This window comes from Jaculus jaculus, chromosome 6 (genome assembly GCF_020740685.1).
Source record: "Jaculus jaculus isolate mJacJac1 chromosome 6, mJacJac1.mat.Y.cur, whole genome shotgun sequence".
NCBI classification, from domain to species: domain Eukaryota; kingdom Metazoa; phylum Chordata; class Mammalia; order Rodentia; family Dipodidae; genus Jaculus; species Jaculus jaculus.
In genome coordinates this window covers 92700788-92761735 of record NC_059107.1, presented here as the reverse complement: position 1 = coordinate 92761735, position 60948 = coordinate 92700788, and the positions used below count along the sequence as shown (strand labels likewise).

The following is a 60948-nucleotide window of genomic DNA, read 5'->3' as shown; positions in this document are numbered from 1 at the left end:
TCCAGAGGGGGGGCAGTGGTTCTTTTGGGAGGATGAAAACAGGCAGAAAATGATGGAGTGTGTTTATCTGTGCTCAGGGTAAACCATGGAATGCTTTGCACTCTTCCTAGACAAGGACAGAGAATAGTGAGCCACCAGGTGGGAGGAGGCAGAACTGCAGAAACTGCAAGGTTTTACTAAAAGAAATAATCACTCCTGAGCAGCCTTCCAACCAGTGTAAGGATAATGCAGCCGCTCGACACCAGGCACAGAGCTGACAACTTGGATATGCGGAGCGCGGTGGTGGTGAGCACCTGCTGTCTCCCCTTAGGAGGCTGAAGCAGTTGATAGTGAGTTTGAGGCCAGTATGGGCTACAAGCAAGACCGTAAGGAAAAACAAAGCAACAACAAAAAATCCCCTGAAAACACTGAAACCTTATTCAGGACTTTGAGCAGACCCTCTAAAGGCATGAACTAGCAGCTGGACACTTACACAGGAAGCACAAATGTCTGCCATCCAGGCCTTGGCAACAGCTAGATGGGCAGGCACCTGAGGAGAAGTGGAGGTCAACAGCTGGATGGGTAAGCACTTGGGGAGAAGTGGAGGTCAACAGCTGGATGGGCAGGCACTTGGGGAGAAGTGGAGGTCCTCCTTCACCAACCTTAAGGGGCCAGACACTAAGGACAAGGAAGCCAGCAGCACCACTCTGCTGTCCTTTCCTGATAGGTGAAGAGAAACCCAACTGCCCCAAGGGCATAGGTCGTATGGATGCAGGGGTCACTAGACAGAGTATATGGGGGACCTTGGTTCTCCCCAGGCCCTGGCATCCGGCAAATGCTCCTAAGATGACACAGTGCGCAGGGTTGATGGTATTCATGAAGAAGCTATCCCACAGGAGGCGGGGGACTCACCCTTCAGAAGATTCTTTTATTAAAACTGGGTGACATTAATACGGGGACAGTACAAAAAAAAATTTGGTCCATGGGGGGAAAAAAAAACCAACAACACAGTAATTCAGTGAAAAACAGTTATCAACAGGGACACTATTGGAGTGCTAAGCTTCCTCCTTGTGGTTCCAGCCAAGAGCTGGGCCAGGGCTCAGCTGCCCTAGGGTCATCCAGTGTCACTGTGGGAGGGAACCTTTCAAGGGAGGGGGTATATGACAAAGGTAAGATAGGAAAAACCTGCTGTCCTCAGTATAGAACAGGCAGGGACAAGGGCAGGGGACACTGCTCGCAGGAGCCTGAGGTGGGGTGGAGAAGCAGGGGCTTTGTCAGTTCTGTGGGTTCAGATCAGAGCCCATGCTGAACGGAATCCCCGTGCCCGGCTGTCTCCCACCCTGCAGTGTTGTCTGCGAGCCTGGGAATATGCTAACTCGGGGTGATTCGACCTGGAAGATCTGAGGTTCCCCTGGAAAGATGCAAAGCCATCTCACTTCCAAAGGGCCAAGATCACAAGGTCTTGCTGCTACCTGAGGGGTCTGAAGCTTTAAGGGCAGGGCTTGGGGAGTCACAATTCAGAGGCCGAGGGGGGGGGGGTCATAAACTCATCTCAGACCTATTCTCCAGCCTTAGGCGCTTTCACTCCTCAGTGCCCTAGAAGTCACCAGTGGGTGTCAACTGGGCAGACAAGGGACAGGAAGACAGGGATGGCCCAGGGCTTTACCCGTTTGATTTTAGGTCTGTTTCTCCATTTAAGGAAGGGGACAGGATAGAGTGAATACATGAGCCACTCCTGCAACCAACAGCAGAAAGAAACAGCCTCTGTTGGCCAAGACAGTACCCCAGCCTAGATCTCTGGAGCTCCGACAGGGAAAGGCCAGATCCCCTACTCAAATGCCGTTAAAGCAGATGTGAGGAAATCCTACAATGGTAGCTATGGGAGTGTGTGGAGCAATAGTTTGGGAACAAACTCCAATACTGACAGCGACCCCCACTAAAGGAGTCAGACACTCAAAACAGCAGGTCAATCGGGGGGTGGGAACTGACCTGGGGCTCAGTGGAGCCCAAGAACCTGGGTTCCTTTAGTACTAGAGGGCAACAAGTGAAGGGTATTTGCTCCAACCTGTGGAGGGAAAGGAGGGAGTTGGACCATTATCAGAAGGGTCAAGATCAACTAGCTTATAGAGTGGCCCCAGGCCTGAGTCTCAGGAGAAGACAGCTCTCCAATCCTGGGTCTCTGAAGGGTAGGACAATGTAGCTGGTCTCCTGAAGGCCACCAGGCCTCATGAGGCCCCAGTCCTTTTAGAGCACTGATTACCACTACGGGTTCTCTAACACTACTAGAGGTCCTACGTAGACCAGGAGAGGGAGGGGAGAGAGGCACATGGGAATTTTGTGGGGCAAAGGGAGCTGGGGGTAGGAGGGCTGGGATGAGAGAAGAGGTTAATAGGTGCCTTGTGAAACAGAAATGTGAGACCCTCTTCGTTCTGGTATTGTCCTTGAACCAACAGCATCTCCTGGAAGGCCCCAAGCAAGACCAAGGCAGGTGCTACCATGCAGGCAGCAAAGGGCCCAAATGAAGAACTGGTGCAGCCAAATCAGGGCTGTAGGAGAAGCCCTATGTGTTCCGGATTCCCAGGGCTTGTTCTAGTTCTTGCCGTCTCTGCTGCACCTGAAGAGAAACGTAAGAGCGGAAGATGAGATAGATCAGAAACTAGCACGTATGGGCTGGGGACATGGCTCAGTGGGCAAAGTGCTTTCTGCACAAGCATTAAGAGCCTGAGCTCATTCTCAGCACCCCGTAAAAAGCTGGCATGGTCATGCATGCCTAGAACCCTGGCACTAAGGAGGGAGCTCACACACAGGAGGAAAGCTGGGGCTTGCTGGTTAGTCAACCCCCCCCCCCCACAGAAAAGGCAAGCTCCAGGTTCAGTGAGAGACCCTGTCTCAAGGTAATCTGGTTGGAAAGTGACAGAGAAAGATACTTGACATCCTCCTCTGGCCTCCCTGTTTGTGCACACATACGTGTGCATATACCATACATAAAAAAAAAAAAGGAAAGGAATTGGCACCTAATATCACTGATCCCTTATCAAGGGCACAAACCACCTGCCTTCTGTCATCTCACCTGTGTGTTCCAGGTACGACACCCACCTTGGAGTAGAAATACCGGCACACAGCCTCCTGAGCCCAGGGCTGGAAGTAGAACTCAGCTCGGCGCTCTTCCTCCGGGTTACCCACCACATCAGTCATGGTCTAAGGGAAAAGGGAATGAGGACAGACTTACTTCCTACCTTCACACTTACTATTGGTTCAACTGTATTTCCCCTCCCTGAAAAAAAAGATGATGAAATCCTAATCCCCCAGTACCTGTGAATGTGCCTTTATTTGGAAATAGGGTCTCTGCAGGTGATCAAGTTAAGGTGAGGTCATTGGGGTGAGCCCTAATCCAAAGACTGGCATCCTTATAAATGAGGGAAATTTAGACAGAGAGGCATACATATTCAGAGGCTGTTGTTAAGACAATAGACAATGCCAAGCACAATCCAAAGGATGCCAGAGGTTACTAGAAGCTAAGGGAAGCCTGGGACAGAGTCTCCCTCACAACTCTCACAGGACCAATCCTGCTGACTCCTTGGTTTCAAATGTGCACTCTCCACCAACTGGGAGACAATTTCCATGGCTTAATCCACCCAGTGTGTGTCAGGCTGCTGTGGCAGCTCCAGCAAATTATGGCAACACCCAAAGCCACCTGCCCTCAGGCTATCCATCAGGCTAGCACCCCTTCCCCTTGCTCCTCTGTCCAGCCTCTGAAGCTGTAGTCACAACAACTACAGGCCAGTGAGAACTGATGGCACGTGCCTGTGCTCATGATGTTCTCTCTAGGAAATATTTTCAAGTTCCAAATTTTTCATGAAGCCCAGTAATTCTAGCCTCATTAATCTTTCTTTCTTCTCAATTATCTTATTAGTTTCAGCAAATTCTGCTAACGTCTTTTTTTTTTTTTTCCAGGTAGGGTCTTGCTTTAGCCCAAGCTGACCTGGAATTCACTATGTAGTCTCAGGGTGACCTGAAACTCACAGCGATTCTTCTACCTCTGCCCAATCCAGCCCCCCAACCCCCCAGTGCTGGATTAAAGGTGTGTGCCACCCTGCCGGGCTCAAATTTTGCTAATGTTTTAAGTGGTTTACAATTTTTATTCACAGTAGCCTAGCTTCTCCAAATAGAATGCATTTGTGTTAAGAAGAGAGCTCAAGTCTTCCCCTCTGTCACCAATAGTCCAGTCCAGTGATGGCATGAGGATGTACTCCATACCTTATGGTTCTGCCTCCATTTCCCTATTTAGCTATAAAATGGACCCTAGGATATGCTGAGGAAAAATATAGCCCCTTACTTCCCTCTCCAACTCTTTTTTTCCGAGGTAGGGTCTCACTCTAGCCTAGACTGACCTGGAATTCACTATGTAGTCTCAGGGTGACTTTGAACTAACAGTGATCCTCCTAACCCTGTCTCCCAAGTGCTGGGATTAAAGGCATGCGCCACCATGCTTGGCTTCCCCTCCAACTCTGCTATCAGCTGTGCAGCAAGAAAGCAGACAAGTGCTGTGCTGCCCTAAGTCCTTTGGGCTTTTCCTAGTCAATGCTTTACCTTGAGGTCCCGGCACTGGGACTGAAGCCAGTCATTGATGAAACCCTGAGGATCTCGGGCAAAGCTCAGCATGAACTCCCTCTGGGTCTTCAGCTGGTTGATGGTTTCTATTGTCTCATGGATCTGAAAGGAAGAGGGACAAAGCTAAAGGACAGATAGTGAATGTATATCCCCTATAGACTTAGTTTTTTTGTTTGTTTTGTTTCTTGAGGTAGGTTTTTGCTCTAGCTCAGGCTAACCTGAAATTCACTATGTAGTCTCAGGGTGGCCTCGAACTCACAGCAATCCTCCTATCTTTGCTTCCTGAGTGCTAAGATTAAAGGTGTGTGCCATCACGCTTGGCTTGGTTTTCTTTATTTTATTTATTTATTGGTGTTTTGAGGGAGGGTCTCGACTAGGCTGACCTGGAATTCACTACGTAGTTTCAGGATGGCCTTGAACTCACAGTGATCCTCCCACGTCTGCCTCCAGTGTGGAATTAAAGGGATGCACTACCACACCTGGCTTGTTCCTGGCTTGGATGTCCATTCCAGCAATGTACAGAAGACTGCAACAGTGCCTGACACTGCCACATGCTTCTTCCTGCTGCCCAGAGCTAACTGGGTGCAGAGCTCACATTGCCCTGGCCCTGACCATTCTTTGAGTAGGTGACGAGTGTGATTCTCCCTCTACCTCATGTGGGCATGTGGGGGAAGTTGTCCTGTCAACTACACCACTACAGATGGCAAATCCTTAGTCCACAAAGTCACAAACCTCCATCTACAGTTCAGAATCTGTTTTCTCCCCCTCCACCTGAATATCCCTTAATAAACCAGTAAGCTTACTGAGGTTGCACGCGTAGTGACACACACCTTTAATCCCAGCACCCAGGAGGCAGAGGCAGGAGAATCGCTGTGAGTTTGAGGCCAATGTGAGACTAATTTCAGGTCAGGCTGGGCTACAGAGGGATCCTACCACAAAAAAACAAAACAAAATTTATTGGGGTTATTTAGAGGTGCATGGATGACTCAAAGGCAATGGCGTTGTGGAGAAAATGCCCCTGATAATGGTCGAGGGTTGTGAGTCCTTTCTTTCCTTTTTTTTTTTGGTTTTTCGAGGTAGGGTCTCACTCTGGCTCATGCTGACCTGGAATTCACTCTGTAGTCTCAGGGTGGCCTCAAAATCTTGGTGATCCTCCTACCTCTGCCTCCCTAGTGCTGGGATTAAAGGCATGTGCCACCATGCCTGGCGTGAGTCCTTTCTTGAAGCTAACAAAGATTTGGGGGCTGGAGAGATGGCTTAGTGGTTAAGCGCTTGCCTGTGAAGCCTAAGGACCCCGGTTCGAGGCTCAGTTCCCCAGGTCCCACGTTAGCCAAATGCACAAGGGGGCGCATGCGTCTGGAGTTCATTTGCAGAGGCTGGAAGCCCTGGCACGCCCATTTTCTCTCTCTCCCTCTATCTGTCTTTCTCTCTGTGTCTGTCGCTCTCAAATAAATAAATAAATAATTAAAAAAAAAAAAGATTTGGAACCTCTAGTAAAGACGACAGACTGTGAAGTACAGTGAAAGCAGAAGTAGAAAACGTTATTTTCATTAGAAGCAAAAAGCTCCCTTCAGGAGGGGAGGGGCCCCAGAGCTCAGAGTCTGTCTGAGTGGGGTCTGGGAGTAGGTATTTTAGGGTTTGATCTTCCTCCTTCCCCTCCTGCCATGGTAATGAGGAATTTGGGTTAGCTCCTCCCATTAACTCTTCTTTATAAGACATCTAAAACTACTGCACTTTCAATTTGGTTTTTCTTTCTCTTTTTTTTTAAATGAAGAAGTCCATTTTCTATTTATTTATTTATTTATTTATTTGAGAGAGATAAAGAGGCAAATAGAATGGGTGTGCCAGGGCCTCTAGCCACTGAAGACAAACCCCAGATGCATGTGCTACCTTGCACATATGTCTTATGTGGGTCCTATGGAATCAAACCTGGGTCCTTTGACTTTGTAGGCAAGTGCCTTAACCACTAAGCCTTCTCTCCAGCCTTGAGTTCTTTTTCTTTCTTTTCAGCTTCTGCTTTTATGGTTTTCTGCCCTTGTGGTCAATTACAAATAGACTGCATTCTCGGCTGTCTGCATTCCTGGTCCTCTGTGTCATCAGTTCCCTAGAGTCAACTCCCAACCTGCCTGTGCCCACCTAAACTCCTTTCAGCATCACCAAAAAGCCCGCCCAGCATGGGTTAAAACTCAGGAAAGCTGCATCCCTGGAGCTCCTTGGTACACCCGTTCTCATCCCCCCCCCCACGCGTGCTCTCTCTCCCTTCAGAATCTGTTTTCCAAACTCTAATCAATCAAAATGGTTTATTTTGAGAGAGAGAGAAAAAGAATGGGCATGCCAGGGCCTTTCAGCCACTGTGAACAAACTCTAGACGCATGCACCCCTTGTGTGTAAGTGCAACATTGCATGCTTGTGTCACTGTGTGGGACCTGGAGATTCAAACATGCGTTCTTAGGCTTCACAGGCAAGCACCATAACAGCTAAGTCATCTCTCCAGCCCCAAAATGGTTTTTTGATATCATAAGATTCAACATCTCCAGGGTTGGAGGGATGACTCAGTGGTTAAGGTACTTGCCTGCAAAGCCTATGGATCCAGGTTTGATTTCCCAGGACCCACGTAAACCAGATGCACAAGGTGGCGCATGCGTCTGGAGTTCATTTGCAGTGGCTGGAGGCCCTGGCGTGCCCATTCTCTCCCCCCACCCCCGTCAAATAAATAAAAATAAAATATATTAAACTCAACATCTCCAATACTAAATTTATTACTCTCTCTCTAATGTCTCTCCTCTTCCTCTCAATCTTAGTAGTGGAGTCTAATCTCTATCCATGCTTGGTCTTCTTTTCCCTCATTCCTACTCAAGGGCCACATCTCACTTCTACTTCAACACTTCTCAAATAGACTGACTTCCATCCTCTTTGTTGGACTTGACATTTCATACAACCTCCAAATTAGGCTGCTTCCAGATCTGCCCCTCTTACAACTCACTCCCCACCTACTCACCAGTCATTATTATTATTATTATTATTATTATTATTTTTTTTTTTTTTTTTTGAGGTAGAGTCTCACTCTAGATCAGACTGACCTGGAATTAACTCTGTCATCTCAGGGTGGCCTCAAACTCACGGTGATCCTCCTACCTCTGCCTCCCAAGTGCTGGGATTAAAGGCGTGCGCCACCACGGCCAGCTACCAGTCATTATTCTAGATGCAAACAGCATCAGTGACTCCAGTGGTGAAGGTCTCTAAAGGCTCCTCTACGTCATCTACAGTACGATGAGGTATGAACAAGCCTTCCCCACACCAAAGCTTTATCCTTACCACCTTCTTCTCCCCAGGCATCTCATGGCTGGCACACTGTGTCCAGCACACCAAACAGCTTGTACTTCTTGGTTGGTTGGTCATGAGACACCATCTCACTGTGTAGTCCTGGAACTCACTACACAGACCAGGCTGACTTTCAACTCCTTCTGCTTTTGCCTCCACCTCCGCCTCCTAGTACTTCCATTTTTCTGGAAAATTCTCCCATGCCCCCAGCATTGCTATCCTTTTTGACTTTTTTTTTTTTTTTTGAGGTAGGGTTTCACTCCAGCCCAGACTGACCTGAAATTCACTATGTAGTCTCAGGGTAGCCTCAAACTCATGGCGATCTTCCTTCCTCTGCCTCCCAAGTGCTGGGACTAAAGGTGTGTGCCACCACGCCAGCCTCTTTTTCACCTTTGTTAACTCTCATTATGCCCTTCAAGAGTTATACTACCAGGAAAGCTCTCATAGTCTCCTGTATTTTCAGAGCACTTCTGTCTTTCCTTCTAGCAACTCTGCCTCAGAATATTAAGGGTAATGAGGACAGTAGCAGTAAAGGTAGCAGTAGTTACCACTGCTACTTTTTAGGTGCTAGACAGCCTCAAGTCTTTAAATACATTTATCTCATTCTATCTGCAGAGCAGCTTTATAAAAATAGACATTATGGGGCTGGAGATGGCTTAGCCATTAAGTCACTTGCCTGTGAAGCCTAAGGAAAGGTTCAATTCCCCAGTTCCCATATAAACCAGATGCACAAGGCGGCACATGCATCTGTAGTTGGTCTGCAGTGGCTAGAGGCCTTGGCGTGTCCATTCTCGCTCTCTCTCTCTCTCTTTCCCTTTCTCCTCCACCCTTCTCTCTGTCCCTAATAAATAAATAAAAATAAATCTTTAAAAAAAGTGGACATTTTGAAATTGAGCATGGTGGCTCATGCCTCATATATTCCCAGCACTTAGAAGGCTGAGGTAGAAAAATTGCCATTAGCTTATGCCCAACCAGGCGAATAGAGGGAAGTCTAGGTCAGCCTAGGCCAGAGTGAAACCCTGCCTCAAGAGGGAAACAAACGGGCTGGAGAGATGGCTTAGCAGTCAAGGCACTTGTCTGCAAAGCCAAAAGTCCCAGGTTTGATTCCCCAGGACCCATGTAAACCAGATGTATGTGGTGGCGCAAGTGTCTGGGGTTCGTTTGCAGGCCCTGGTGCATCTATTCTTTCTCTCTCAAAAATAAGCAAAATAAAAAATAATTTAAAAAAAAGGGGGAAAAACATGATATAAAAGGTATTATGGAGGGCTGGAGAGATGGCTTAGCGGTTAAGTGCTTGCCCATGAAGCCTAAGGACCCTGGTTCGAAGCTCGATTCCCCAGGACCCACGTTAGCCAGATGCACAAGGGGGCACATGCGTCTGGAGTTCGTTTGCAGTGGCTGGAAGCCCTGGCGTGCCCATTCTCTCCCTCCCTCTGCCTCTTTCTCTGTTGCTCTCAAATAAATAAACAAAAAAATGTAAAAATTTATTTGTAAAAAAAAGGTATTATGGATCCAGGTGTGGTGGTGCATGCCTTTAATCCCAGCACTCAGGAGGCAGAAGTAGGAGGATCACCACAAGTTTGAGACCCCCCTGAGACTACATAATGAAATCCAGATCAGCCTGAGATACAGTGAGACCTTACCTCGAAAAACCAAAAAAAAAAAAAAAAACCCAAAAAAGGAATTATGGAGCTAGAGAGACCACTTGAGTTCTATCCCTAGGACCTCCATAAAGGTCTGACTGTGGTCATAAGTGTCTGTAATTCCAGTCCCATACAGAAACAGAGACTCAAAAGCCAGATGATAGGAAAAAATGGCAAGCTCTGGGGTCAGTAAGAGACTCTGGCTCAAATAAGAACTGGTGGAAGAGCGATGGAGCATGACTCCCAACATTCCACACCAGCCACCTCAGGTGAGTGCACCCTGCTGCAGGTGGATGCATGAAGTGTCACAGGGGTACACACACATGCATATACCACACATACACACAAGCCAAAAAATAAAAAGGTATTATGGTATTGATTTGATTTCACAGATCAGAATATGACTCAATGCCATTGAAAGGTATTGCTAAAGTCAAACAGGCATGGAGGTTCATGCCTATAATTAGCACTCTAGAGGCTGAAGTAAAAAGGACTGTCCCTGAGCTGGGCATGGTGGCACACGCCTTCAATCCCAGCACTCATGAGGCAGAAGTAGGAGGATCGCTATGAGTTCAAGACTACCCTGAGAATACAGAGTGAATTCCAGTACAGCCTGAGCTAGAATGAGATCCTACCTCAAAACAGCCACCCCAAATCCCCCAAAAAGACTGTACTCTGTACTGAGTTTGATGTCAGCCTAGGAAACATAGGAGGGACTCTGACTCAAAATGCTTACAAAATAAAAAACAAAAAGGAAGAGCCAGAATCAGAGCTCATGGGAGTATGTTTATAATTACCACTGAGCACAGCACCTGACATGGCATATACTGGCTCTGCATATCTATCTATCTAATCTATTAATCTATCCATCCATCCAATTACTTTTCTTTCTTTTATTCTTTTATTACTTCTTATTTTTTTGAGGTAGAGTTTCACTCTAGTCAAGGCTGACTTGAAATTAATTCATTATGTAGTCTCAGGGTGGCCTTGAACTCACAGCAATCATCCTACCTCAGACTCCCAAGTTATTTTTTTGCTGTTTCATTTTTATTTATTTGAGAGAAAGAAGCAGAGAGAGAAAGAGAGAGAGAATGGTTGCGTCCAGGTATCTAGCCACTGCAAATGAACTCTGCAAACGATCTGCAGACACATGTGCCACCTGGTGCATCTGGCTTATGTGGGTCCTGGAAAATCTAACCTGGGTCCTTTGGCTTTGCAGGTAAGTGCGTTAAACAACTAAGCCATCTCTCTAGCCCAGTTTTTGGGGTAAGGTTTCATTGTAACCCACACTGTCCTCAAATTCACAGCGCTCCTCCTACCTCATCATCTCCCGAGTGCTAGGATTAAAGGTATGAGTCACCATGGTCAGCTTTATAAATATGTATATGATTTTTTTTCTTTTCTTTCTTTTCTTTTTGGTTTATTGAGGTAGAGTCTCGCTCTAGCCCAGGTTGACCAGGACTTCACTATGTAGTCTCAGGATGACCTTGAACTCACAGTGATCATCCTACCTCTGCCTCCCAAGTGTTGGGATTAAAGGTGTGAGCCACCATACCCAGCTTATAAAATACTGTGATTTATTTATCTCTAAGCAAAGAGAGAGAGGGAAAGAGGAAAAAAAAAAAAAAAAAAAAGAGAGAGGGATAGAATGGGCACACTAGGGCCTCTAGCTGCTGCAAATGAATTCCAGGTGCATACACCACTGTGCATCTGGCTTTATGTAGGTACTTAGAAAATGAACTTGTGTTGTTAAGCTTTGCAGATAAGTGCCTTAGCTACTGAGCCATCTCTCCAGCCATATACATACACACATACATATATATATCTTTTGTGGGGGGGAGAGAGAGTATTTTTCAAGGTAGGGTCTCGCTCTAGCCCAGGCTGACCTATAATTTACTATGTATTCTCAGGCTGGCCTAGAGCTCACAATGATTCTCCTGCCTCTGCCTCCCAAGTGCTGGGATTAAAGGCATGTACCACTATGCCCAGCCCCCTCAAAATACACACACACACGGGCTGGAGAGATGGCTTAGCGGTTAAGCACTTGCCTGTGGAGCCTAAGAACCCTGGTTCAAGGCTCGATTCCCCAGGACCCTCGTTAGCCAGATGCACAAGGGGGCGCGCACATCTGGAGTTCATTTGCAGTGGCTGGAAGCCCTGGCACACCCATTCTTGCTCTCTCACTGTCTCTCTCTCTCTGCCTCTTTCACTCTTGATCTCTCTCATATAAATAAATTAATTAATTAAAAATACACACACACACACACACACACTCTCTCTCTCTCTCTCTCTCTCTCTCTCTTTAAAAAAACTAATTATTTGAGGGCTGGAGAGATGGCTTAGCGGTTAAGTGCTTGCCTGTGAAGCCTAAGGACCCCAGTTTGAGGCTCCATTTCCCAGGACCCACATTAGCCAGATGCACAAGGGGGTGCATGTGTCTGGAGTTCGTTTGCAGTGGCTGGAGGCCTTGGCGTGCTCATTCTCTCTCTCTCTCTCTCTGTCTGTTGCTCTCAAGTAAATAAACAAAAATAAACAACAAAAAATAAAAGAAAAAGAGTACATTTAAAAAATTAATTATTTGCCAACAGATGAGTGAATAATGAAGATGTGGCACATTTATACAATGGAGTTCTACTCAGCGGTAAAGAAAAACGAAGTTATGAAATTTGCAGAAAAATGGATGGACCTGGAAAGTATTATACTAAGTGAGGTAACCCAGGCCCAGAAAGCCAAGCGCCACATGTTCTCTCTCATATGTGGATCCTAGCTACAGATGACTGGGCTTCTGCATGAGAATGAAAATACTTAGTAGCAGAGGCCAGTAAGGTAAAAAGGAGACATAAAGGGTAGAGAAAGGAAGGGAGGAGGATACTTAATAGGTTGATATTGTATATATGCAATTACAATGATTGTAATGGGGAGGTAATATGATGGAGAATGGAATTTCAAATGGGAAAGTGTGGGGGTGGGGAGGGAGGGAATTACCATGGGATATATTTTATAATCATGGAAAATGTTAATAAAAATTAAAAAAAAAAAAGAAACTGGAATCTGTGATTAGAAAAAAAAATTAATTAATTATTTGAGAAAGAGAAAAAGAGGCACATAGAGAGAGAATGGGCATCTCAGGGCCTCTAGCCACTGTAAACAAATTCCAGATGTATGCACTATCTTGTGCATCTGGCTTACATGAGTCCTGGGGAGTTGAACCTAGGTCCTTTGGCTTTGCAGACAAACGCCTTAATCTCTAAGCCATCTCTCCAACCTCCTATCAATATATGTTTTGTTTATTTTTATTTATTTATTTGAGAGCAACAGAGAAAGAGGCAGATAGAGAGAGAATGGGCATGCCAGGGCCTTCAGCCATTGCAAATGAACTCCAGATGCATGTGCCACCTTGTGCATCTGGCTTACGTGGGGTTCTGGGGAATCAAGCCTTGAACTGAGGTCCTTAGGCTTCACAGGCAAGCACATAACTGCTAAGCCATCTCACCAGGCCCCCATCAATATATTTTTAATTAAAACTGAGAATCAAAATACAGCCTAAGGCCGGGCGTGGTGGTGCAGGCCTTTAATTCCAGCACTTGGGAGATAGAGGTAGGAGGATCACCATGAGTTCGAAGGCAACCCTGAGACTACATACTTAATTCAAGGTCAGCCTGAGCCAGAGTAAGAGCCTACCTCAAAAAACAAAACAAAACAAACAAACAAACAAAAGACAGCCTAGGCCAGGTGGGGTGGTGCATGCCTTCAATCACAGCCTTGGAGCCTCAGGAGGTTGAAGTAGAAGGATCATCATGAGTTCGAGGACACCCTGCGACTAGGTAATGAATTCCAGGTCAGCCTGGGCTACAGCAAAACCCTACTTGGAACAGTCCTCCCCTCACCAATAAAGAAAGAAAATTTAAAAAAGACAGGCTAGGGCGGAAGATATGGCTTAGTAGTTAAGCTGCTTGCTTGAGAAGCCTAAGGACCCAGGTTCAATTTATCAGTACCCACATGCCATGTGTGGTAGTTTGAGTGGATGTCCTCCAATATATCCAGGATTTTATTAAAGCCTGTATTTAGATCTCCAGCCCTTTGGCTGCAGGAGGTGTCATTGGGCCATGCTAGGGTCCAGCCTTGAAGTATGGAGGTAGATTTGGAATTCCAATCTAAAGATATGCAAAGTGCTGCCATTACAGGTTCCTAACTTGTGCTTGCCTGTGTGCTGGTAGTGGGGTTCTGTGAGCTTGGACCTGTGAAAGTGGACCAGATTCTTTTGCCGTTATGGAACTTCCCCTTATCTGTAAGCTTCAATAAATGCCTTCTTCCCATAATTTGTACCTGATTGGAGGTTCATCCCAACACCTGAGGCTGTCTGCTACACCACATAAGCCAGTGGCTGGCAGCCCTGGCACACTCATTCTCTCCCCTTCTCTTGTTCTGTTTGCAAATACAGACATACACACACCCATACATGCATACATGCACATATACATACATAAAGACAATATTGAAGCTGAGAGACAGGGCTGGGGTAGAAGCTTACCTTGTTGTCTAGAGTAGCAATCTCCTGCTGGCTGGCAGTAGACAACAGAAAAGAGTTCATCTGGGTCTTCAATGTATCATCTACTTCCACATCAATGTCATAACATGCTGTCTTCTTCTGGTCATTTGGGTCAACACTGGAGATAAAACCAAAGAAATCTGGTAAAGAGTTTATTTTGAGATTTATTTACACAAAGTCGAAAGAGCTAAGAACTTTTAGGTACAACAGAAATATTCTGTACCTTCATTCTGGGAGCTGTGTGGCAAACTCATCTTCCAAAGTCTTAAAACTATACCAAAAGTCTGTATCTTAAACTGGTCCCATTTATTATATGCAAATTTTACCTAAATAAGTCTTGTTTTACACAGGTCAGTGGTAAATTCAAATAGAACACGGGTATCTTATGAAAAGTTCCTTTCCAAATCAAATGACAATAAATACTGCTGAGATGTGGGGAAAGAGGAACCATTCTCCATTGTTAGCGGGAATGTAAACTGCTATAGACATTGTGGAAGTTAGTGTGGAGGTTCCTGAGACAGCTAAAAATAGATTAACCAAATGACCCAACTGTGCAATTCTTGGCATATACCCTAAGGACCACATGTTACTATACAGACACATGCTCATCCATTTTTATTGTTCTATCCACAATTGCTAGGAAATGAATCCAGCCTAGATGTCCATCAACTGATGAATGGACAATGAAGATGTGGAAAATTTACAAAATGGAGGTGTTATTCAGCTGAAAATAAAAATAAAATGAGGGCTGGGGAGACGGCTTGGTGGTTAAGCGCTTGCCTGTGAAGCCTAAGGACCCCAATTCAAGGCTCAATTCCCCAGGATCCATGTTAGCCAGATACACAAGGGGGCGCACATGTCTGGAGTTCATCTGCAGTGGCTGGATGCCTTGGCATGCCCATTCTCTCTATCTGCCTCTCTCTGTTGCTCTCAAATAAATAAATAAAATGAGGAAATTTGCAGGGAAATACATAGATCTGGAAACTATACTAAGTGAGATAATCCAGACTCAGAAAATCAAACATCACATATTCTCTCTCATAAGTGGATCCTAGCTTCAAATGATTTGTTTTGTTCTGTTTTGTTTTTGAGGAACAGTCTCTGTATGTAGTCTTAGGTTAGCCTCAAACTCATGGCAATTCTCCTGCCTCTGCCTCCAGACTGTTGGGATTAAAGGCTTGCACCATCATACCCGGCTCATTTAAAAAAAAATTACTTATTTGAAAGAAAGAGAAAGGGGGGTAGGCAGGTAGAGAATGGTCCACCAGGGCCTCCAGCCACTGCAAATGAACTCCAGACACATACACCACCTTGTGCATCTGGCTTACATGGGTCCTGGGGAATTGAACCTGGGTCCTTTGGTTTTGCAGACAAGCAACTTAACATGTAAGACATCTCTCCGCCCAACACCTGGCTCATTTAAAAATTTTTATTTTTATTTTTGTTTACTTAATTATTTTAGAGTGACAGAAAGAGAAAGAGGGAGATAGAGATAGAGGGGGAGAGAATGAGCGTGCCAAGGCCTCCAGCCACTGCAAACGAACTCCAGACGCGTGTGCCCCTTTGTGCATCTGGCTAATGAAGGTCCTGGGGAATCCAGCCTTGAATCCAGGGTCCTTAGGCTTCACAGGCAAGCACTTAACCACTAAGCCATCTCTCTAGCCCTTAAAATTTTTTTTTTTATTTTTATTTATTTATTTGAGAGTGACAGAGAGATAAAGAGGCAGGTAGAGAATGGGCACACCAGTGCCTCCAGCCACTGCAGACAAACTCCAGATGTATGTACCCCTTGTGCAACTGGCTTACATGGGTCCTGGGGAATTGAGACTCAAACCGGGATCCTTAGGCTTCACAGGCAAGTGCTTACCTGCTAAACCATCTCTCCAGCCACCTGCTTCGTTTAAATATATATATATTTTTTGAAAGAGGGACAGCTGGAGGCGGGGGGGGGGGGAGTTGCAGGGGGAAAAGGTGGAAAATGGGTGCACCAGGGCCTTTAGCAACTGCAAACAAACTCCAGACACATGTGCATCTGGCTTTACGTGGTACTTGGGGAATTGAACCTGGGTCCTTCACAGGCAAGAGCCTTAACCACTAAGTCATCTCTCTAGCCCTCAAATGATTGTTTTCCTTTTTTCTTTTTCTTTCTTTTCTTTCTTTTTTTTTGCACATGTGCATGTGGTATCAGAGGCACACCACTGTCTCTTGCCACTTTTTAAAATATTTACTTAATTAGGGGGTTGGGGATTTAGCTCAGTGGATGAGTGCTTGCCTAGCAAGTGCAAAGCCCTGGGTTCAGTCCTCAGCACCGAAAAAAAAAAAAAAAATTTACTTATTTATTTGAGATGCTATTAATAATCCATATGGAAGCCTACTTCTTCTGTTAGCTAAATGATGTAAATGTTAAAAAAAGAAGAAGCTGGGCATGGTGTTGCACGCCTTTAATCCCAGCATCCAGGAGGCAGAAATAGGAGGATCACCGTGAGTTTGAGGCCACCCTGGGACTACATAGTGAATTCTAGGTCAGCCTGAGCTAGAGTGAGACCCTACCTTGGAAAAAAACAAAAACAAACTAGAAAGTAAGTTGGTGGCTAGAGAAATGGCTTAGCTGTCTTGCTATCAAAGCCTGCCACCCCAGGTTCAATTGCCCAGTACCCACATAAAGCCAGATGCACAAGGTGGCACATGCATCTACAGTTCGTATGTAAGAGACCCTGGCATGCCAATGTGCTCTTTCCCTCTATTTATCTGCATACAAATAAATAAATAAAATATTTAAAAAAGGGAGTTGGGGGGGTGGAGGGATGGCTTAGCGGTTAAGGCATTTGCCTGCAAAGCCAAAGGAGCCAGGTTTGATTCCCTAGGACCCCATTAGCCAGATGCACAAAGGGGCACATGCATCTGGAGTGCATTTGCAGTGGCTGGAGGTCCTAGTGTGCCCATTCTCTCTAATAAATAAATAAAATAAAATATTTTTTTTAAAAAAGGAAGTTGGCAGCTGGGTGTGGTAGTACACATCTTTAATCCCAGCACTTAGGAGGCCCAGGCAGGAGGATTGCGTTAGTTCAAGGCCAGCCTGAGACTACCTACATAGTGAATTCCAGGTTAGCCTGGACTCAAGTGAGACCCTACCTCAAAAAATTGATGAAAAAAAATTGAAAAGCCTGCCAATTCAATTCCCCCAGTACTCACATAAAGCCAGATGCATAAAGTGGTGAGTACAGATGTTGAGTTTGTCTGCAACGGACCCATGCTCTCTCCCACAAATAAATAGATGAAAAAAAAATTTTTTAAGAGAATTTTGTCTGGGGCGTGATGGTACATACCTTTAATCCAAGCACTTGGGAGGCAGAGGTAGGAGGATTGTTATGAGTTCAAGGCCACCCTGAGACTAATTCCAGGTCAGCCTGGGCTACAGTGAAACCCTACCTCAGAAAACAAAAACAAAAACCAACCAAACAAAAAAGGGCAGAAGTACCCTGTGGGATGGATAATGTTGTGCCCAAAAGCCATAGACTGTTACAAGATAATTTCAGTACCAGGAGTAGTTGAGTTGGTGATCACTGAGGCCCCTGATTCCCCCAAAACACTATAGGCTATTGCCAAGGCTTGTGGTTGAGATGGTAAGACCCTGTCACTGAAGATACCACATGCCTAGACTGCAGGTCACTGAGAAACCAAGCAGGAGCAGAGCTGGAAGCCTCCTCCCTGTTGACTAGCTGCCAGGAAGGTCGAAAAAGCTATGCATCCTGTTAGGGGGGAATAGTCATCAATGGTGTTAACCAGCAGTGGGCCCTACAAGTTTTATAGTTGGCCAATAAGGCCAAATGTGCCAATTAGTACAATAGTGGCATGTGTGTTACAGAGGAAACCAACTGCATTCTGATTGGATTTGAGGCCCACTCCATGGGAAGGAATTCATGCCTGGTACTGAAAACCTAATAAAATTCCTATGGCTGAGGAGGTCATAAGTCCTAGGGGGTAAACTCCTACTGTTTTCTGGCTAAATGGATTATGCCCACCAAACTGCTCTCTAAATACTTATGTTTATGCCCATAGATAAATGCTACTCTCACTTTTTTGTATTTTTTTTTTTAATTTGAGTGAAAAAGGGAGAGAGAGAGCATGAGAGAGACAGAGAGAGGGAGGAAGAGGCAGATAGAAAGAAAGGGTGCATCAGGGCTCCAGGCTCCAGAGGTGTACACCACCTTATACATATGGCTTACATGGATACTGGGGAATTAAACTGCGGTCCTTAGGCTTCATGGGCAAGCACCTTAACCTTAAGCCATCTCTCCAAGCCCACTCTCACTTTTGGTTAGAGAAACTTCCCCTTTTAGATAGTAGTGATCACTAGGGAGATTTAAAACTCATCAAAGTGCTGAGAAGAAGTAACAGTGGAGTGTTATGTGCTGAGGCTCATGGGTCACTGTGGAAGAGGTGGCAGAAAGAATGTAAAGCCAAGCCGGGCGTGGTGGCGCACGCCTTTAATCCCAGCACTCGGGAGGCAGAGGTAGGAGGATCGCCGAGAGTTCGAGGCCACCCTGAGACTACATAGTGAATTCCAGGTCAGCCTGAGCCAGAGTGAGACCCTACCTCGAAAAAAAAAAAAAAAGAAAAAAAAAAAAGAATGTAAAGCCAAAGGCAGGATAAGAGTGCTTACAATACTGTCTTCCAGACACAAAGTGGCCATGGCAACTCATTACCTTACAGAGCCTGATGCTCCTTACACATACAGCATAATAGGAAGGGGGAAAATGAGGACATCAAAATAGAAGAGCAGCTGGGCATGGTGGCGCACGCCTTTAAAGCCAGCACTTGGGCAGAGGTAGGAGGATCGCTGTGAGTTCGAGGCCTCCCTGAGACTACATAGTGAATTCCAGGTCAGCCTGAGCTAGAGTGAGAACCTACCTCAAAAAACCAAAACTAGAAGAACATCTACTTGGAAAGAAGGTATTAAATGGAAGGGGGACTCAGGAGGGGAAGTGGAAGGTGGTAGGAGGGCATTATAGTCATAACACATTGTCTATACATACAGAGGCTGTCAATAAGAAGTTCAAAAAAATGGAGAGGTAATATGATGGAGAATGGAATTTCAAAGGGGAAAGTGGGGGGGAGGGAGGGAATTAACATGGGATTTTTTTTAATAATTATGGAAAATGCTAATAAAAAAAAGAAAAAAAAGAAAGAAGTTCAAAAAGTTCCTTATCTCCCAAAGGATAACACTGCTTCAGGATCATGTGTATCCTATCCTTGTGTAAATTAAAGTAATTCCCCAAAATAAAGTCAAACAAAACACATACAAAGTGGCCTAAATGCAAGCACAAGAATCTAAGACAGACCAGCTTATGTGGACTCAATCAATGTACAGGCTGCAGGTGTTACTATGGAGTGAGTGGTTTAGGGTCTAAGGAAATGCAGGCCTTTACCACATTTAACATGCAGCAAAGGAAGGAGGGCAAAGAAGGACTATTAAACTACAGGGACATGCTGCTTTGAAGAGGACGTACCTTCCAAACAAAACAAGCAAAGTAATGGAGTTTAAGAACCTGGAGTTAGCCAGCATGGTGCACATGCTTTTAATCCCAGAACTTGGGAAGCTGAGATAGGAAGATGGATGTCAGTTAAGAGGTCAGCCTAGAGGAAAATCTTAACTTGAAAATAACAACAAACCAGAGTCACAGCAGCTCTACCACCCATAGAAATGATGGATATTGACCCCCACAATGATGAATCCATAAGGTTTAACAACTGAGCCTCCAAGAGGACAGGGGTTCCCTAAGATGCAATGTTTGCTGATTTCCAGCTGTCCACATGCCATCACTCATCAAGGAGCTGGGAGCACAACAGCACATCACAACACAGCAGCATTCTGCTGTGCTGACACCAGTAACCTTAAGAATGCAAAAACTAATACGATAACTGGAAAGCAGTGAGTTGAGTGTATATGACCCTCACTTTTAGTATAACCACCACAAGTGCATATAATTAAATTTAAATAACACCTGTGTCTATCTACTTACAAAATACCTGAAAGTCATCAGCTGATACAAGGCAACTTGCCTCCAGCCACTGCAAATGAACTCCAGGCACATGCACCCCCTTGTGCATCTGGCTAAAGTGGGTCCTGGGGAATTGAGGCTCGAACTGGGATCCCTAGGCTTTACAGGCAAGCACTTAACTGCTAAGCCATCTCTCCAGCCCAAACCAACTTAAAAAAAAAAAAGTTATTTATTTGACAGAGAAAGAGGAAGGGAGAGAATGGACACACCAGGGCCTCCAGCCAGTGCAAACGAACTCAAACTCCAGACACATGTGCGCCCCCCCGCCCCCCCCCCCCAGCCCATCTGGCTAATGTGGGTCCTGGGAATCGAACCTGGGTTCTTTGGCTTTATAGGCAAATGCCTTAACCACTAAGCCATCCCTCCAGCCCCAAGCCAACTCTTAACACACCACAGGCTCACCTTATGACATGATTAATGATAATGGGTTCTGGTGGCATAAGCAAGGCATGGAGTCGTTGAGGGATCTCTGAAAACTTCATACGTTGAGATTCAAAGATCTGTGTGAGAGATGACAAACAGTCACAAATTGACATTTTGAATGCAACTGGTACTCTCTGGATTCTAGGAAATGAAATATGTCCTTTACAAACCTGCTGGAGGTACTTGTCACAGATGACAAACTCTCGCTCATGAGGGTCCTGGAGCTTGTGTGTCTTAATATATTGCCACAGTGCTTGGATGATCACTGGACGTGTCTGGGTATGGATGCCCAGGAGCCGAGCCAAGCGAGGGTCTAATTTAAATTGTGGGGGCTGCAGAGAACCAAAGAGTATATAAGGGATGAAACTAATAGGCTGGGTCAGTATGTATTCTGAGGTACTTAATAAGGGAATACAGTTAATCTAACAACCACTAATGTTCTGATTTTTCTGGGGCAAGAAGATTGTAGGAGACACTCAGTTGAATAACAGAGAGCTATCTCTGTACTAAAGTGGCAAACCAGTTAGAACTAGACAGAAACCCTTTCAAGTCAGAGTGCTAAAATGATGTGATTGTGAAATCTGGACCTCTTCACACCTCTACAGCATACCTGGTAATCCAGCATCAGTAGGACAGTACACCGTACATTCACATCTCCTGGCCGCTTCACCTGGAAGCCATCAGTCTCCTGGGTAGTGGCGGTCCTGTGCCACTACAGAGAGGAAGATGTCAGGGGATGCTCTCCCAGAGGAAGAGCTGGGGTGGGAGGGAAGAGCTTCTGTAATGACTGAACATTCAACTATGATTACTCAGGCTACTGGAGAAAAGCAACAGGATGAAGCAGCTCTAAAAATTGTAGATGGTTTTGGGATTATTGTCTGTTTTAAGTAAAACATTTTAATTCTGACTGTTTAGGATGATCATATTTAAATTGGCCTAAATTTCCAGTGATAATTTTACCCACAAAATGAATAATCTACATGGGAACAGAAACAACACAGCTATCATTTACTGAGTACTTACTATGTATGAGAGTACTCTAGCGACATTTACCTGGATGTCATTTAATTCCCAAACATCCATTCAAAATAGGCAGGATCATACCTATTTTACAGATGAGGAACTAGTGCTTAGAAGAACACAGTAATTTGCCTAAGTCTAAGAGGCAGTAAGTGGTGGGACTGAAATCTGAGTTCTGGTATGTCTGACTCTAGAGTCCACATCGTAGCCACTATACTCTACTGCAAGAAAATTAAGTATATTTACACATTTCTAATGATTCTATGACTTACTTCCCTTATTAGATGGTAAAGACCTTTCCATGTCTCTTAGTGGTTGAGGTTAAGGGGCTGCAGCTACACTGGCAAAGAAAGGAGCAGGTTAAGTTCATGTGGAGCACTGCACTGTCATTCTCGGTCTCTGTCCCAAAGAGTACTGTTGATAACATGGTCTTCAAAACACTGTACAATCAAGTGCTACAATAAAGAACTTCTGGTCATTTGGGATGTAAATCTAAGGGATCAAAGACTTAAATGAAGACCCAGATCTATAAAAGTAACTAGGTGAGCACTAAAACCTTATTAATCAGCTCCTATAACTATAGCCACTGCTATCAGGAAAAAGATGACTGGTGTGTTGATAATATAACCCACCAATATTAACAAGCAAGATGTAGAGATATCCTGGTATACATAAAAGGCCTCCATTAGTTTTCTTTGAAAATGGAGGCAGTGGTCAGGATAATAAACAGTAAAAGGAGCTCGTGTCTAAATTAAGCACAGTGCCACCTAAAGGTCAATACACAAATTGCAATGGTGGAATCACCTGAAGTATTTATTTCATTTCTCCCCTTTCCCCAGAAGTTAAAAAAGTTTGGCTCCTAAAGCCATCATCCTCCAGCCTTAGAGTCAAAGCCTAGAAGGCAGAACTACTCACTTCCACCAGATGGTTGTCTGGCCCATACAGGTCTTTGTCCAATTCGATCACCAAGGACTTAAAAAAGGAAGAGAACTTCCTCTTTTGTTTGGTGGCATCATATTTGGACAAGGCTGACTAGGAGAGAGAGAGAGAGAGAAAAAGAGAGAGGGATGCAAGGACATGTTTAAAAAGGCCAGAAAAACTCCCCAAGACAAGTACTTTTAAAAAAAGGAATTCACAGCTGTAATTGGCAGGAAAAAAAAAACCCTCAAAAATGTCTTCTGAGCATCTCTTAGAAGACGGCAAGGTAGGCATCTGTGGATATTAAATCAGTCATGGTAGTAACAGAACCCTGAAGAAGCAACTTAAACAGGGACAGGGTCACTGACTTACTTATAGGGAAATGAGGCAAATTAAGCCAAACCGTTAACATAACAAAGCACATTTGAGCAGAGAAAAACCTGACTGCAGAGGGGAAATGAATCACAGAATATGCAGCACCCAGAACAAAAACAAAACCAGCTTTATTTGGACAGAATGACATGAGCAGCAGATGGACTGGACCTATGAAGAGAATGAGGCTCTGACACTGAGTCCTGGTTCTCCTACAAAAATTAGCTTGCCTGCACAGAGCTAAAAATAGGAATGAGAGAAAAGTGAGCTTCCCTAAGGAGTTCTAGAGTGGGAAGTTTGGGGGTTTATCACTGGTCAGCTGATGCTCCCCAGGAAGCAACAAAGAGCCAGTCAGAAAAATCTATCCCACTTCAACTGTAAGGTAATTTCAGTGAAAGCTGGAAGATGGGAGATTACACAGTGGGAATCAGGACTCAGAGGAAACTTGAACTCATATGATAAGCACAAACTCAGGGGGGAAACAACAACAAACGTTACTGAAATAATCCACAGATGCTGCTAAATTCAAAGACCAATAGCACCAGGAACAAAGTAAACAACACATCAGATCCTAAGACAGTGAATTTTCCATATGGTACCAGTGAGGGCAAAACTGTGGGAGCAGATACAAAGGACTATTGTCTTCTCTGGTGCTTCCAGCCATAGATGTGAGCAGCAGTCAGGTTTCCTGCCAAAAACACTGCTCCTTCCCAGCAGCTTCCCACCCTGGATGTCAACCACAGTGAACCCTGAACTCACATCCTCCAGGAGTCGTCCTTCTACCCGAAGCTCCCAGGAAGCCACTGTCCCTTCCCCATCCTCGGCATCTGATTTAGCAGGATTGAATGTGTTTGAAATGAAAATTCGCAGCTTTCGCTTTTGCTGAGGAAGGCAGAAACAGGATTGATGGTGGGCTTCAGTGGTTTGAGGCTGAAGGCAAGGATCTTCCCAAACCTCAAAATTACTCCTGACAGACTAGCAGCTGTGTAGGCCCCCAGGCCTGAATACAAGCACACATACTGGGGATGCCAGCTAGACAGAGTCCTGCAAAATGCCAGGTTTCTAAGGTAGCAGAGCAATTATGGCAAACACATGGATGGGGCATATTTCCGGTACAAGAGACCTCAAAAGCATGGCCCCTCCCTGCCAGCTGTTCTGTTCTTATGCTCCTAATGTGATTCTTGGTTTGTAGGTGGAAGGGAGAGAAGCAATCTAAATGTCAAAGGAGAGCTGTGCTGCACCTTTGATTTCTCATCCTAAGACTGGCAAAGGCTCCGGAGTCCTCTCCTTTGGCTCCCTGCCTGGTGCTGCGTTATCCGTTACCTTGATGGGACGTTTCAAGGCCTCCTGGATATCTAGCCGTTTCCTCATGATAGTCTGGTCCAGTTTCCTTTCAAAAGCCAAGAGATCCATATAGGCCTGAGATTCTGGTACCAGTTCACGGATCTTAAGCACAGAAAGATAGGATTGGGATCTAGAGCTGACATCTCTATTCTCAAAGTCACCACACCTTCAAGAAGACCTACAGCCAGGACTCACCCTTTGAGGTAGAATTTTGTCAGCCATCTTCTTTTTCTTTGCACTGTTCAGAATAAATACTGTTATCAGGTTGGGACAGAACTAGTCAGAACATGAAGATAAGCTCTCAGCACCTCCATTTAAACTTCTGTCAAATCAAACAGCCTTCCTCCCCATCACCACCATCAACCTCACCGCCACCACAACCAGGAGCGTTCTCAAGGGTGAATCTCGCAGCACCATCGGCTGACACAGCACCATCACTTCCTGGTTCAGGTACTCCTACCACCTGTGTCCTCACAGTCCTTCTCCCCCAGCCCCCCACCGCCTTCACTTCCCCAACCCAGGGGTCACCTTACTTGTGATTTCGATTTTGGACCGCCTGTTGCTGAACCTGCTGGATCTGCTGTGGCGCAGGTCTCTTGCGGGACTGGTCTATCCCTGACTGGGCCAGGCCAGGTCGTACTGAAGGGTTCCCCCCATAGCCAGGAGGTCCCATGGAAGGTCCCTGAGGTGTCATTCGGCTGCCTGGAAGCATACCTGGTCTCTACAGGAAGGAGAGGACCCAGAGATGTCATAGCTTTCAAGAAAGGAAAAATGGAGGAAGCCTTACTTCTTGGAATGGAACAAGGCTGGGGGTGAGGCGAGCAAGGGGAGAGAGCCTCTGCCTCATTGAAAACGCAAGCAGCTCTTCCTTAGTAGTGATTCAAAACAAGTATCAAAGCCCAAAAGCTAAGAGACAGCCAGATTATACACAAATTCTCTCCTGGTCTATATTGGCTCTGAGACATCAGACACCTTCAGCCCTACATTTTTCCGGCTAGCCACGATCTGAAGCTGACGGTATGCAACAACTTAGGCGATCCTCTGGGCACTGGAGCGCCGGCATTCGCCTCTGCACTCCATGCCCATTCCATACCCACTGCACCCACCCCGGTTCTACACTGACTCCCCACGTTAACAATGCCGCCTGGGGATGCTAGCCGCCTCCCCGCCCCGACCTCCGTCCGGGGCCCAGGGAAGTGAGTGCCTTCCACTTCTCCCCGACCCCGGTCACTCCCAGACCCCGCTCGGCCCCGCCCCCGGCCGGCGCGCCCCTCCTCCTGCCCCACTCACCGGATAGGCCGCCCCGGGCATCGGGGAGCGGTACAGCCCTTGACCCGGCGCCGGGCCCATTCGAACAGGAGGCCCGGGAGTTCCGCCGGGGCCCAGGGCAGCGGCCGCGCCCGCCCCTCCTGAGGCTCCGGCACCGCCACTCGGCGCTACAGACTGGAAACCCGCCCGGGCCGCCATCTTCCCGGAGCCGCCGCTTCAGCTGCACAAAGAACCGGAACCGGAACTCCCCCCGCCCCGCGCGCGCCCCCCGAGCGCCTGGCCTGTTCGTGGGCCCGGCCCGCCGGCGGGCACGGGTCGCTGAGGACACCGAGACTACGGGCTAGAGGGGGCGACTAGCGGAAAAGGCGTCCTGACCACTCCCTCCAGCCTTCGCGGTCCGGGAGCGAGCACCATAGAGACGCGGCCTGGGGATAGAGAGGCTCGGAGAGCGGGCGCCCCCAGGCCGGGCGGAGGACGGCAGAGCCCGACTCCAGCCAACGCGGCTGGCTGCAGTGGCCGCTTCCCCTGGGCGCAGTGCATTTACCTTTCCAAAGCATGGGGGTGGCTTTCCGTTTCAGTTTTACTGCTCAGTCTCCAGGTGGCTGAGGAGGGGAACGCATTGTTTATTTTCTTTCTTTCCTTTTTGGGTTTTCGAGGTAGGATCTCACTCTAGTCCAGGCTGACCTTTAATTCACTGTGTAGTCTCAGGGTGGCCTCGAGCTCACGGTGACCCTCCTACCTGTGCCTCCCGAGTTCTGGGAGTAAAGGCGTGCACCACCAGACCAGGCTTGTTTATTCTATTTTTTTTGAAAATATATTTATTTATTTCAGACAGACAGAAAGACACACACACACGCAGAGTTTCAGCCCTTTGCCACTGCAAACGAACTCCAGACACTTATGGCATTTTATGCATCTGGCTTTACCGGGGTTCAGGCTTTGCAAGCAAGAGCCTGGAACCACTGAGCTCTCTCTCCAGCCCGTTTGTTCTATTTTAGAAACGGAAAAGCTGAACACAAATGGCTTGGCCAAGACAAACCAGCACTTTACGAGTCAAGCCACCTTGGATGCCACTCTACTGGCTGATAGCCGGGGGTTCCTCTCACAGATAATGTCTCAATAACTACCTCATGAAAGCACTTCACCCTTACTAAGATCTCTGACCTGTAACCTATCTTGCTTCCAGTTTTTAATAAATTTTGACTCTGCACACTCTTCAAAGAATCCTGTTACAGCCGCGCGTGGTGGCGCATGCCTTTAATCCCAGCACTCAGGGAGGCAGAGGTTGGAGGATTGCTGTGAGTGCGAGGCCAGCCTGAGACTAACATAGTGAATTCCAGGTCAGCCTGGGCTAGAGTGAGACCCTACCTTGAAAAACCAAAATAAATAAATAATCCTGCCGGGCATGGTGGCGCACGCCTTTAATCCCAGCACTCGGGAGGCAGAGGTAGGAGGATCGCCATGAGTTTGAGGCCACCCTGAGACTCCATAGTGAATTACAGGTCAGCCTGGGCTAGAGTGAGACCCTACCTCGAAAAACCAAAATAATAAGAATAATAATCCTGTATTGGTACTTCTCTTTCAGAGTTTTTACTGCCTTTGATACTTTCCCTCTTCCACTGCTGAATGACTCACAGTATTCCTGATGTGATTCAAACTGTCCCAATCCAGGATGACCACTATTTACCCACTCAAATATACAGGGTGTCATGTTGCTTAGGCTGGTCTCAAACTCATCATGTAATGGAGGCTGACCTTAAACTACTGATCTTCCTGCCAGTACCTCCCAAATACTGGGATTACAGGCATACCACCCATGCTGGGCAACTGCTCAAATCTCCTTAATTCTTTATGTGGCCCTCCCCAAGCCAAGGTCAGCACTCTTTAGTGAAAATACCCAAAAACTGTTCAAATAACAACACTGGAGAGGAGGTGATTGAAACCCAGTTTATTAGACCAGAGGCATGCGTCACCCAGAGCCCTGTCTGCTGTCCCCAGCTGGTGCACACTTCTTGGCCTTGCTCTCGCTTTCATGTGGAGATCTGATTTCTAAGAAACTATTGGCCCCCACAGCCTCACTGTCCAGCTCCAGGCCAATGTACAGGTGACCTACCCACAGGTCCTTTTCTGGGATTGGAGACCAAGAGACGGTGGGACAGAAAAGGCCTAGAAAGGGGTTGGGACTCTGACCTCAAAAGAGGGCCTGGTGTGGGTGGGAAGGACCTCTACCTTACTTGTCTCCTGATAAGGTAGAGATAGACAGAACAACAGAGCTTTGACTCCCCCTCTAGGCCTACCTCTTTCCTCCCATGACCAAACTGTGTGGCCCACCCCAAAAAATGAATGGTAGGCTTGGGCATCAAGTGAGGAAGGAGGGCCGGGCACCCAGAAGGAGAGAAAGGCCACTGGCTGAGGACTTCAGCTTCTGCCTGGGGCACCCACTGCCCAAGCGGTGAGAGTCAACAATCCCTAGCTCCTGTCTGTCTCTAGCATTCTTGACTTAGTGAACACACAGCTCCCACCCCTGGGTGGGCACTACCTCTGCAGCAACTCCTTCCCTGGGGAGACCACGATCAGCCTGGCAAAGGGCATTGGAAAAGGTGGAGCTGGGGTATGGGGAGGGAATGTTAAGGCTGCAGGGAGGGCAGAAATTGCCCAGGTGGCAGGGAAAGGGTGAGGCCAGAAAGAGGCAGAGCTTGTGATTCACAGCTTCCTTTATGTTGCCACCGAGACAGTGTGAAGGTTACAATGCGCGTGTCGTCTCCTTGTGCTTCTCAGAGGGATGTGTGTACACAGTACAGACACCGGGGGAGAGTCCAACTCTTTATACAGGCGAAGGCATTCAGAGACCAGGGATGGGGGAGAAACACAGAAGGAAGAACTTGGGGTGGGGGTGGGGATGATTCTCAGAGACAAGAGGAAAGAGGGTGGAGACAGACATGGTTAGAGGAAAGTATATACAGAGATATAGCAATATAGAGTCTGTATCATATAGAAATAGAAAATGCAGATGAGGTTGTTGAAAGAAGCAAATGAAGTCGGGGAAAGAGGACTTGGGAAAATTCCATAAGAAAATTTATGGATGTGGCCCTCTGCAAGGGCCTCTGGGAGAGAGGTCAGTGAGGGCAGGCACAGTGCCCCTCTCCCTGAGCTGGTAGCTAACCGGCCCAGTCTTTTATGGGATGTAGAGGAGGGCTGCCTCTCGGGATTTCTCTCCAGCAGCTGCAGGGTGGGGGTGACTTGTAAGTATTGAGATGTGGTCTACAGCACCAGGGCCACATCTAGTCCCCATCTATACTTCTTCAGGGGATCCTTCACCCCCTCGAGATTCCATGTGAATGAGGAAGTAGAACTGGGGATTTAGGTAGGTCCTGCCTGGAGACTTGGGCTTGGGGGGAGTCACTGGGCTGAGAGAGCCTCTTAAGGCCGGGGAAGCCCCCTCACTAGCCCTCTCCCTTCAGATACATTCTCTAGTGTGGGGCCACATTTCGAGACCCCAGGGATCCCCTCCACCCCTCGCTGGGAGGGGGCTTTGGTGACTGGTGGCAGCAGAATGTAGGTGGACACTCAAGATGACAGACAGCCAGACAGAATTCAGGCTGGGAGCTAGGGGGAGGCAGCATGGAGCAGAGATGGGCAGCCTGAGGTCCCTTGCCCGTTCTCTTTTTTTAAGATTAGTTTTGTTAAAATAAAAAGATGGGATAGAGGCAGGGAGAGGACTCTATTGTCAGGACCCCTTCCTCACCACAGACAAAAGGGAAGGACTGCCCAGGAGTGCAGTTGAGTCCCCATGGTAGATGAGGGGGGCAGTCGGGGGCCCCTTGCTCTCCTAGCCCTCCTCCACCTAGGCCTTTGGTACAAGCGGCCTGCGGGGCTCAGCAAGTAAAATCCTCAAACGTGCCTCGGGCCGGATGGTGAGGTAGGATGTTGGCAGCGTACGTCATCCCGGCAGGATGGCCCCGGAGACTCTCGCAAGGGTTCTAGGGGGCGGGCAGAAGACAGAGAGAGAGAGGTCAGGGAAAGGGGCGAAGGTGGCGCTGGGGCTCTGGGGAGGAAAAGGAGAGAGGGTGGAGTGGGGACCGGGGTTGATTTGGGGCGGCGAGGAAAGGATCGGGAGGGAGGGAGGGAAGAAGAGAGGGTGCCCACCCCTTGCCCTCCCGCCCCCCCACTCATCCCGCCCCGCCCCGCCCCCTCACGTGTCTCTTGACGTCATCCAGGCTGAGCGCCACGCCCTTGTCCGCGCTGCTCCTCTTGGCCTCCTTCTGGCACTTCCCGCGTCGGCACAGCCTATGCTTCAGCACCTAGGAGGGGGTGTGGCCGGATGGGCGCGCTGGAGCCCCGCCCGGGTGCCCGCCCCGGTGCCCGCCCCGCCCCGCCCCCTTACCTCGTAGGCATAGTCAAAGAGTTCCAACACCGTGAGGATGCTGGCCCCGATGAACAGCCCCATCTGGCCTCCTATGTCACCTGTGCGGTGGGGACAGGGAGGTTAGGGGACTCAGGACTCTGGGGGCAGAGGGCTCAAATGGCAACGGGGCAGGCCTTCATGTAGAAGGATCACAAAACCAGCTGGAGTTTCTGTCCTTCTTAATTTTTTTTGTTTATTTTTACGTATTTATTTGAGAGCGACAGACAGGCAAAGAGGCAGAGAGAGAGAGAGAGAGAGAGAGAGAGAGAGAGAGAGAGAGAGAGGGAGGGAGGGAGAATGGGCGCACCAGGGCCTCCAGCCACTGCAAACGAACTCCAGATTCATGCGTCACCTTGGGCATCTGGCTTACGTGGGTACTGGGGAATCGAGCCTCGAACCGGGGTCCTGAGGCTTCACAGGCAAGCGCTTAACCGCTAAGCCATCTCTCCAGCCTTCTTTCTTTTTTTCTTTCTCTCTCTTTCTGGTTTTGAGTTTTTGAGGTAGGGTCTCACTCTAGCCCAGGCAGACCTGGAATTCACTATGCAGTCTCACAGGGTGGCCTCATACTCATGGTGATCCTTATACCTATGCGTCCCAAGTGCTGGAATTAAAGGCGTGCACCACCATGCCTGACATCTTTGCTATGTTTTTCTGAACTTTTATTTTTATTATTTTTTGTGGGTTTTCGAGGTGGGGTTTCACTCTAGTCCAAGCTGACCTGGAATTCACTATGTAGTCTCAGGGTGGCCTTGAACTCACAGCAATCCTCCTACCTCTGCCTCCTGAGTGCTGGGATTAAAGGCATGTGCCACCATGCCCGGCTCTTTCTGCATTTTAATACTTTTCTAAAACGAATAACTACTATTCTGGAATGAATATATATGTATATATATTCATTCCAGAATAATGTATATATATATATATATATATATATATATATATAGTTTTTTTCAAGGTAGAGTTTTGCTCTAGCCAAGGCTGACCTGGAATTCACTATGTAGTCTCAGGCTGGCCTCAAACACACAGAGATACTCCTACCTCTGCCTCCCAAGTGCTGGGATTAAAGGCATGTATCACCACACCTGGCTAGGACAAAGAGTTCTTTACAAAATACTGTATGCTCTTAATATCTGGGTCAATTTCAAGGACATGCGAAATAGTTTTCCCTTCCTCAACCCTCCCTCCTGCCCACCTGCCTGTCTTTTTCACTTAGTCTTAAGAGAAAGCCTGGCTTTGTCCCCTACTTCTGTCACACAGCAGGACTGGAGGAAATGCTGCCGGGAATGGGTCAGAGTGAGCATCCTGCTTTGAGTGGGAGGCTGCCATGCGTGCCTGTGGCATGGGAGGGGCAGATGCCATCAGAAGCTTACCCAGGAGCCCTGCGATCTCATAGGCCTTCTTCTGCTCAATGGTCTCATAGTTGAGGACTTCAAAGAAAATGTCCAGCACCAGGATGTTCTCCCTGCACAGGGATGAGGGGAGGAGACCTAGGTTCAAGTCATATCTCTGCCCCTTACTAGCTAGGTGACCATAACAACTCCTCATGTCTGTTTCCATATCCATAAAATGCGCCAGGTATGGTGGCACACGTCTTTAATCCCAGCACTCGGGAGGCAGAGATGGGAGGATCGCCATGCATTCGAGGCCACCCTGAGATTACATAGTGAATTCCAGGTCAGCCTGGGCTAGAGTAAGACCCAACCTCGAAAAAACAAATTATATATATATACACACACACACATATACACATACACTTATATTTGTACATATAAATTATATATATGTACATATATATCTCCATGTAATGAGATGCTGATGGGAGAGCCCTGAATTCTAGTTGTTGTGAGGATGAAATTAAACGGCATGCATGTAAAGACGCTTTGCATGCTGGCAGTGGGAAGTGGTCCCAGTTACAGGAAGAAGCGTGATGATTGGGCTGGAGAGGAAAGGGCTTAGTGGTTAAGGCACATACCTGTGAAGTCTAAGGACCTATACTTGACTCCTCAGAACCCACATAAACCAGATGCACATGGTGGCGCATGTGTCTGGACTTTGTTTGCAGTGGCTAGAGGCTCTGGTGTGCCCATTTTCTCTCTCTCTCTCTCCCTCTTCCCCTCCCTCATAAATAAAATAAAATATTAGAAACAAGTACTTTAAAAAAAGAAGCATGAGCTGGGCATAGTGGTGCATGCCTTTAATCCCAGCACTCGGGAGGTAGAGGTAGGAGGATCGCCATGAGTACGAGGCCACCCTGAGACTCCATAGTGAATTATAGGTCAGCCTGGGCTAGAGTGAGACCCTACCTCGAAAAAAAAAAAAAAAAGCAGCATGATCATAGAGGGATAGAGGAGATAGAGGAGGAAAGATAAAAAGCTGCTTCCATTGCTCCTTCCAACTTGATCTTCCCAACTCACACTCTTTGGTTGCCTCTCGGACCTTCCTGGAATTATCGCAACTTCCTCTTACCTGCTGGACCCACCTTCATACTTCCCATAGTCTCTGCTGAAAGGCCTGCCCGGCACAGTAGCCCCCTTACCCTGTGTCCTGCCCGGCACAGCAGCTCTCTTACCCTATGTACTGCTCAGACTTGTTGAACTTCTTGGCCAGGTACTTGGCAGAAGCTTTGCTGGGGATCTTCACCATGGACAGCTCCTTGCCGTAGCGTGTCAGATTGCAGGGCATTTCACACACACAGTACTCCTGGTCCTTCTCCACCAGGAAGTCTGTGCCCACGTGAGAGGTGCTGGTTGGATGGTGTCCTCCGGATCATCCTGGCCTGCCCAAAGGATCCCTGGGCCCCCACTTCTCTTTGCCTGACCCGCCCTTCACCTCAGCCCTGTGTCCACCCTGAGCCAATTCTCCTCCTTCCTGCAGATACCTCTAAATTCTATGTGTCATTCCCTCAAGGCCCTAGAGGGCTAACCATCTGAGGAGCTGATGGAAGAGCAAAGGCTCCTCTTGGAACCTTTCCCGTTCATTCTTCATGGGGACTTCTGAAGATGTAATACTTGGCCTTAAAGGCAGGTATTGGTGGAGGCGCAGCGTGGTGCAGTTCTGAAAACTTCTAGGGGCATGGTCTGAATCCCTCCCTCTGACTACCCCAGGTCCAGGGAACTCACCCAAGGCAGGATCTGCACACTCCTTGTACTGCTCTGGAGTGCAGTATGGGGCGTCCCCTGCAGGAGGGAAGACAGTGGTGCAGGTGGAATGATCTGGAATGATCTAAGGAGTCATGATAGTGGTGGTACTATAGATAAAAACTGGGAGAAGGTAAAACAGTAAACAGCAATAGCCATCCCTCAGTGCTCATCCTTTCTAGACCCTTCCACCCTTGCCTGTAGGCACAGACAGCAACTGAGGTCAGAAAGACCAAAGAGCAGTCGGGGCAAGCTGAGGCTGAGGCGGGGTAGGGTTGAGATGGGGGAGCACAGTTGAGGGACCCCAGGACTGTGTTTCGAGCCTTGGGGCCTGACCTGGCATGTGCACCATGCGGCAGTTGCAGTTTTCCACTAGGTAACGTGTTTCACAATCAATGCGGCAGGCCGTGATGCTGTAGGAGTCGAAGAAATCCGAGTCCATGGTAACAGCATTGCAGGTTCCCCATGGGGAGGGTAGGTAGATGAGCTGCTGGGAGAGCCGGGGAGCTGGGGGAGTGTGGGGACTTCTCCCCAACTCACCTGGATGTACTTCTCTGACAAGATGCAGAACTCTGGACTCCTGCCCCTCGCCCCCTGAAGGTCTCAGAGTGTGCAGAATATTCCCATGCCTTAGATCATTCGTGATTCAGACTAGCCCAAGATCATCAATGCCCTTGGCTCATCTGTTCCTCCCATTCTTGGTCACCCACAGCTCCATCTTGACTTGACACCAACACCCCACCCCAGGAGCAGCCTTGCCCAGCCCTCTCACCCGCTGCTCCTGGCAGGACACAAAGGTCTGAAAGCCGGGGGCCACCCCAAAGCCCAGCTGGTCGATGAAGGGAGGTTCATCCTGACTGTGGATCTGTACTTTGATGCCCGCTTCGAAGGACGTCTCATCTGTGGGAACGAGGTTATGTGGGTTGGGGGCACTTCGGAGTCCCTAATCATCTTCAGATTCCCAGGCATTCTACCTCCCCTGAGAATAAGCACAGCCTCCATTGGGATTTGGTGGGGAGGATATTTCTGGGGTCCCAGCCTATCCCTCAGCCTCTTTCTAGAAGTGTCAGCTGTTTCTAATGACCTCAGTATCCTACACACTTTTAAAAAATCTTTTATTTATACAGAGAAAGAGAGGGACAGGGAGGGGGGGGATATGAATGGGTGTGCCAGGGCCTCCAGCCACTGCAAATGAACTCCAGACACGTGTGCCCCCTTTGTGTAGCTGGCTAACATGGGTCCTGGGGAATTGAACCTGGGTCCTTTGGCTTTGCAGGCAAATGCCTTAACCGCTAAGCCATTCCTCCAGCTCCACTTTTTTTTTTTTTAACTTTTTTTGTTCATTATTTACTTATTTACTTGAGAGTGACAGACACAGAGAGAAAGACAGATAGAGGGAGAGAGAGAGAATGGGCTTGCCAGGGCTCCCAGCCACTGCAAATGAACACCAGACACGTGTGCCCCCTTGTGCATCTGGCTAACATGGGTCCTGGGGAACCAAGCCTGGAACCGGGGTCCTTAGGTTTCACAGGCAAGCGCTTAACCACTAAGCCATCTCTCCAGCCCCCCCCTTTTTTTTTTTGAGGTAAGGTGTCACTGTAGCCCAGGCTGACCTGGAATTCATTCTGTCATCTCAGGGTGTGGCCTTGAACTCATGGCAATCCTCCTACCTCTGCCTCCCAAGTGCTGGAATTAAAGGGTGCACCACCACGCCCCACTTAGTACACACTTCTTTTCCTTACGTGGTGTCTGCTATTGCATCTTTGTCTTTCAGATTCTTTGTCCTCGAGTATTATTGTCTTAGCTACTCTTCATTTCTCATCCCTTTCTCCTTTCCCTCCTCCCTCCCTCCCCCTGCCCTAACCCTCCTCCCCCTTGGGACCACACAGCCAGGCAGCCCAAGAAGAGAAGGAGTTATTTATAGAGTGAGTGGCAGCTACTGATGGAAGAGGGTGGTTGGTTCCCTTGGAGAATAACCGAGCCAGGCACGAGGAGCCAGAGAAATGAGAGCGGGAAAGTCAGGCAGAGGCAGAAAGAGATGTAGCAAATCCTGGGTGGGAGGAAGAGCCAAGCCCTGCCTCAGGCCACACAGTGGAACCCTAGTGGAGGCTGGGGCCAAGACCCACGGAAAAGGGGCCCCCACGTGGCTGGCCTACCGGTCTCTCCCCACACAGGAAGGTACTCGTCCTGCTGGATGTCCAACATGATCTCCAGCCCGTTGCCAGTCCCGCCCTTCATGGTCTTCAGCCGCGGCCGCCCGTCCTGGCCTGAGTTAAATGTGTAACACTTCCCATAGCGTGTGAATACCTGGCAGGGGGAAGAGCGAGGAGCATGAGTGTCATGCCAGCCAGCACCCCTTGCCCACCAAAGGCTGCTCCCACTCCCCACCCTCAGCTGCTGGAATCCCAACACCCGTCAGGAGTGGTTCCTTCTATGCAGCTCATTGGCCATTTGCTACCTTCTCCGCCGTTCTTTCCCTTTCCCACCATTCTTTGTTTTCTTTTTTCTTGAGTCAGGATCTCACTCTGTAGCCCAGGCTGTCCTGAATTCACTATGTACACCAGGTCGGCCTTGAACTCATGATGATCCACTGCCTCTGCCTCCCAAGTTCTTTGATAACTCGCATGAGCCACCACGTCTGGCTTGCTTTCTTTGCTCTGTTCTGTGTGTGCAAAGCTGAGCATTGTGTCTATGGGCCCCAAGCTCCTTGGTCACCTAGATGGGTTTCTGGTTGGGCTCGATCAGTGAGCACCCCAAGAAAGGGACCAGAAGTAGGAGGAGAAAGTAGGATCTGATTCTTCCCCACTGCTTGCCCCTCTGTAACTCTGGCAGTGGCGTAGACCCTCCATGATGACCACCAGCAGTGCCCGGAGGCCCCCCTTCCTGCTCCTTCAGTGTGGCACTGGTCACAATTTCCCACTATTGATGGCTGCCTCAGCTCCCCTCATTGGCTTCATTAATCGTGCCCACAGCTCTGGAAATACTCGCGCTGTTAAAGTCGTTTCAACCAAACTACTAAGTGGCAATCTTTTTCTTTCCAGGACCCTAACATGTACACCTCCATCACCGTGATACTATCACTGCCAGGTCTTTGAGGGCTTCTGAAACAGATCTCTTCTGAATTTCACCAGTGGCACTTTCTAGCCTGCTCTCCCCAAAACCTTCCCCCAAGCCCGAGCCCCTCAGAGGTAAGGTTTGTTTTTTCTTCCATCCATCATGCCCATCATTTTTCCAATATCACTAGGACCTGAGAGTAGTCTCAGATGCCATGCCAGGGACCAAGCCCACTCAAGCACAGCACCTAGTCTCCCATTACTCGGGAATGAGCACTGATCCCGTAAGAGAGCTCTGAGGGTCTCAGAAGAAACCTTGGCCCTGGCTGCCTCCCAGTCTTCTCCCACTCCATACCCCAGCTCAGCTCTTATCACAGTCCTCACTGCACAGCTGGGGGAAGGGCGAATCAATTCTCCCTGGTCCTTTCCCCTCAAATGGATTGGGTATGCTTTTTTTTTTGGTTTTTCGAGGTAGGGTCTCACTCTAGCCCAGGCTGACCTGGAATTCACTGTGGAGTCTCAGGGTGGCCTCAAACTCACCGTGATCCTCTTACCTCTGCCTCCTGAGAGCTGGGATTAAAGGCGTGTGCCATCACGCCCGGCTGGGTATGCTTTTTAAAAAATATTTTATTTTTGGGGCTGGAGAGATGGCTTAGCAGTTAAGACATTTGCCTGCAAAGCCAAAGGATACCGGCTTGATTCTCCAGGACCCACATAAGCCAGATGCACAAGGTGGCACATGCATCTGGAGTTCGTTTGCAGTGGCTATAGGCCCTGGTGTGCCCATTCTCTCTCTCTCTCTCTCTCTGCCTCTTTTTCTCTCTCAAATAAATAAATAAAATGTATTTTAAAAATATTTTTTAATTTTTTAATTATTTATTTGAGAGAAGGAGAGAGAGAGAATGGGCATGCCAGGACCTCAAGCCACTGCAAACTCCAGACGCCCACCTTCTGCATCGGGCTTATGTGTGTACTGGGGAATCAAACCTGGGTCCTCAGCCTTCGCAGGCACTCACCTTAACTGCTAAGCCATCTTGCCAGCCCAAGGTATCCTTTTGCTACCACTGGCTGGTAAAAATGTCCTAAAAGTGAATCACAAGGTCAGTACGGACACAACCTGGGGAAGGGGAGGGGGACAAGAATGTTTCAGACTGGAACAGAGCCACACAGTGTGTGTGGGGGGGAGGGATCCCTGGGGAAAAAAGCCCCCTGGGAGCCAGGCATGGTGCACACACCTGTAATTCTACCACTTGGGAGGTGGAGGCAGGAGGATCAAGGTCCTCCTCAGCTGCACAGCAAGTTCAAGTACAGCCTGGGCTGCATGAGAGCCTGTCTCAGGAAAAGAGAAATCCTGGAGCTGGGCGTGGTGGCGCACGCCTTTAATCCCAGCGTTTGGGAGGCAGAGGTAGGAGGATTGCCATGAGTGTGAGGCCACCCTGAGACTCCATAGTGAGTTCCAGGTCAGCCTGGGCTAGGCTAGACAGAGACCCTACCTCGAAAAACCAAAGATGAAAGTAAGAAAGAAACCCTAGGGTCACCAACCTCTTCCTCTTGGAAGCTCTGTCCCTGTTGCTGTCACAAGCCTTCTCTAGGGAGTGCTGAACCAAGATCACCCATGTCTTTACAACCAGGCCCCTCCAAATCTCCATTCCCTCCCCGAAGTCCACTTACCCTATCCCATGAACCACTCTGGGGCTCCTGCTTTCATCCTGGCAGCCTTAACTGCTATGGAGGCAAAACTTCCCAGGAAGGAAGGGACAGTCCCCAGCCCCAGCTGCTAGGCCATCTTCCAATCATTCCAGGTAGAGGAGTTTTGCCCAGCAGGCTGTGGCAGGCTGTGCCCAGATGTTTCTCATGCTGCCTGCCCATGGGCTGTGAATGCAGCACCCAGAAGGGCCTGGAAGGCACATCTGGTAACACGTAGGGGGACCTGATTCCTTTGCTTTAGAGATGCCTTGTATGGGCTGTTAATTCTTTTTTTGATTGTTTGTTTTCTGTTTTGTTTTTCGAGGTAGGGTCTCACTGTAGCCTAGGCTAACCTGTAATTCACTATGTAGTCTCAGGATGGCCTTGAGCTCTCAGCGATCCTCCTACCTCTGCCAACCGAGTGCTGGGATTAATGGCCTGCGCCACCACGCCTACCTTTGGGCTGTTAATTCTTATGAATGAACATCCAACTCTTTGCCACTGTCCCCTTTCCAAGACAGTCTCCTCACTCCGATTCCAGGAAGAAAGCATGCACCTCTCTCCCATTTTGTGGGCACAGGCTCCAGGTTGGACACCCAGAATCTTTCCTTCCATCTGGGGATGAGAGGGAGTCCAGACCACTGAGGTAGTTTGGGAGTCCCAGTTTTGCCAGGCCCTAAGAGCGAGGCTGCTGAGCAGTGATCGCTGCTGCCACCTCGTGGTTCGAGGTGAGAAGTGTCCGCTCTACCCTCTGCCTTTGTCAGATGGTCCTTTATCTCCCTCCTAGCTTCCCTGAAGCCCAGTGACCAGGTCGCTGTATGTCTACAGTCATTTCAGATCACTGGGATGACTACCTGTGTGCTCCTACATGGCGGGGCAGGGAGGGCTGGGAGTGTGGGGAGGAAAGGCCAGGCACCTGCGGTTTGCAGGCGGAGGAGGGAAGAGTTAGGCCCCACTGGGAGCTGAGCTGTGGGATGGCGGGTGGCTCCTCATCAAGGAAGTCCCAACACTGCTTGGTGAAAGGACCATGGGTAGGGGGCGGGCTGAGGAAATGACTTAGCAGTTAAGGAGTTTGCCTGTGAAGCCAAAGGACCCTGGTTCGATTCTCCAGGACCCACATAAACCAGTTGCACAATGGGGTGCATGCATCTCGAGTTTGTTTGCAGTGGCTAGAGGCCTTGGTGCACCCATCCTTTCTATGTGCCTCATCTCCTCTCTCTCAAATAAATAAAATATTAAAAAATATTTTAAAAATTTTTTAAAGAGACCATGGGAAGCCAGGCATGGTGACACAAGCCTTTAATCCTAACACTCACAGGCAGAGGTAGGAGGGTCACTGTGAGTTTGATGCCAGTCTGGGAGTACAAAGTGAGGTCCAGGTCAGCCTGGGCTAGAGTGAGTCCCTACCTAAAAAATAAATAAATAAAAAGTAAAGACCATGGAGTAAAGGTGCCTTTCTAGAAAGAAGGTCCTCAAGAGTGGGAGAAGGGAGATTGATTTAGAGGAGACATAAACCCACAGACCCCTCCCTCTCTCTCTCTCTCTCTCACACACACACACACACACACACACACACACACACACATCTGGTAGATGATGAGCTTCCACAGGAAAGGGAAAGGAGACAAAGTCAGAATGCAGGGAAGTCCCGCCCCTGCTGTGGGGTCTGCTGACCACCCGTGTGGTGGGGTGGAGGGAGATGGGGGCTGTCCTCACCCTCCACCACTTCTCTACGACCCCTTCTGTTCTCCCAGAGACCAGGTGGCTCTTGCCTACCACCGCTCCAGGGGTGACAGTCAACACCTGGCCGGGCCTAGCCTCCTGACCACAGATCAGAGCTTGGCCTCCCAGCCAGAGCAAGGTCTTGGGGCCTTGTTGGACCCACGAGGAGCTCTAAGTAAGGGAAGGTGAGGCTGAAGGACACTTATAAAGACACCAGGGACGGGCTGGAGAGATGGCTTAGCGGTTAAGCGCTTGCCTGTGAAGCCTAAGGACCCCGGTTCGAGGCTCGGTTCCCCAGGTCCCACGTTAGCCAGATGCACAAGGGGGGCGCACGCGTCTGGAGTTCGTTTGCAGAGGCTGGAAGCCCTGGCGCGCCCATTCTCTCTCTCTCTCTCCCTCTATCTGTCTTTCTCTCTGTGTCTGTTGCTCTCAATTAAATAAAAATTAAAAAAAAAAAGATTCCATTTGAAAAAAAAAAAAAAAGACACCAGGGCTTCAGGAAGGGCACATTTCAAGATAGTACCAGGAAGAGCAGCACAATTGTGAATCTGGACCCTGGGCTCCCCAAGTGAGCTCTGACCCAGGTGGGGGCGCAGCACAGTTACCAGTCCAAGTTCCAAGGCAGAGATTCTTGGGGTGCTGTGCAAGGTACGGTCCTCACTCACCACTGAGAAGTTGTGAGGGCCACAGGGCCCCCCACAGTAGGAACAATAGAGCAGCATGTCCTCCAGCCGGTGGCAGGAGCGATTGTAGAAACGGTGCAGATTAAAGGGCTCCCCGGAAAAAGCCTCTGGCCCAGGTGGAGCAAGGGGCACCCCAGGATCATCACTTTCGTCCAGCCCCAGCATGGGAGCCAGGTAGAGCAAGTCAGGATAGCTGAGCTGGGATAGCCGTATAGCATTGGTGTTGCAGAAGGTGACCGCTGGGAAGACCAGCTCTGTGGTGGCCACTTCATCTAGCAGAGTCACGTGCGGGTAGCTGAGGTAATAAGCAACGCGGTCCCCTACCTGGCACAGGAAGGCACCCAGTGCTATGACAAAGGCCACTGCCCATAGGGCCTGCCTTGGCCCCGGACCCCCTTCCACAAAGACATGGCTGGCACCATGGAGGGTACAGCTATTGGCAAAGGCCACCAAGTCCATAGGAGAATCCGTCTCATTGTTGTCTTTCCTTAATGTCTCCTTTTCCTTCTCTTCCTCCTCCTCTTCTGATTCTGAGAAGTCCCCCTGCTGCTGGTGGTGGTGGGGACCCCAAATATCTCCCAAGGACCCTGGAGCGTCCTCTCCAGAGCAGAGCGACACCGAGCAGAAGATCTGGATGGGCATCTTCGCCAGGGGCTTGGCAGGAGGCAAGAGGAAGATGCCAGGAGGAATGGAGATGTGATCTCGGGTAGAATCCGCCACAGCCAGCCACCCGGTCCTTGAGCCAGGTCTCCACGACCCAGCTGGCTGTCTTTCCTCACCAGAGCCTCGGTGGCAGTGTGGCAGAGCCGGGGCGGGGCATGGAGAGGAGGACCAGTCTGCTCTCCTTGGCAGGGAGGGCGGTGTCTGTCCTGATAAATAATTGATGGCAGTGGGAAAGGAGGCTGACGGAGAGGAGGGGAGCTGGGGCCCTTCTTCTGACACTGGCTTCGGAAGCATGCAGAAGATTTAGGTAGAGTAGAAACCCTGAGGAAACCTACGGCTGGGGCTGCTGGTCCTCCCCCCAGGTAAGGTGACCCCCAGCAAAGTCCTTTGATCTCACTGCCAGGATGACCTCAGCTGGCAACAGTCCTCACCCTCCCCCAGGACACACATGCATGCTCTCACACTCCAATTTGTTCGATTTCTCATCCCAGTTCAGGCCTCCTCACTTATTCTCAGCTGGTCAAGATCAGGCTGTGGGATATCCAAGCCCCTACTCTCTCGGATACCTCATTCCTCTCATCCCATAATCCCCCCCCCCCAGATGTTTCATTAACCCCATGTCTTTCCATCCACCCTCGGTCCCATAGTTCCTCAAATTATTCCTTTGATACTAAATTATTTGTTATCCCTTGAGCCCCCAATTTCACTGTACTCATTCTCTTGAGCCCCGAGTTCCCTCAGTTAGGCCCTTGCCCTCTTTCTCCCCTTTCTAGGTCTATTTTAGGTCAGCATCTCCCAAGCTCATTACATTTAGGTCCCAGTCTCTTGCCCCACCCTCTTTTGTGGCTTGTGGGTCAGCCCAGGTTCCATTAGCTGAGATCACTCCCTGACCACAGCCTCGTTTCTGACCAATTCCTGGAACTCGGAGAGAGACCCTATCTCATGAAGCTGAAAAGCTTGCTGGCAGATCACCATTATTCCCTCCGCCGCTTGCCAACCCCCAACACTCAAAGGATGGGTTCAGGGGGTTCTCTAGTAAGTGGAAGAAATGGGTATCAGTTCAGAAACAGAGGGTCCTAGGGCAGGTAAGAGTATTGGGAGCCCCTCTTCCTTGCAGAATCCTAGCCCATCAGTCTCTGAGGTTCCCTTGGGCTTTAATATATCATTCCCCTGCCCCCAGGCGCCTGGTCCCTCTGAATGCTCAATTACTCAGGGCCACTGGTTGAGGAACTTGAGCCACCAGCCAAGTCTCCAGGGCCAAGAAGGTGACCTAAGAGAGCAGAAGAGGGGAGGGAGGGAAGGATAGCAGATTAACTCTTCCACAGCAGGGCCAGAAGAAAAGCAGTGATGGGCTAGGCAAGTCTATCTGGAACTTCTCATGCCTTAATCACCATAAAGCCCCGAGATATTCCCCACCTCCCTTTCTCCTTTGCAAGGGAGACCTTGGGGTGTTTTGAGATGAAAGGTAAGGTGCCAGGCTTTAGAAGAACAAACTACTGTGCAACCTTTGGCCTCAGCTTTATTGCCAGGGACATACAGGCCCCAGAAGAAGAGGAGGGCCTTGAGGTCTGGCCTCTCTCCAGCAGTACATTGCCCTCAGGATCACCTCAAACTCTTCTGTCTGAACAACAGCCTCCCAACTGGACTGTGCTTCTTGCCAGCCTCTCTCTGCCTTCAGTCCACATGATGCAGATCCTGCCCATTTTCCTGTTTACAGGCCTTCTTTCACTCTCCCAGTGCCTCCAATAAAACTCACTACCTGAGACGGGCCTACAAAGCCAAAGCCATTTACCCCACAGCCTCACTTTCATCACTGCCCCAAGCCAACACCCACCTACCAAGAGCCTCTCCATGCACACTAGGTGCCTCCGTAGTCCCAGGATTTCCCTGGTCTCCATCCAGACATCTCCTATGCATTTTTCTCACCTCTTTTAAGAGATGGGGTCTTGCCATGCTGCTCAGGCTGGCCCTGCACCCCTGGACTCGAACCATCTTCCAAGCAGCTGGGATCACAGGCCCAAGCATCCATGCTCAGCTTCTTACTACTTTTTTGAGAATCTGTTCACGTGTTCTTTCTTCCAAGAAGCCTTCCCTGATCCTACAGGGCACAGTGCCCTCCCAGGACATGGATTAAAGGGACCTCTGCTCGAGGCCTTTCGGGTGTGAGTGGTGACCAGTAGCTCGTTGAAGGCCCGGCCTTTGAGCAAATTAGGATCTAGAGGCCACATGCCTAGGAGAAGGAAGTGAGAAAGATCAAGGGCCAGCAGGGATGAGGAGAGAGATTTGTTGGCCTCTGTCTTCTCCCATCTGAATTCATAGATTGTTCTTCTGCCACTACCCTGTGGCCATCTTCCTGCCTGCCAGACATCAGGCCTCCTGTGCTGCACCTAAGCAGAGAATTCCAGCCTTGGCCTGTGGGGTGCTGGCAGAGGCTGAGACAGTAGCTGCCCATGCATCGGTTGATCACTAGAGGGCACCATCTCTCTTTCAGACATTCTAGAAAGGGAATGCAGCTTGGTCTCTCAGAAAAGGGGAAGGCTAAGACAGGGGAAGTCTGGCTTGATGATGTCATCAGAGAGGAGGTCATGAAGAGGCAGAGGGGCTTTGGAAGTCAGTGAGTTAGTTATAACTCTTCCTCACACACACCAAGACTCACTTCGAACTTCTCACATAGTTCTTACATTCTACACACGCGCGCGCGCGCGCGCACACACACACACACACACACACACACACACACACATTTGCACTTCCTTCCTCCTCCATCCCTTGTATCCTCATTCCTGTAAGTCCCCCCTCACCTTTATCTTGTTCATATAGACAAATTCAAAGTTTTCCCATAATGAAGGAGGTGCCCGCAGGCCCGCAGGCTGAAGCACACACAGAGGTCCCTGAAGAGAGAAGTGGCTAAGGGCACACAAATACACTCACTTCTGGGCTCTTAGGCTGGGGATGTAACTCTGTTGGTAGAGTGCTTGCCTCACATGCACAAGGCCACAAGGCCCTGGGTTCGATACCCAGCACCACTGAAACCACGTTTGGCAGAGCATGCCTATAATTCCAGCATTTGGGAGGTAGAAGCAGGAAGATAAGATTCAAGGTCATTTCCAACTGCACATCTAGTTCAAGGTCAACCAGGGCTTCATTGGGGAATCAGTAAAGTTTCCTGAAGAAGTGATATATGAGTTGCAATCTAAAGTATAAGAAATAGAACAATTCTCTCTCTCTCTCTCTCTCTCTCTCTCTCTCTCTCTCTCTTTCAATTTCTCTAGAACAGTGTGTGTAAAGGTCCTGAAGGGAGATAGCTGAGAGGAGGCAGATGTGGTTGGAAAGGGAAGAAAAAGACAAGGAAGACTCAGGTCTCTCACAGTCTTGAAAGCTAAGGGTTCTGGCCCAACAGCAAAGGCCAACTCTCCCATGCAAGTATATTAACAAGCAATCACAGCTTGGGTTTGGCTGAGTGTATTGGTGTATACCACTAATCCCAGCACTTGGGAGTCTGAGGCAGGAAAACCAGGTATTCAAGGCTACCCTTGACTACGTAGTGAATTTAAGGCCTAACCTAGGTTATATAAGATCCGTCTCAAAAAAAGAAGAAAAGAAAGAAAGAGAGAAAAGAAAAGGAAAGAAAGAAAAAGAAAAACAACAAGCTAGTTAGGTGTGATAGCGCACCCCTTTAATCCCAGCACTTGGGAGGCAGAGGCAGAGGCAGGAGGATCACTGTGAGTTCGAGGCCACCCTGAGACGACATATTGAATTCCAGGTCAGCCTAAGCTAGAGTGAGACCCTACCTTGGAAAAAACAACAACTAGAAGACAAGCTGAGTCTTGGAAGGAAGGGCTGCTCTGCTCTGGCTACAGAGTGGAGGCCAGAGGAGCTTCTAGAAGTTCAGGAAGACATGTCAGGAGCCATCCAAGTCGTCCTGGGGAGAGCCAGTGGCAGGGTGGCGCAGGTCAGAGGAGGAGGCAAAGTTGCTGTTCCTTTCAGTCAGGGAAGGCGAGGGGAGACATTGAGGGCTGGTTTCTGGTCTGGATAACTGGGTGACCGCACTCATTAGAGGGTGAGAGGATGAGCTTGGTTCTGAACATGCTGCTTTGGAGGAGCCTTAAGGACATCCAAGTAGAGATGTTAAGTGGAAAATTGGCCATTGGGGCGGACGCTAGGAGGAGAGAGCTGGCCCGAGACACAGATTTGGCAGTTGTCAGTGTGTAAATGGTAATTGAAGTCATGAGTGGAGATGCAACTGCCCAAGAATAGAATTTAAAGTTAAAAAAAGATAGAAAGAAAAGAAAAGAGGCCTGATTTGGCAGTATCCACTAAAGCTAAATAGAATTCTACCTTATGACTTAGCCACAGCTCCTAGTTATATATCCAAAGGAAATGAGCGCATGTGTCAACCAAAACCCATGAACAAGAATGTTCATGGTAGCTTTATTCATAAATAGCCCCAAACTGGTGACAACCCAAATGTCTAGCAATACAGCATGGGTAAATAAATTGTGCTATATTAATATAATGACATACACAGTGCTTCAAAAGAAGCAACTATGGGGCCCAGCATGGTGGCACATGCTTTTAGTTCCAACACTTGGGTGGCCTGGAACTACAGATTGATTTCCAGGTCAGCCTTGGCTACAGTAAGACTCTATCTCAGAAGAAAAAAAAGCAACTATGGCTACATACAACAATATGTTAGTCTCATAGGCAGTCATGGACTAGAAATGGACAGAGGCTGTACATCACTCTAAGAAGTTTAGGAAGAGCTGAAACTTTACTGATCAAAAAGTGGAAGGCTCTTGTGGGGTGATACTGAGCTGAAGGAACTTTCTAGGGTATTATGAATGTTGTATGTTGGGCTGGAAGGATGGCTTAGCAGTTAAGGTGCTTACCTGCAAAGCCAAAGGACCCAGGCTTAATTTCCCAGTACCCATGTAAGCCAGATGCACAAGGTGGCACATGCTTCTGGAGTTTGTTTGCAGTGGCTGAAGTCCCTGGCATGCTCATTCTCTCTCTCTCAAATAAATAAAATAAATAAATAAATTTAAAAGAAAGAAATGTTGTATGTCAATGTAAATATATGCCGCTATGATATATAGCCATCACATTGTAGGATATACCAGCATAAAAATTTTTCAAGCTGTGCCTTTAAATTATACCCTTATAGTTGAAAAGAATAAAATTGAACCTTGAGCCAGGTGTGGTGGCGCACGCCTTTCATCCCAGCACTCAGGAGGCAGAGATAGGAGGATCACCGTGAGTTCGAGGCCACCCTGAGACTACAGAATGAATTACAGGTCAGCCTGGGCTAGAGTGAGATCCTACCTCAAAAAACTAAAAAAAAAAAAAAAAAAAAAATTAACATTGAATACAGACAAATAATGCTTGCTGGCAAAGTAAAAAAGAATGAACTGGCAGAGACAGGCAGGCATGAGTGGCTAAACACAGGAGGCAAGCCAAGACTTGGTGGTCAGGAAGGAGAATGGCTCTGAAAGGGACAGAGCAATTCTCTCTTTGTTATTTAATGCAGTGCTGGGGATCAAACCCAGGGCCTTCCGTATGCTAGGCACTGAGCTTTATCTCTAGCCCCTCAGGGTTACTTTTGGTTTTCTTATTGTTCTGTTCTTTTGAAAAAAATATTTATTTATTTATATATTTTTTATATTTATTATGTATTTATATATTTAGAGGCAGAGAGAGAGAGAGAGAGACAGAGACAGAGGCAGACACACACAGAGAATGGGCATGCTAGGGCCTCCAGCCAGTGCAAATGAACTCCAGACACATGTGCCACCTTGTGCATCTGGCTTTATGTGGGTACCGGGGAATTGAACCCAGGTCCTTAGCCTTCACAGGTAAGTACCTTAATAGCTAAGCCATCTCTCCAACCCAGGATTTTTTGTTTGTTTGTTTTTCGAGGTAAAGTCTTACTCTAGCTTGCGCTAACCTAGAATTCACTTTGTAGTCTCAGGGCTGCCTCGAATTCACAGTGATCCTCCTACCTCTGCCTCTCCAGTACTGTGATTAAAGACGTGCACTACCATGCCTGGCCTGTTTGTTTTTGAGGCAGGTCACTCTCTCTCTCTCTCTCTCTCTCTCTCTAGCCCAGGCTGACCTGGAACACACTCTGTAGTCCCAGGCTAACCTCAAACTCACAGTAATCCTTTTACTTCAGCCTCCCGAGTGCTGGGGCCAAAGTATATGCTCCATTATGCCTGGCTTGTTTCTTGTTTTCTTTTTCTTTCTTTCTTTCTTTTTTTTCTTTTTTCTTTTTTTAGGTTTTTCTAGGTAGGGTTTCACTCTAGTTCAGGCTGACCTGGAATTCACTCGGTAATCTCAGGGTGGCCTTGAACTTATGGCGGTCCTCCTACCTTTGCCTCCCAAGTCCCAAGTGCTGGGATTAAAGGCATGCACCATCACACACAGTTTATGTTTCATTTTTATGTTAGTCCAAAGCCTGATACATAGTCAGTGCTCAATACATGGCAGCTGTTATTTTAAGTATTAATAAATTTAATGAGCTTGGGTGCTGTGTGTTGCTCAGAGTGGTCTCCAAGTCCTGTGCTAAAGTAATCATCCTGCCTCAGCCACCCAAGTATGTGTGGCACAGTGCCTAGCTTAGATATTCATTTTTAATTTATTTTTAGTCATTTTTTCTTTTTTTAAAAAGTGTTTTTTTTGTTGTTCATTTTAAAAAATTTATTTATTTGAGAGTGGTAGAGAGAGAAAGAGGCAGAGAGAGAGAGAGAATGGGCATGCCAGGGCCTCCAGCCACTGCAAATGAACTCCAGACGTGTGCGCCCCTTTGTGCATCTGGCTAATGTGGGTCCTGGAGAATCGAGCCTCGAACTGGGGTCCTTAGGTTTCACAGGCAAGCGCTTAACTGCTAAGCCATCTCTTCAGGCCTTTTTTTGTTTTTTTCGAGGTAGGGTCTCACTCTAGTCCAGGCTGACCTGGAATTCACTATGTAGTCTCAGGGTGGCCTTGAACTCATGGCGATCCTCCTACCTCTGCCTCCAGAGTGCTGGGACCAAAGGCATGCCCCACCAGCCCAGCAGGTATTTATTTTAAGTGGGAGCATACTGAATATGTTTCAATGTCAATGGCACAGCTGCACTTGAGACAGGCTGTAAAGGAGGAAGAGGTGGCATCAGTAGGATAAAGTTCTTAGAAAAGGGAAAAGGAGATCAGACAGAAAAAGGATGTTGAGGCTTCTTTATCTTAGATAAGATGATGTTCCCTTCCTTATGTTGGAACCTGGAGGGAGATGAGATATTGTCTGAAGCTCTATTTTCTCATTGAAGTAGGAGGCAAGGTCATTTGCAGAGGGTGAAAAGAGCCAGGAAAGGCAAAATGGACAAGTTTGCAGTAGTCACCGTGGGGAGTAAGCTGACCAGTACAACGCAGTGGAGTGGCCAGGCAGCATGGGAGGCCCATTTAAGCATGTGAGCATGAATGCCATGCGATGCCTCACAGCTGTGGTGGGTGACTGCCTGTGGTAGAGTGTGTCTGCTCTAGTTCCACCCTGGAGAAAGCCAGGATGGGTTCATCCAAGGTTTGGGCCTGGCCAGATGGTATACTTAAAAGTCAATGGAGGGGGGAGACTGGAGAGATGGCTGAGCGGTTAAGCACTTGCCTGTGAAGCCTAAGGACCCCGGTTCAAGGCTCGATTCCGCAGGACCCACATAAGCCGGATGCACAAGGGGGCGCACATGTCTGGAGTTTGTTGGCTGGAGGCCCTGGTGTGCCCATTCTCTCTCTCTCTCTCTCATATAAATAAATATTAAAAAAAAAATAAATGGGGGAGGGGGCTGGAGAGAGGGTTTAGCGGTTAAGGCATTTGCCTGCAAAGCCAAAGGACCTTGGTTCGATATCCCAGGACCCACATAAGCCAGATGCACAAGGTGGCACATGCATCTGGAGTTCGTTTGCAGTGATTGAAGGCCCTGGTGCGCCCATTCTTTCTCTCTTTCTCTGCTTCTTTTTCTCTCTCTCTCTCAAATTAATTAATTAACTAATTAATTAATTAATTAATTAAAGTTGATGGGAGAGCCAGGCATGGTGGCGCATGCCTTTAATCACAGTACTCGGGAGGCAGAGGTAGGATGAGCGCCATGAGTTCAAGGCCACCCCGAGACTACATAGTGAATTCCAGGTCAACCTGGGCTAGAGTGAGACCCTACTTCAGAAAAAAAAGAAGTCAGTGGGGGTTGGAGAGATTGCTTAGTGGTTAAAGCACTGTAAAGCCTAAGAACCCATGTTCGATTGCCCAGTACCAATGTAAGCCAGATATACAAAGTGGTGCATTCGTCTGGAGTTCATTTGCAGTGGCTAGAGGTCCTGGTATACCCATTCTCTCTCTCAAATCAATTATAAATAAAATACTAAAAAGTCCAAACAATGGGCTGCCAGATGTGGTGGCGCACGCCTTTAATCCTAGCACTCAGGAGGCAGAAGTAGGAGAATCACCATGAGCTCAAGGCTACCCTGAGACTACATAGTGAATTCCAGGTCAGCCTGGGCTAGAGTGAGACCCTACCTCAAAAAAAAAAAAAAAAAGGTCAAGTGGCATTCAAAGACTAGGCATACTCAGTTGAGAGCAGGATTCCTAGGGTCTCCTCTATACCATTTCTTTCTCTTTCTGCCTCACTGTTCTTCTCCATGGAGCATTTGTAGCTGGGGATTCCAGAGCAAGCTCATCCACTACACACATTTCTGTTCCTCGAGCCAACCTGGACTCAGTGTCTCACACTAGTCCAGGCTGACCTGGAATTCACTATGTAGTCTCAGGTGGCCTTGAACTCATGATGATCTGAAATCAGAGCCCACAAGTTTTCATGATGTAACAGTTAATGGTCTGGACTCTGAAATCAGGGCTCCCACTCTGTCATTTACAGATTGTGTGATTTCAGGTAAGTCACATAAAGTCCACAAGCCTCAGTTTCCCCACATTTCTGATGACGATATTAACCCTCTTTCTACCTTCCTCAATTATGAGGCTCACATGAACCAAAGTAAAGGGAATTTATAAATCTCAAAGCAAGACTGAAACAGATGATTCATTTTGCTGGTGTGTGCTCTGCATGTCTCTTATGGTTAGTCCACACAAAAGCTCCCCCCTCCATGGCAGGGTGTCATGGTGTACACCTTTAATCCCAGCACTTGACTCGGAAGGCAGAGGTAGGAGGATCACCTGGGACTATGGAATGAATTCCAGGTCGGCCTGGGCTAGAGAGAAACACTACCTTGAAAAAAATAAACAAATAACCTCCCTCCCAGAGCAAATACAGAACCACATGTGCCCATGCACATCCACTTTACACCTGAGTCTACATCTCCATTCTGCCCCAGGCATGGAGAGGGAAGTGCCCATGTACCTGGGGGTGCATGCACAGGAGTCCTTGCTCCCCAGGAGCACACGTGCAATGAGTATGTTGGGAGAAGTCTGAGCTGGCTACTGTCCATGGCCAAGGCCACTGCAGCAGTGTCTCCCTAGGGATGATTTTAGCTTGGCACAGTGATGCGACATATCAGCTAGGGTCACACAATACTATCAGCAATGCCCAGCCTCCCAGATTCCAAGACTGTCAGCCACACTAACAGCTTGCAAATGACAGGAGTAAGAAAGGGGTTTCTTTCTAAGAACCCACCAGGTTAAGACCTCAAAAGATTGGCCAGGTGTGGTGGCACATGCACGCCTTTAATCCCAGCCCTCGGGAGGCAGAGGTAAGGAGAATCGCTGTGACTTCAAGGCCACCCTGAGACTACACAGTGAATTCCAGGTCAGCTTGGGCTAGAGTGAGACCCTACCTCAAAATAAAACAAAAAACAACAACAACAGAAAGACTGCAGCTTGCCCTTCCTTTCTTTCTGGAGTAGTCTTGGAGTGCTCTCTCCAATCCAATCTAGCCTAGGGACTTGTGAAGGCTAGGCATTCATACCATCATAGTTACCTCTCCAGCCAGTAGTCTCTGTTCTTACAATTTTTTGTTTGTTTTGTTTTTTTCAACGTAGGATCTCCCTCTAGCCCAGGCTGACCTGGAATTCACTATTTAGTCTCAGGGTGGCCTCAAACTTGCAGCGATCCTTCTACCTCTTCCTCCCAATTTCTTTCTTTTTTTTAACTTTAAAAAATTTGTTTATTTATTTATTTGAGAGGGAGAGGTAGGCAGAGAGAGTATGGGTGCACCAGGGCTTCTTGCCACTGCAAATGAACTCCAGATGCATGTGCTGCTTAGTGCATCTGGGTTTATGTGGGTACTGGGGACTTGAACTCCAGAAATTAGGCTTTGCAGGCAAGTGCCTTAACTGCTGAGCATCTATCCAGCCCTAAACTTTAAATATATCTTTTATTCAGGGCTGGAAAGATTGCTTAGTGGTTAAGGCGCTTACCTGTGAAACCTAAGGACCCAGGTTCGATTCCCCAGTACCTAGGTAAGCCAGATGCACAAGGTGGCACATGCATCTGGAGTTTGTTTGCAGTGGTTGGATGCCCTGGAGTGCACATTCTCTCTCTCTCTCTCTTTATCTCTGTCTGTCAAATAATTAGCCTTAGTGGCTAAGCCATCTCTCCAGCCCTGTTCTTAGCGTTTCTTAAAGAAATGTAGCCGTTTCACACTGAAAAGTATCCCACAAGGAAGACGGCCTATGTACAGTGTACACTCATTGGGGTAAGTCAGCATAACACAGCCAGTATACGCAGGTATGGCCTTGGCCAGGATACCAGAGGCTGTTCCTCCCAGAAGCTGAAGGAGGGGGCTGCCCCTCGACAAAGAACGCTTTAACACCCCCCAGTAAGCCCCTTCTCCTAGAAACTGAGAACTGGAGTCGGGGGAAACCCTGCCCTGAAGCGCAGCCCAGTCCTCTAACCCAGCTGGGCACCACTTCCTGCGCTTGCTGTTGCCCTCTCTAGTCTGCCTGTGGGATTGTCCACGCAAGGGTCCTGACTAGCTGTTCTCAGACAGCGGGTAATCGCTTCTGGAACAGCAATTCAGACGAAGAACAAGTGAGGGAAAGCTTGGGCCTTAGGCCCTTTTCCTAAAGGGCCCTGGCCGGAGACCACTGTTTGACGCATCAGCTCAGCCACATTCTGTATTGTTGGAATTTTGGGAGCAGCTGAGTTGGGTAAGTGGGAGGAGTCTACCTGACTGTGGTGGCTCAGTCACTTGAGGGCAGGGGTTGAGCCTGGTTTTCAAACCCTTTCACCACCACACTTCAGCCCCAGCACAAGACCTGGCACATGGCAATGGCTCTGTCTGAGAGGGAAGCGAATCACGAACCGTCTTCCATTCCCTCAATCCCAGTTCCTAATCTTCCGTCTCCCTCACCGCCTCCCCCTTCCCCAGAATAAACACTGCCTTCTACAAAGTGGAAGCACACTCAGAAGTGACTTGTGCTCATAATAGAATGTTCCAGATCTCTCTAGTGGCCTCCCCTCTGTCTCCTGCACACACTGAGGTTCCGTGTGCCGTCCCTAGGCTGCTGTCTGGGCATTGGCTTGGCATCCAGGAAACGCTCCTTCTCCTCAGCCCTCTATTCCTACTCTGCCCCCAGAGGCACTTAGTTACTTACATCAATTCCCTATTACTTTAGGCAAGAGCAGGGAGATCAATTAGCTTAGAGTAGCCTCTTAGCTGATAGCAGTCTGGGAGAATGGGGAGGAGTGAGAGAGAAAGCGAAGTTATCCAAAGGTGGATTGCGCCTGAGAAGGAGAGAGAAAGCGGAAGGAAGCCGCCCTGTCCCAGGGCCCTTGATCTCCTGCAGCCCGCGGCTGCGCTCCTCTCCCCACTCCGCTGCTCCCCGCGAGGCTCTTCCCCGGGCAGGGCAGAGAGATGTGGCACCTCTGAATTCTTTGTGTGGGTGGCACCCTTCCTCCACTTGAGCCTCTGCAAACTGTGCATCATAGCATGGCATCCCCTCTCCTACACCCCCCTCAAAACCTGCCACTCCCCCCAGGGAGGAGTCCATCAGGACCCTCCTTCCTCCCTGTGCAGCCAAGATCTGGTGCAGCGAAACCTTCACCTCCTTCCCCGGACAGCCCTGCCTATCTGGAGGGAACAGGCCGAGGTTAATAAGATCAGATTCTCCCGAGAAGCTTTTTCTGAGCTTCCTATGGGGGGTGGAGTGGCCAGTGAGGGGTGTTAGTGAAGCGGCAGCTATCCCTGGGCTCTGATTGCTTTGTTCTTTTTTCTTTTCTTTCTTTCTCTCTCTCTCTCATTTTCTTTGTCATTTTACTTTTTTGGAGGTACTAGGGATTGAACATAGTGCTTCATACATACCAGAGTAAAAGAGCTCTATTGATCAGTAACATCCCCAGCCCTCTGATTGCTTTAGATGACCCATTATGGCTCCTAGGTTCACCTCTTGTCAGGTTCACATCTTCCTTACCTCCGTGTTCTGGACAATTCCAGTTCCTCCCTCCACAACCTTGGGGGCATTTTTGTGCCCACCCTCTTCCTCCACCTCTCCACTGGGTTATCCTATCCCCACTTCAGGATTCTGAGGGAATCCTGTAGGACCTCCACAGATCCTTGACCCCCAAATCCACCGCTTCTTGAGTGACTCCTCTCTCTCATCACTCCCCCAGCCCCAGCATTCCCACTGTCCCCCCTCCTCTTCTTTCTCTTCGGGGTCCAGACATGAATTCCTGCTTCTTTCTCCCCCAGGCAAAGGCTCTGGGTCCCAGCTGGAGGGGGTGGCATAGGGCAGATTGGGTAACCATCTGCCAGCCCCATCCCCTTGGTGCTGCTCAGCATTCCAGCCACATCACTGCTCCCACTGCCAGGGACAGATAAGGTGCAGCTGGAGGCTGGCACCAGCTGCGAATGTGCTCACTCCCAGCCCCCGCCCAGACACCAGCAGGCAGCTGCTCCCTAGCCCCCTCCATGGAGCCCCTTGCCCTGACTGCCCTTAAGGTGGGGAAGGAGAGAGGAGCCTCAGACTTTGTTGCTCTGGTAACCAAGCACCCCCACTGGAAGGAAAGAAGGAAGATGGCCAGGAAAGAGGGGGCCTTGTCTTTGGCCTTCTTTGATCTTTTGGTGGCTTAGGAGGGAGCTACTGATGTCTACCAACTGGATTGCCCAGGGATATCCCCCAACTGAGTTCTGCCTCCTTAGTCCTAAAGGATTTCCAAACCAATTTTTCCCTGATTTAGCTCAGGTTCCCCACCTCCCGCTGCCCTCCCTTGCTAACTCAGCCACACCTCTGGTCCAACACTTGGACAGCCAGTCCATTCCCTGTAGTTTAGTTGGATTCAGAAGCACATCTGGGGTTGGAGATGAGATCCTTATCCTGGGAGATGGGGGTCTTTGGGAATTGGAGTAGTCCTGTTCTATGCCTCCCTGTACTGTCCTCTTACATGAGGGTTGTCTTGGAAAACCCACAGAGCAGTCCACATATGCCTATGCACATGGTGTTTTGTGAACTCTGAGCAAGGGCTTGAGTCCTGAATTAAGACCCTCTGGTCCTGATGGGTGATGGCACACACATGAATGCCAGCACTTGGGAACCCGAGGTAGAAAGTTGGTGAGTTTGAGGCTGGCCTAGGCTACAGAATAAAATCCTTTCTCAAAAACAAACAAGCAGGGGCTAGAGAAGATGGCTTAGCGGTTAAGGCGTTTGCCTGTAAAGAGCTAAAGGACCCCAGTTCAATTCCCCAGTACCTACGTAAGCCAGATGCACAAGGTGGTGCGTGCATTTGGAGTTCACTTGCAGTGGCTGAAGGCTCTGGCATGACTATGCTGTCTATATCTCCAAACAAACAAAGACCCCCTGCTCTTGAGACTGCGGAAGATGCCACAGTTGTATCCTCTAAGCCCTTACCCTACAGACAGACAGTTTCTGTCAGTGTCACTTTTGCCTGGGATCTGGAGTCACTTCCCCAACACACCTCTGGGCAAAGCAGAGAATGACAAGGCAGAAAGATAGATGCTAATTATGAGATCAAGTTGAGAAGAGACAGAGGAGCATCAAGCAATGAATATGTGAGCCCCTTAACCCCCTTAGGGTTAGAGAGGAGAGAAAGCCTGCCAGACCCTTCTCCACCAAGGAGGGATCACGCAGGGACCCACACTTCCATCTGTACATGAGCACCCCTTACTGGCAGAAGATGCCAAATGCTTGATATGGAGAAAGGCTCGCAGTGAGGTCAGCCTGCTGGCTTGGTCCAGTCAGATTCAGGGTCAGATCTTTGACATGGGTTGAAAACAACCAACAAGCAAAAAACACCACCCCTGATCTTCCCTGACACCTCAGTACCAAGAAGTGACAGAGTTGGGCCTGTAGGGTGCTAAGCAGTATTTTTATTCTCGGAGCAAGAACTCAGATTGCTTCAGAACTCTGCAAACCAATCACATCTCCACAAACAATACGAACCATTGCATTTCATCATCTCTACTACTGTGAGCCAAATATCTCTTAGCATCACCACTTGCAGTCTTTCTGGACACAATGGACAAATGGAGGCCAAGCTGAATTTTCCATAGACTTACTGTACCCGATCTTTCACCTTAGCACCTCCCCACGTTGTACACTTCCCTTCTGCACCCAATGTTACAAACCCCCTTCATTAACAGATTTCTTCTCTTCCCTCTTGGGTCCCTCTACCTTCCCTACAATTCTAACTCACTTGGGAACATGGTTTGTGAGCTTGGGAACTCTCTAGTCTGAAGCTCTGGGGAATTGAAGACTTTCTTCACACAAAGAAGAAAAAGAGAAACGTGATTCTTGCATCCAGACTAAGCTCCCTAGTAGCTTGGCTCAGCAAGGAGTGTGGTCATGTAACCTTTGTCCAGTTGGATTGACAAAGGTCCATGAAACTGGTCTGTAGGGCACAGCGTAAAGAGATTGCAAAGTCTTGTGTAGCCCCAACAGGAAACACTAAGCATGACCAGGGCTCTAACCTTTCCACACAAACAAATGCAATTCATGCTGCTGGATGCTAGGAGGAAGCAAGCAAGTTGAGGAGAAAATAGCAGTGGAGAAAAGAGAACGGAGAATTGGGAGGAGCAGGAAACCTTGGAGTCCTGGGGAGACTGGGTGTTGAAAGAACAGTGTCAGAGGCGGAAGTGGACACAGGAGCTTCAGGGTCAATTGTAATGAAAAGAGAACACTGCGTTGGGACTTAACAAGCCCCAATCTGTCACTAACCAGCCAGTGAGCTGGGGCAAATTATTCTATTTCTTTGTGTCTCAGTCTGTGCACTTGTAAAATAAAGACAAGGGCTGGAGAAATGGCTTAGCAGTTAAGGTGCTTGCCTGTGAAACCTAAGGATTCAGTTTTGATTCCCTAGGACCCATGTAAGCCAGATACACAAGGTGGTGAATGTTTCTGGAGAGCATTTGCAGTGACTGGTGGCTCTGGTGTGTCCATTTTCTCTCTCCCTGACCTGATCTCTCTCTCTCTCTCTCAAATAAATAAAAACGTAAAATATACATTAAAATAATGATAATATAGTTATTGATCAAAGGGGCTGAGTCTAGCAAGCATCTTCAGGAGTTGTAAGCATCTTCCTCCCATTGGGCGATCGGGTCCTTTGGTCTCTTTCCAGCTTTTGTGGAACCCAGGCTAGTCTTGAATTAAAGATCCTCCCACCTCAACTCCCTGAATGCTGGGATTGCAGGCATGTGCCATCGCCCTCAATAACTTTTTTTTAGTTAAGCAGGCTCTGCCTAGCTATGGTCTCAAACTCACACTCTGCCTTAGCCTCTAAGTGCTTGGGATTATAGGCGGGCATCACCACATACAGCTGTGTGATTTTTAACTCTGAAAAATCTGGATGATTTGCCCAGGAGCACTTCAATTATCAAAATGCACTGCTGGCCTGAGGCGACCATGTCTTTAGGATGCAGTGAGGGTGGAATCTGCATTTTCAGAAGCAAAGGGAACCTCCAGTTCAGCCATGATCCTCTCTCTAGAACTCTTGTTGGCAAGGAGTGTGTGGGTGGGTGTGTGGTGGCAAAGAGAGAATGACCTGTCTTTTTTTCCCCCCATTTTCCAAGGTAGGATCTCACTGTAGCCCAGGCTGACCTGGAACTCACTACATAGTCTCAGCCTGGCCTCAAACTCACAACTCACAGTGATCCTCCTACCGCTGCCTCCTAAAGTGTCGGGACTAAAGGCATGCGCCACCACACCCAGCCTGTCTGGCTTTTTAAAAGGAAGTGTCTCTTACTTCTGACACTGTGTTGCTTCTCAAGCATGTGCAGTCACATCACCCAGGGATCTTAACAGAACGTAGATTCTGATTCAGGTTAGGGAAGTGGGATGACAGAGTTATTTATTTCTTCCAACCTGCCAGATGACAGTTACCAGACTCGATTTTGAGCAACAAGCACAAAACTAACACACCATGACCCCAAACTCTGACCCCTGAGGCCCAGAGGTAATATTGGTGGGGTTGGGGATCATACCAGGTCATGTACATGCACGTGAGTATGTGCACAGGTGGTTATATATGTGTGTGATGCATATTATAGGTTCTCTTCTCTGCTGTCATAAATGCAAGGCTGAGGCTCAGGTCTTTTTTCTTTTCTTTCTCTCTTTCTTTTTTTTTTTTTCAAGGTAAGGTCTCTAGCCCAGCCTTAGGGCTTCTTGCAGTGTACATGTGCCGTGTGCTAAGCAAAGTCCCTTCCAGCTAGAAGCAAAACTCAAGACCGACCCTCGACCTCTCCTAGAGCAGCCAGCACGAGAGATGAGGCCTGACCTGCTCCAACCTCCTCCTCCTCCTCCAGGGGCCAGGCTGCTCCGCACCCCACACAGGGGACCCACTCACCACCTTGAAGTCTTCAGCACTGCAGACCTCCCCGCGGAAGTGACAGGAAAGCAGCATGTCACGAATGTCATGTCCCGCTCGGTCATAGAACTCACGCATGTTGAAGGGCTTGGGCTTGAAGCTGCGGAAGTTGGCCTTGTCCTGCAATATCTCCAGCTGCTTTTCATCGGCCATCTGTGTGTCCGGTATCTCATACCTGGAGCCCAGGGGCGAGTGGCACACGGATCAGCGTGACCACTAGGGTGCATACCCTACTTGGGGTTGGGGCAGCATCCAGCCCTGGGGATCAGATCTTGGCACTGCTAGGCAAGGAAGGACAACTGGACATGTCCAGAGGACCTGCCGCACGGGGTATGAGAAGACAGAAAGATCTGTAGTGGCTGCCCAGGGGTGGGGATCTCAGCACATGGGCGAGAGGAAACATGAGTAAGACATGAGTTATGGCTTTTACGGGACAGTCTATACCCTTTAAAGGTAATCTTTCCCGTCCCCCAAGTGAGGAGACGGGGGTATGGTAGAAGGAGGAAGGCAAAGCTTACTCCGGAGAGTGCTGATGTCTCACAGCTCACACTGGGTAGGGACCGAGCTGTTTTCGACTATGCTAGAATCAGATTGGGCGTCCTTTAACTGAGCGCTCAGCTCAGCAATTCCCTGACTCCTCTGCAGTGAGTGGCAGGTTTTAGGGGGTGGCGAGAGGCTTTTGGTGGGCAAAGGAGGCTGGCATTCCACATGGTGGGAGGAGTGGGTGGGAGCGGCCGACCTGTTGTTGAGCAGAGCCAGCAGCTCCCCGGCGTGATACAGGTCATTCTTGGAGACTTGGCTGAAGCGAAACTCGTTGAGGTTGCACAGCGTGACGGCGGGGAAGGTGAGCTGGGAGGCGGCCACCTCGTCGAGCTTGGTGACATGATGGTAGCAGAAGTAGTACTGCACACGTTCGGTGCACACACACAGCAGCACAGCCAGCGAGCCCAGGAAGCACAGGGCCCACAGTGCCCGCTTCAGGGAGAGCCGCTCATAGGAGAAGATGTGGGCAAGGCCGTGCAGCGTGGAGCTACTGGCGAAGGCCTGGATGCTCACCGGCTGGACGCCACCCACCTCCTCCTCCTCGGCCTTCAGTTCCATTCTTGCCAAGGGAATCCTGAGGGGAGGAAGGGAGAGACGAGAACCTGTCATTGTCTTTGGAGTAAGAGCACATATAGGACCCCTCCGGGTATATTTACTCAGAGTCCTTATCTCCAGAGGTCACTGCCTATGGTAGGGAAGGCGACTTCCGTGGTGTGCAAGCTCAGAGGTGGCTGACTGAGGGATGCATCCAACACTGGGTTCCTCTAAATACAGAGGCACAAGGTGTCAGCTCAGACCACGAGAATACTCTCTCCGCCAGGGAAGCTTCCAGCGCCAGGGGGGACCCCAGATACTGTCACTAGAGCGAGGGAGGGAAGTCCTGTTGCACCCACAGGCAGGCACAGGAGTTCCCTGGAGATGTAGGGTCACTCTGGGACAATGTCTACCCCAACCTGGAGATAAAACTGCCTCAGATGGGCTGAACCAGGGGGTCTGGAGCTCCTCTCTTGATCAAGGGTATCCCCAGGACTGGGGTCTTTCCCCAGGAACCAAACCTGGGCCAGAAAATCCCCAGAGTGAGTAAATATAGGGGAAACCCCCGCCCCAGCCCGAGTCCTCACCTGCGGTGTCTCCAATTCTCATACAGGCACACGCTGTGTGTGTGTGTGTGTGTGTGTGTGTGTGTGTGTGTGTGTGTGTGTGGTGTGTTGGTGGGAGGTGGCGGGGTGCCTGAGGTGGGATATATGGGGGGGCGCGGCTCCCTATGACAGCCAGTTATCCCCGCCCCAACGCACCCCCCACCTTCAGTCCAGCTTCGCGTCGCAGTCAGCTCCCCGGCTCGGCCCCCGCCCCACTCCCCAACCACCGAGCCTCCCCAGCAGCTGGGGACAGCTGGAGCGGAGAGTCCCGGCTTAGGGGCTCGCTGGGGAGCCCCACGGCCAAAGACAGGGGGATCGGAGACCCACCTGAGGGGGCTTCGGGAAGCTGGAAGCCGCCGCAGGTCCTGGGGCGCTGGGCCGATCGCGGGCTCAAGCCCGAGCGGCGGAGGGGCTCATGGCCCGGAGCCGGAGCCGGCGGCCGCCGCGGCACGCCGCGCGCAGAGCCCTGCAGGGAGCGGCCCGCCGGGCCGGGCTCGGCTCAGATGCGTCGGGCCGCCGCCGCCCGCGCGCGCTCGCTCGCTCGCTCGGCTCGGCTCCGTCCGGCCCGGGCTCGCTCGGCGCGGTGCGCGGTGCTCTCAGCCCCGGGATCTGCAGGGATCCATCGTCCGGCCGGGTGGTGGCAGGAGGGGAGGGGGAGGAGGAGGAGGAGGGGAGAGGGTGCGCGTGCGCGCCTACGAGTGTCTGCGAGGGTGTCTCCGGGCCGCGGTGCGCGCGGGGGCCCCCCGGCCCGGGAAGCCGAACCGAGGGCTCCCCCCCGCTGGCTCGCCCCCTCCTCCTCTCCGCTGCTCTCGGCAGCGCCGCCACGCTCCGGCCCCGGAGCCAGCCGACTCCCTGCGTGCGAGGCCCTGGGGTTGGTGGTGTGCGCGCGCGCGCAGGAAGGAGGGTGTCTGCCCCCAGCGTCCCCCTCCCCGCGCTGTCTCCTTCGGATCGATGCTTCAGCCTCTTGCCGCTGCTTCCTCTGGTGGCACATGCACACGTGTACACACACACACACACACACACACACACACACACACACGCTCCGAGTCACACTTCACCGATTCAAACCCTTGCCTGTGTGGAGATGCAGCCGCACACAAACCGGAGTCAGATAGATCATGCCACACTCATGCACGCACATCACAAATGCCCACCACACATTCCAGAGGCCTGACCACACACAGGCACTTGCCCGCTTACAGGCGTACACTCACCTGATCTTATCCCCTGTTCGGCATCTACCTGCATGTGACTCAAGCACACATGCACGTATGTAAACAAACACAGCCTTGGTCACTGGGATCCCATTCTTATGCCACTGTTTTAATTAATTAAATTTATTTATTTATTTTGAGGGAGGGTATGTTTGCAAGCCCCTCACGGTAAGTCTCTAGGGCAAGAGCAGAGAGAAGGAAGGAGAAATCGCCGGATGTGGAGGAAGCGGGACAGAAGCGAGGAGAGGGGGAAGTAAACTGGAGGGGTGCAGTATGAGGAAAGGAAGCTGTGTTCAAGGATGAAGTGGAGGTACAGGCACTGAACCTAGGCCTAGGGGCTGCTCCTGTAAGCTCTTACATCTCCCCTTCCCTCCCTCTTCTTTTTCCCTGAGACCTTGGGGGG

General features: G+C 49.1%; 2 protein-coding genes across 4 annotated transcripts; both read right to left on the bottom strand.

Moving 5' to 3' along the window:
• Positions 1-887: 887 nt before the first annotated feature.
• Positions 888-25724, bottom strand: Smarcd1 (SWI/SNF related, matrix associated, actin dependent regulator of chromatin, subfamily d, member 1). The gene is made up of 13 exons (XM_004649822.3): positions 25533-25724; positions 24776-24963; positions 24438-24480; positions 24222-24344; positions 23658-23780; positions 22524-22640; positions 21199-21300; positions 20759-20920; positions 20568-20665; positions 14086-14221; positions 4570-4692; positions 3076-3177; positions 888-2593 (listed from the first exon to the last, which is right to left on the bottom strand). The coding sequence occupies exons 1-13, from the start codon at positions 25707-25709 to the stop codon at positions 2540-2542; spliced, it is 1548 nt and encodes a 515-aa protein (XP_004649879.1). The 5' UTR covers positions 25710-25724; the 3' UTR covers positions 888-2539.
• A 1720-nt stretch (positions 25725-27444) lies between these two features.
• Positions 27445-59772, bottom strand: Asic1 (acid sensing ion channel subunit 1). 3 transcript variants are annotated; one of them, XM_045153709.1, is made up of 12 exons: positions 59659-59772; positions 58389-58766; positions 57629-57824; positions 35210-35360; positions 33826-33953; positions 33390-33543; positions 33036-33092; positions 32486-32639; positions 31287-31378; positions 29896-29975; positions 29708-29812; positions 27445-29491 (listed from the first exon to the last, which is right to left on the bottom strand). In XM_045153709.1, the coding sequence occupies exons 2-12, from the start codon at positions 58748-58750 to the stop codon at positions 29387-29389; spliced, it is 1584 nt and encodes a 527-aa protein (XP_045009644.1). In that variant the 5' UTR covers positions 58751-58766; positions 59659-59772; the 3' UTR covers positions 27445-29386. The 3 variants fall into 3 exon arrangements, with proteins under 3 accessions (XP_045009644.1, XP_045009645.1, XP_045009643.1); XM_045153710.1 differs by having other exon boundaries at positions 33390-33540; XM_045153708.1 differs by lacking the exons at positions 57629-57824; positions 58389-58766; positions 59659-59772 and adding an exon at positions 40180-40854 and having other exon boundaries at positions 33390-33540.
• Positions 59773-60948: the final 1176 nt, after the last annotated feature.

Coding starts and splice junctions, on each gene's coding strand:
- Smarcd1 (XM_004649822.3), bottom strand. CDS start 25,709: ATGGCGGCCCGGGCGGGTTTCCAGTCTGTAGCGCCGAGTGGCGGTGCC. Junction 20,921..21,198: donor TACTGATGCTGGATTACCAG/GTATGCTGTAGA, acceptor GGTTCTCTGCAG/CCCCCACAATTTAAATTAGA. Junction 20,666..20,758: donor GTGACAAGTACCTCCAGCAG/GTTTGTAAAGGA, acceptor TCTCTCACACAG/ATCTTTGAATCTCAACGTAT.
- Asic1 (XM_045153708.1), bottom strand. CDS start 40,839: ATGCCCATCCAGATCTTCTGCTCGGTGTCGCTCTGCTCTGGAGAGGAC. Junction 31,379..32,485: donor AAGTCTGAGCAGTACATAGG/GTAAGAGAGCTG, acceptor ATCCCTGTGCAG/GGAGAACATCCTGGTGCTGG. Junction 29,976..31,286: donor TGAGATCGCAGGGCTCCTGG/GTAAGCTTCTGA, acceptor CCCACCGCACAG/GTGACATAGGAGGCCAGATG.